Source organism: Cervus canadensis, chromosome 1, assembly GCF_019320065.1.
Source record: "Cervus canadensis isolate Bull #8, Minnesota chromosome 1, ASM1932006v1, whole genome shotgun sequence".
Taxonomy (NCBI): Eukaryota; Metazoa; Chordata; class Mammalia; order Artiodactyla; family Cervidae; genus Cervus; species Cervus canadensis.
This window is the reverse complement of record NC_057386.1, coordinates 54211570-54283483: the sequence shown is the minus strand read 5'-3', so window position 1 is coordinate 54283483 and position 71914 is coordinate 54211570. Positions and strand designations below refer to the sequence as shown.

At 44.3% G+C, this 71914-nt stretch overlaps 1 protein-coding gene and 1 long non-coding RNA gene across 4 annotated transcripts; both read right to left on the bottom strand.

The window, feature by feature from the left end:
* Window positions 1-3807: 3807 nt before the first annotated feature.
* On the bottom strand, window positions 3808-10282 carry LOC122451079. Of its 2 annotated transcripts, none has more exons than XR_006272306.1 (3): window positions 8079-10282; window positions 6641-6845; window positions 3808-4573 (listed from the first exon to the last, which is right to left on the bottom strand). It is a non-coding gene; the product is annotated as an uncharacterized LOC122451079 (long non-coding RNA). The 2 variants fall into 2 exon arrangements; XR_006272305.1 differs by lacking the exon at window positions 8079-10282 and adding an exon at window positions 7642-7907.
* An 11343-nt stretch (window positions 10283-21625) lies between these two features.
* MMD (monocyte to macrophage differentiation associated) lies at window positions 21626-49419 on the bottom strand. Of its 2 annotated transcripts, XM_043483590.1 has the most exons (7): window positions 49160-49413; window positions 41918-41999; window positions 36850-37010; window positions 33642-33716; window positions 31937-32038; window positions 29763-29832; window positions 21626-23577 (listed from the first exon to the last, which is right to left on the bottom strand). In XM_043483590.1, the coding sequence occupies exons 1-7, from the start codon at window positions 49183-49185 to the stop codon at window positions 23377-23379; spliced, it is 717 nt and encodes a 238-aa protein (XP_043339525.1). In that variant the 5' UTR covers window positions 49186-49413; the 3' UTR covers window positions 21626-23376. The 2 variants fall into 2 exon arrangements, with proteins under 2 accessions (XP_043339525.1, XP_043339534.1); XM_043483599.1 differs by lacking the exon at window positions 31937-32038 and having other exon boundaries at window positions 49160-49419.
* Window positions 49420-71914: the final 22495 nt, after the last annotated feature.

Sequence of the window (71914 nt, the reverse complement as noted above, 5' to 3'; positions counted from 1 at the left end):
GTTAATGGCGACCTCCAAGAGGGTTGACACCAAGGCAGACCTTCCAGTGTCTTCCACAGGGAAGGGGTTCCCTGTGGGGCCCCTGCTGACCCAGACCTCCACAGGAGGCCCTCCGACACTAGCAGGCCCTCTGGTTCAGTCTCCTGTGGGTTACTGCTCCTCTCCTCTGGGTCTTGGTGTGTACACAACTTTGTTTGTGCCTCCAAGACTGGAGTCTCTTTCCCTCAGTCCTCTGGAAGGCCTATAATCAGACCTCACTGGCCCTCAAGGCCTGAATCTCTGGGGATTCCCAGTCCCTTTGAAGGGACTTCCCAATTCCCTGGAAAGCCAGATGGGGAGTTCAGAACCTTCACAAGAGTACGAGAACTTTTTGATATTATTGTTTTCCAGTCTGTGGGTCACCCACCTGGCAGGTATGGGATTTGATTTGGCCGTGACTGTGTCCCTCCTACTATCTCACTGCAGCTTCTTTGTCTTTGGAGGTGGTGTATCTATTTTTTTTTTTTTTTTATGGTCCTCCTGTTGATGGTTGTTCAACAGCTAGTTGCAATTTTGGTGCTCTTGCAGGAGGTGAGCGGACGTCCTTCTACTCCACCATCTTGCTACAATTCTCATTTGAAAAATCATACTTCAATAAAATTGGAAAGGAAAATAAATAAAATTTTGAAAATAAACAAATAAAAAACTATTAAAAAAAAAAAAGAGAATTTGCCCTCTTGCAATTGCCATGTTATGGCAATGTTTCTAAAGCTGAAGGACAAGAGATGGGCTTTCTGCCTTGCCATTTGTTCTTTCTCCAAAGGTGATACGCACACTGCTGAGTGTTCCCTTCACAGTGGAATTAGAACAGAAGACTGTAAGCTCTGGTGATTGTTATCTTTCTCTGGTTTTCCTGGACTCAGTGCTTTAACTTCTCTGAATCTTGGTGTCCTCCTCTGTAAAAGGGGTGATGAGTACGTGCTCAGTCACTTCAGTCATATCTGGTTCTTTGCGACCTACATAGAGGACTGTAGCCTGCCAGGGTCCTCTGTCCGTGGGATTCTCCAGGCAAAAATATTGGAGTGGGCTGCCATACCCTCCTCCAGGGATCTTCCCAAACCTGCATCTCCTGCACTGCAGGCAGATTCTTTACCCACTGACCCACCTGGAAAGCCCTAAAATGGATGATACCATCTGTAAAATGGTGATAACCTAATGCACTGAAGAATGTAAAATGTGCCATAAACTGGAGTTAAGCAAACCTAAGGTCCTATTATCATTTACTCTCAGAAGGCCACTGACAAAGATGAGAAGAGAGGAAACACCTCCTTTATGCAGGAGGCTGCACTGCCTGTGGGGGCAGGTGAGAAGTGAAGTGCGTGGATGAGGCGTGGATGAAGTCTCGTGCTGGCTCGTCCTGTTTCTTCACCACATTATGTTTCTGGAGGGAGGAGATGCCGCTTTGCACACTCATTGGTTCTGGGGTGTTACCCAATCATTATGTCTGGCTTTTTCCCCTCCAAACCTTCTTTTACTGTCCTGAGATCTTTCTATACACAGGCCGCTACATAAAAGATTTCTGAAAAGCAAGAATAACATTGTTAAATTATCAGGTATTAAGATCATGTGAGCTGTAATGATTTCGCTCAGGATACTTGCTGAGCTGGGGACTTCCCTGGTGGTTCAGCAGTAAAGAATCCACCTGTCAATGCAGAAAATGCGGGATTGATCCCTGGGTCAGGAAGATCTCCTGGGGAAGAAACTGGCAACCCACTCCAGTATTCTTGCCTGGGAAATCCCATGACAGAGGAGCCTGGTGGGCCACAGTCCATGGGGTCACAAAGAGTTGGACACAACTTAGCAACTAAAGAAGAAAACAACAAGGACAGCTTGCTGAGCTGGGTTCCCTCTGCCCACCTTCATCTCCCAAGGGGAAGAATGTCACAGGGTTGGAAGGAAAATAAGATAGCAGGCAGTGAGTGTACCCAAGAAGGGGCGCCGCTCCCCAGAGTCAGCTTCAAAGGGGGTGTGATGGGTGGCCCCAGAAGAGTGTGAGTTCCAGCAGTGGGGGGCCCTGCCCTAGGCCTGCGCCCCAGTGTCTCCTTACACGCCTACGGCTTGAGAGCAGGAGGGAGAGATTATAATGCCAGAGGCTGAGAGCAGAGAGAGTCCAAAGCAGTCAGTGGCTCAGTCTCCTAAGCTCCGGGGAGCCTTCCCAGGGAGACGCTTACATTTCCCAGTGTGTCCAACAAGGAGCGTGAGAGAACTGGTAGACCTGATGGTGTCTGCGTCACGATGGCGAGCTGGTCTACTAGCCACATGGAAGTTAGGCAGAGGAGAGGTCAGGCAGAGGCCAGCACAGTGCTGACAGGTGCCCCCCAAGCATCTGATGCCTCCCCCACCTCTAATGCCCACTCATTGTGTGATGCTCAGAACTCAGATGCAGTCCTTGCAAGTGCTTGGAAGGAAAAGTAGAAGACATGGGATTAACTGGGACAGCCTGGAACTGGCTTGGCTGAGAATTCAGTCAGAAGGGGGTAAGGCAGGGGATAGAGACTTTTATAGAGATGAAGTCAAGTTACACGAAATAAAGTAGGGATGCAATTGGAAAAAGCCTGTGCACAGCAATAAAGACGAAGTGCAACCAAAAATTAAACGTGTGTGTTAGTCTTTCAGTCATGTCCCACTCTGCGACCCCACGGACTATAGCCCGCCAGGCTCCGCTTTCCTTGGGATTTCCGAGGCAAGAATACAGGAGTGGGTTGCCCTTTCCTTCTCCAGGGCATTTTCCCAACCCAGGGATCGAACCTAGGTCTCCTGAATTGAAGGAAGATTCTTTACTGTCTGAGCCACCACGGAAGCACCAAAACATAAATAAATTAAAAAAATTTTTTTAAGTAGGGGAGAATAACTAATTTACCCTGTAGAAGGATTCCAGATAATTGATGTCAACATTCTGCCCTCAGGAGGGGCAGCCAGCTCCCTGCTCCCAGGTGTGGGCTGCACGTGTGTGTGGTGACTTTTCATTTTGGACGTGCCACGCAGCATGCAGAATCCTAGTTCCCCGACCAGAGATCGAACCCATGGCCCTGGGTTCTAGGATGCCCTAGGAGTGCAGAGTCTTAACCACTGGATCAGCAGGGAAGTCCTGGCATGGTGGCTTTCTTCCTAAGAGTGCAGGGTTGAGAAAGAGGGGAAAGGGTAACCTCACAGTGGAGGAAGCCGACAAGCAATGGCTCAGCCAGGGGGACCAGGTCAATGCCAGCAGAGGTAGGTCGTGTTGATAGCAGGTGCTCCTGGTACAACATGATGAGAATGGCACTTTGCATCTGCCGATTTCCATCTCAAGATCCAGAACCCTAACTTACCATGTGATAAACGTCAGACACATTCCAGGTGAGGAACATTCTACGGCCACCTGACTCGTCCTCCTCAAAACTGTCAAGGTCGTGACAAACAAGGGAAGTCTGAGAAGCTCACAGCCGCGAGGAGCCTGAGGAGAGTGATGACTCAGTGTATCTTGGATGGGATCCTGGACCAGATAAAGGGCATGAGACAGAAACTAGGGAAGTCTGGATCAAGTATAGACTTAGTTAATCATGATTAAGCAATTTTGATTCATTAATTATGGCTAATATACCATTCTAGTGGAAGATGTTAATAACAGGGAAAGCTGGGTGAGGGGGTATATGGGAACTCAATACTATTGTCACGTTCTGCAAATCTCAAATGATTCTAAATTTAAAGATTTATGGGAAATATATGGATCTTAAACAAAGACTAACTGGGACTTCCCTGGTTGTCCGGTGGTTAATACTCTGCGCTTCCACTGCAGGGGCACGGATTTGATCCCTGCCGTGAAAGTTCCACCTGTTGTACAGTGTGGCCAAATAAATGAATATATCAAGTGCACAATGAAAAACAGTGCTAGGCATTTATTGCTGGTGTTATCAGGGTAGGCGTGAGAGGAAGGCGCTATACAAGAATTTATACTACTTTCCTGTGAGTCAAGTGGGAGTCAGTCAGTTTTGGTTGAAGTAACACAGAAAAGAGCTCTTATATTCCCGTCACAAATATGTGGCCCCTCCAGGGTCTGGCTGGTTCTGGATAAACATGTTTTCCATACCACCGTCTTCACAATCTTTGCTCTCTGAGGCTAATAACTCTGTTAGCAGCTCTTTGGTTGTTCCTTGAGCCAGAATATCCACTACATCAGCTAGCTTCTTTTCGGAATCCAGAAAAGAGTGGGAGATTGGAAGTCAGAGTGAGTACCTTTGAGTGTCACCTGATCGCCATGCTCTTTGACTTGACCTTTCTCATTCCTTACTTCTTTAGCCACGTACTGATGATAATGATGGTCCCAGGGTAGTACAAGCTTAAACGGTGGAAGGTATGTGAAAGCATTCTGTGACCTAGAAAGGGCTGCGATGTTTTATTTTAGAATGTGCTTCTCTTCTGGGAGACTAGGACTTCCTGTGTCTCATCCTCTTTTAAGCAGCGCTCTGGTTTATTCACTGAATTCAGCTCCATGGACATTTGTGAAGAATCATTAACACGTCAGGCATGTGAGTGCCTCACCTGGGTAATGACGTCTCTGAAAAAGTAAGAAGTGGAGAAACAGGTTTGTCAGAATCTCCATGGCTTGGAAGAGTTGCATGTGGTTGGATGGACAAGCTGCTTGGGTGGGGATTATAACCCACAAGAGGCATTTGTGAGTCCTGATGCCTTTGGTTGCTGGACATTGAAAAGCCGAATCAAAATGGTCTAGATAAGCTATTGGCTTACCTAACTGGGAGGTCCAGGGCAAGGAGGTCTTCAGGGTTCCATGATACAGTGGTTTAACCATGGCATCAAGGATACAATTTTTCCTTTTTCTGTTATCTGTAGTGACGGCTTCATCCTGTAACTAGCTCCTTTCAGGATATGGGATGGCTGCCAGCAGCAAGTGGAGTTCCTAGCTTCCTTGTTGGTGATAAGGTAGGATGGGGAGGGCACTCACACCTCGTGACCTTGGCCATCCTATCTTAATTAGCCACCCCCCACCTCTCGTCTCTCTGCATTCTTCCTTTCACAGTTCGAACTATTATTTATTTTGCTTATTATGTATTTATATGTTTACTCATTTATAGTTGGCTCCCCCTCTGGAATATCAGCTTCATGGGGTCATGGATTTCATCTTGTTCACACTGGTCCTTGACCCACCTTCTAAGCAGAGTGGGGCTCCTCCTTGACCCACAAGAGAGAGGCTGAGCCTGCAAAGGGGGTCCCTCTTTCCTGCCTCCTTCCTAAGTCCACAGTGCTTCTTGCCCGGGTCCTGACCACTTGGTGGATGTCAGGATGTTACTGGGATAAGAGGATCACAGGTGTCACTTTGAAGAGGGCTTTCCAAATAAAGGCATCTTGAGTTGGTTTAGTCTGGTTAGAAAAACAGAACTGTTGACCAGAGAAATCTGGGAAAGTTGGGAAGACAAGGTTGATGGACAAATTGTCCCTGAAGTGAGAAGGGCAGCAAGGTCAAATGGGTGAAAACCAAAGTGACATAAGATGAACAGGTTCAGACCAAGTCAGAGCAGTGGATGGGCCATGGTAGGGCTTCTCTCCCGCAAACCTCTGTCTACATTCCTGAGCATATTAACTGCACTTTCACATGGAGATGCTCCAAGGGTCCTATGAAAGATTAATAGTTCTTCACAGTTTAAGAGCATTTCATAACTTACAAGACATATTCCCAGACATTATCTCACTTCATTGTCACAGCTGTTCTGTGCGGTTGGCTTGATCACTCCTCTTTTGCAAGCAAAGAAACCAAACCTCAGAGCAACTTTCCAAAAGCCATGCAGTTCAGAAGAGGAGAAAACTGGGTACAGACATTTTCCTTCAAGTCTTGAGTTCATGCTGCCTCAGTGCAGTTGAAGAAAAATGGGCTAATGATTTCCTAATGAAAACGCATCCTTAGGCCTAGGCTTTTTGTATTTTGCATTATTTGTCATTCCATTTAGAATTGAGTTGCTCTGTACTTTTATATACATATGTAATTTTACATAACAGAAAAGTTTAAAAAATTTAAAGGATGGGGTTGAGTGGCTTGGCCAGCCCCCAGCAGAGAGAACCAAGGGAAGGTCAGGCCCCAAGGAAGTCATGTGCTGAAGGGTTTGGGCTTCAGTGCTTTAAGATTTGACTTTTAAAAAAGAAAAGAGAAAAGAACATTTGGGAATAAGAAATAAGAAAAATCACGTGCATGCACAAGCAGCTAAAAAAAAAAAACCACAAAGGGATGAGTTGTTCCCTCCGGGTTTTATATTCTCTTGCCAGATCATTTAATTATGTTTCTATTCTTTTTTTCCCAAATTTAATTTTCCCCCAGACTTAAATAAGGAGCAGCTGATGCTTCATAGAAGACTTTGTGGAGCAGCCTTTCAGGAGGTGTTATTTGCAGGTCCTGGCTTGATGTCCATTTCACAGTATGATCTTGGGTTATTATTTCCCTCCTAAGAGGTTCACTTTCTTCGACTGTAACCTAGGAATAATACTGTTTACCACCAAATGACCTCCCAAGAAAACTGAAAAAGAAGGCAGGGTGATAGCCATTGAAGGCACTTGAAAATTTTCCAAAGTAGAATGTCTTAAACTGAGAGACGTTATTATTATTCTTTGGACTCACCTGAGTTTGTGGGCTACTACAGTCTGGGACTCTGGCAGCCCCTGCTGCACTGGAATTAAAGTTGAAAGGACTTTAGTGGTCAAGCTGCCTGGGATCTCAGAGTTTCTGAAGCTGGATGTCTTCTGGTTGATTTGGTTGGTTGGACACAGATTTCACCCCAGGAGGTATTATTTATTTGCACAGATGATTCAGGAAGCAGAGTGTCCTGAGAAAGAGATGTGGTCAGTCCTTGATTATCCATGCTAAGGGGCAGATCATAATCTCAAAGAATAGGTCATCTCAAGGAGTGGGATTATTTTCTACCCTGCTGGCATTCAGGATTTTAGTTCTTTGACTATTGATCATACCCATGCCCCTTGCATTGGAAGTCTTAATCACTGGACCACCAGGGAAGTTCCAGGGAGTGGGATCATTTTAATTCAACATTGCAATAATATAATTTTTTTTTAAATCTCCTTAATTTTGTTGCTCAGGCTTAACTTTGTAAAATGGAAGAGGGTTGACCAAGATAGATTTTGGGTGGAGGGAGGAAGGTCAGGTGGGGTTACTAAGCCTGGCTCAAGACTTTTCTTTGCTTTCACTTTCAAAGGCTTCAGGACAGGTGCTGTTGGCTTATCTTGTAACAGGAGGGAAAGGGGCAGGGCAAAGCTTTTCAAACAATGACATAACCCAAGGACACAACATAAAGCGATCAGAATCAAATGGGTCCAAGATGGCAGACAGGTTGACTTTGATTAGACCTTGATCCTCAATCAGCAAGCTAAATACACACCCAGTGGCCATGATAGTTTCAAGGCACTGTCAAAAGACCAAAGAGTGGGTGGTGGCCCAATTCCTGGAAATCTCCACCTCTTCTCCAAAACAGATGGAATAATCCTCCCACTCATTAGCATATGAAATTACCCAGCCTATAAAAACTAACCATGCCACATTTCACTCACTGTCTGCGATTGCCCACACTCTGTCTATGGAGTATGCCTTTCTCTGAATCCACTTCTTACCAATCACTTTGTCTCTTGTTGAATTCTTTCTGTGATGAGACATCAAGGATCTGAGCTTCATTAGGTCCTGAAACCATGTACTGGGGGTTTTGGCTGGGTTTGAGTCCCAGACACATGGGTTCAAGTCCCAAGCAGGGTTTTGACCAGGTTCAAGTCCCAGCCACATGGGTTCGAGTCCCAAACTGGGCTTTGGCTGGGTTTGAGTCCCAGCACATGGGTCCCAATCTGTGGTAAATGGTTTCACTCTTAAAGCCTGGTTTCCCAGTTTCTTCTCAAGAAGATGTTCTTTCAACACATGCTCCCTTCAGTGCCATTGACCTTCAGTACTTCATTTAATCATTCATTCATTTGCTTATTCAACATACGCTCCAAGTAGCTCCTATGTGTGGAGTACTTCTTAAGGATCAGGTATACAAAGATTAGAAAGCATCCTTTACCTTGAGGTCTGTTGTGGGAAACAGATGAGTTCCATATGGTGTGATTAATAGCTGTCATAGTGGAATGCCTTTGGTGACTGAAGAAGGAGACCTTTCTAAACCCAGTGGAGTCAGTAAAGTCTTCCAGGAGGAGTTAACACTTGGACTTGAAGCCTCAGTAGGAATTTTTCATGTGGATGGATAAAAGTGACGGTGGAGTGAGGGAAAGTATTCCAAGAGGAGGGCACAGCATGTACAAAGGCATGCAGGCGTGAGTCTGATTGGCCGGAGGGTACCTGTGGATTGGCAGTAGAGGAGTCAGAGGTAGGCAAGTAGGTTCCAGATCCAGCACCGGGCTTCTCCTGAAGGACATGGGGAACCACTTCGGGGATCAAGTCATTCTCATTTTAGAAAGAATGCTCTGGCAGGACAGTAGAGACCAGAATAGAGACATGTGAGATTGAAGGAGCAGGGTGGATGACAGAGAGACCTGTTGGGAGTGCTTGAAACAGGAGGGAAGGGGACAGGGCATGTCTGTAAAAGAATGACATAGCCCGAGGACGTGACATAAACTGATGGGAACCAGATAGGTCCAAGATGGTGGATGAGTCTACCTCTGCTAGGCCTTGAGCCTCAGTGTGTGCTCGTCGTAGCACATCAGCGAGCTAACGACACACTCATGGGCACCATGACAGTTCCAAGGCTGACCGTAAAGGCAAAAAGTGGTGGCAGCCCAGTCCCTGGAAGTCTCTGCCCCTTCCCTGTGACTCCGATGGTAAAGAATTGCCTGCAATGCAGAAGACCCAGGTTTGATCCCTGAGTCGGGAAGATCCCCTGGAGGAGGGCATGGCAACCCAGTCCAGTATTCTTGCTTGGAGAATTCCATGGACAGAGGAGCCTGGTGGGCTACAGTCCATGGAGTCACAAAGAGTTGGGTATGACTGAGCCACTAGCACTTTCACACTTTCCCCAAACAGTGGGAATAACCCTCCCACTCCTTAACCTATGGAATTACCCAGCCCTACAAAAACTGACAACCCCACACCCTGCTGCTCTCAGTCTCTGAGATGGCCCGCACTCTGTCTGTGGAGTGTGTTTCACTCCAAATAAACCCACTTCTTACCTATCACTTTCTCTTACTGGATTCTTTCTGTGATGAGACATCAAGAACCTGAGTGTCATTAAGTTCTGAGACGGGGTGTGATCTCAGTTAAAAGACTGTCGGTTCAAGTCCCAGTGTGGGTTTTGCCTGGATTCGAGTCCTAGCCCATGGGTTCAAGTTCCAGTCAGAGGTTCATGGTTTCACTTTCACAGTGAATGAGTTGAGAATGGATAAAGGCCACCACTCAGCAGGTGTGGATGGAGGAGAGAGAGATCTGAGTGGAGGGTATGAGACCAAGGAGCTGGTGGAAGGTGGGGGACAGACGTGAGGGAGGGGAGTCTAGACTGACTCCCCGGTTGCTGGCTCAGGTGACTGTGATGACCAGCCTGCTGGCTTACATAGGAAACAGGGAGAGATCAGGTTTGGGAGGAAGATGATTCATTTTGCTTTGAAAAGACTGAGGTGAGTATGGGATATCCATGTGGAAATAGCCAGCATGCAAGACAACAGTGTGTTTGGGGCTAGAGACCCTCACTGTGGGCATCAGTGAGGTCACCCAGGATGAGTAGGGAGGGAGAGGAAGCAGGAGGACCAGAGAGGACCCCAGGTAACTGAGGGTTGTTCAGTTGCTAAACTGTGTCCAACTCTTTGTGACCCCATGGCCTGCAGCATGTTAGGCTCCTCTGTGGTCCACTCTCTACCAGAGTTTGCCCAATTCGGGTCTTTTGAGTTGGTGATGCCATCGAACCATCTCCTCAGGAAACTGATGTTTTAAGTGAAGTAGAGCAGGACAATCCAGGAAAGAAGACTGAGGAAGAGAAGTCAGAAGCGCAGTGGGGAAGCGGGAGGCAGCATGTTAAGGAGGCCAGGGCAGACTTCAGAAGAGACAGCAGACAGAGCTGTCAGGTTCCCAGGGAGAGTAAGTCTGAGAGAAGCCAAAAATAAGGGGCCTGGTTGGCAGAGCAAGGCCTGTAACATAGCTGACAGGCTTGAGGAACAGCCTTAGCGAGGAGGAGGGCTGCCCTTCACTGACGGGAGAGATGGAAAGAGCTGGGAAGGAGAATCTCCTTGTTCTAGTTCCTCAGGTCAGTTCAGTCCAGTCGCTCAGTCGTATCTGGCTCTTTGTGACCCCATGGACTGCAGCACGCCAGGCTTCCCTGTCCATCACCAACTCCTGGAGTTTGCCCAAACTCATGTCCATCGAGTCGGTGATGCCATCCAACCATCTCATCCTCTGTCATCCCCTTCTCCTCCCACCTTCAATCTTTCCTAGCCTCAGGGCCTTTTCAAATTAGTCAGCTCTTCACATCAGGTGGCCAAAATACTGGAGTTTCAGCTTCAGCATCAGAATTTCCAATGAAAATTCAGGACTGATTTCCTTTAGGATGGACTGGTTGGATCTCCTTGCAGTCCAAGGGACTCTCAAGAGTCTTCTCCAACACCACCGTTCAAAAGCATCAATTTTTCAGCACTCAGCTTTCTTTATAGTCAAACTCTCACATCCATACATGACTACTGGGAAAACCATAACTTTGACTAGAAGGACCTTTGTTGGTTAAAGTAATGTCTCTGCTTTTTCATGTGCAGTCTAGGTTGGTCATAGCTTTTCTTCCATGGAGCAAGCATCTTTTAATTTCATGGCTGCAGTCACCATCTGCAGTGATTTTCGAGCATCCAAAAAAATAAAGTCTGTCACTGTTTCCATTGTTTCCTATCTATTTGCCAGGAAGTGATGGGACCAGATGCCATGATCTTAGATTTCTGAATGTTGAGTTTTAAGCCAACTTTTTCACTCTCCTCTTTCACTTTCCTCAAGAGGCTCTTTAGTTCGTCTTTGCTTTCTGCCATAAGGGTGATGTTCCTAGCCAGGAGCTAGTTCACCTTCTCCAGGGCACCTCTGATGAGGAAGAACCGTTGGGAATGGAATTCACTGCCTACTGATTGTCAGGTCCTATGTTAGACATTTCATGCAAATAATCTCACCATAGCCCTAGGAGGGGACAGCATAATCTCCCCCTTTCAAACAGAGGATGTCAAGGCTTAGTCGAGTCACTTATTCCTCTCTTTTCCACTGGCCAGGTCACAGCCGCCAAAGCAGATCTGTGAAGAGCCAGCCTTTTGTCTCTCACTGGCTCAAGTTTCTAAAGCTGATAAGGAAAAAAGATAGGCTTGGGCCAGACACAGGGTAGATTTCCACCACTGAGGCCACCACAAGAGCAAGTTAAATCAATGGGCAGAAGACAGATAAGACACTGCACAAAGCAGCTTTCTTTTTCAGGAGCAAAGATCAGCTAGGGAGGTGTGGAGGTGGGAGCAGGCAGGAGAGGAAATCTGCAAATCTCCCTCCTAAACAATCAGACAGTTCAAAGCTGCTTGCGAGGAAATACACAGGCCCACTTTTTATTTCTAAGATCAGTGCTCATTTTTAAATTAATAGTTTTACAGTGTTTTACTATCATCTGAGATTGGTTTTATTGCTAAAATCTGCATTTTAAAGATAAACCAAGACCCGCGGTCTTGCACATGTGCTTTTCTGCCATTTAGGAGCCCAAACTCAGTTCATTATTGAGAGCAGACCACTGGGATCTCTCTAGCCCTGAGATGTGGATGATCCCTCAAGGAATTCCATTGCTAGTAACACCACCACACAAGTGCCCACCGACCTTACAGTGGCTTCCAAAGCCCTATATATCCACCATGCAGCTCCCCTGTTAAAGGAAAAATAATCCATGACACTTGTTAAAGAGGAGTAGGCAGACTCTTTCAGAGGCTACTGCAATGGGGTTTTGGAGTAAGGGCCTCTAAGCTCAGTACAATGACCAGGGAGGGGGTTATAGTCAAGGAAGGCGGCTGGGGGTGGGAGAGGGGTAATCAGTAGGTGGCAAATGACTGAGCAGGTCAGGGTTGTAAGATACCAGTGCTGGGGGATGAGGAATTTCATTAGCTCCCAAGGGTGAGGATTTTCCTTGTAATTGACCCAGCAGGATTCATGCTAAGACTGGACTAAACAGGCCAAGGACAGAGCCCAAGGTCAGGGACTTGGCAGAAAGAGAACACTGGAGGCTGATAGAGCTCGGTCAAAGGAGATGGGCTCTGTCAGCCTCCCTGACTCCGTTGCCGAGAGTGCTCCCCGCCGGCTCACAGGGCTCCTCCCGGCTCCTCTGTGCTCATGAGGTCGCTCCCCAGGAAGGCCTTTCGCAGCGGGAATCAGCCCTGTGGGTCCTTACAGTCTCCCCTCTCAGAGAGCGCCTGTCCTGAGCGCAGGTCCACCGCCCCCCGCCCCCACCTCTCTCCCAAGTGCCTTCCTCCATGTCACTTATCACCATCTGCCATGCCGTTTACTTGTACATTTTGTTTATAGTCCCTTTCTCCCCCAGGAGACTGTCAGTCCCACGAGGCAGGAATTTGTGTCTGTTTTGTTCACTGTCTTCCCAGTAGCTGGAACAGCATCTGGCATGTCGGAGGGGCTCATGCTTTGTTGAATGCATTGGATGCCTGGATGCTGAGGGTCTCCATAATACCTTCAGATCTTGATTATCTATGTCCACAGCAAAGGATGACAGTCCGCAGTGTTGGAAGACCCTTCCGACCAACTCATAACTTATGTTTACCAGGTGTTATTTCAACTTTTATACAATAACCCAATAACTACCTCAGATGTTGCTCAGCCACTCAGTCGTGTTCGATGGTTTGTGACCCCAGGGACTGCAGCACACCAGGCTTCCCTGTCCTTCACCATCTCCTGGAGCTTGCTCAAACTCATGTCCATCGAGCCAGTGATGCCATCCAACCACCTCATCCTCTGTCATCCCCTTCTCCTCCTGCCTTCAATCTTTCCCAGCATCAGGGTCTTTTCTGATGAGTCAGCTCTTTGCATCAGGTGGCCAAAGTGTTGTAGCTTCAGGTCAGATGAACCATGGACTATTTGCCACCCATAAAAATTCTAAGGTGTTATGTGCTTAGGAGGGGTTAAAAACGGGAAAAGGAAACCCAGAAATATTGGAACAAAGAAACCCATCTAGGAGTTTGCTGCAGAACACTTCACATGCATTCAGGGTCATCTTCCTCAATCACCAGAAGAATAGATGAGTGCCCCACCCTCCTTTTGTCAAAATCTTGGCTCTCTGTGCACCAATGACAAACAGAAATAGAGACACAATTATGGAGGACAAGGAAAGAGTGGCTTTATTTCTTTGCCAGGCAAAGGAGGAACACAGAGGGATAGTGCCTTAAGAATTGTGTCCCTTTCCTGGTGAATTGTTGTTGTTTAGTCACGGATTCGTGTCTGAACCTTTTGTGACCCTGTGGACTGCAGCCTGCCAGGCTTCTCTGTCCATGAGATTTCCCAGGCAAGAATACTGGAGTGGTTTGCCATTTCCTTCTCCAGGGGATCTTCCTGAACCAGGGATCAAACCCACTTTGGCAGGCAGATTCATTACCACTGAGCCACCATGGAAGCCCGAATAGAAAGAGATTATCTGTTTAGGCAGATGTATGTGATAAGGATCAATGCAGTAACAGTCTACTTCAGTCTTCTGCAATTTCAGAAGGGTGGGGTTGCTGACAACGTTAGGGTGTGTGCAGGGTCCCAGGTGGTCCAGTCTCCTAATCTTGATGAGTTTCTCCGGGCCCTTTAATCCTGTGGTTTTGTGGCGGCTCCTCCCTTGATTAGCAACTGTTTGAATCTGCTCTTTGGAACTCAGAGAAGGTCATGGAGGCTGGAGTCTTGCCTACAAGACATGGTGTACAAAAAGGCCATTGTGCCTGGGAGTCCCACAGCGATCTGCTCAGCATCACGCTCTCTCTCTTCTCCCGAGAGGTTGTGTACAACAGGCCCTTAGTAGGCAACCACACAAGCTGCTACTACTGTCTGCCGTCAGCATCATCTTCCCTCCAGAGGCCCCACGCGGCGTTTCTTAGGAGCACCCATGCTGTTTAGGAAACCTGTCGGACTCTCTGCTGCCACGTGCCCCTGCTCATTCTTTCCCCATGCCCAGGATATCATCTCTCCCCTACCCTGTCTCTACCCACTGCCCCCTCATTTCTCATCTCCCTAGTAAGTCCCCACACACCCTGCAAGTCTCAGCTGAAACTGTCTACAGGGAGGACTTCAGACTCCCCTGGGCAGGGTTAATCACTCCTCCTCCAATAATAGCAGCCAATACAAACACTGCAATTAGGTTGTATTATAATTACTAATTTGTTCCCAAGTCTTCTCCCCAGGAGAACATGGGGGCCTGGAGGGCACAGACTCACCTTATTTGGTGCCGTTTCCCCAGCCACTGTCACACACCAACACAGCCCAGGACCTGGTGAATGATGGAGGGCTGCAGGCAGCCCTGACACTCCGCGCCAAAGGAAACGTCTCAGTGGGCAGGTGTCTCACTCCTCACCCTTGCCTGGGAGGCTGGGGAAAGCCTGCTTCAAAAACACCCGACAGATTTGAACTTCTGAGCTTCTGGAGTGCAGGGAGGCTCACGTCCTCTCAGGGGTCACACCTCTGAGAGCGGAGTTCACACAGGCTTACTCTAAGGCATGCTCTTCCAAAGCAACAGCTGATTTTCAGACAGAGAGTTCGAACCTGGCCCAGCAGATGCAAATCTACTGCTCTGAACAAGGCAGCTGTTGAAAGGCTAGTTAAAGCAGCCATTTCCTACCTGCCTGCTCACACTGGCATGATCACTGGCCACCGTCGTTTGGAAAGTGCCAGAAAACAGGCCAGCAAAACTCCACTAAGGCCTTGGAACCAGATAAAGGAGTGGAGCCCCGGGATCATCTTCCTGAGTGACAGGCAGGAGTTTTGTCTTTTTATAGCATCCGTAGTAGGAGATCAGCCTCTAGCACAGATCTGATACCCATGAAACAGTTGATAGTGGCTAAGACATGAGTTGGATCATAAAGAAAGCTGAGCACCAAAGAATTGATGCTTTTGAACTGTGGTGTTGGAGAAGACTCTTGAGAGTCCCTTGGACAGCAAGGAAATCCAACCAGTCCATCCTAAAGATCAGTCCTGAATATTCATTGGAAAGGCTGATGCTGAAGCTGAAACTCCAATACTCTGGCCACCTGATTCGAAGAGCTGACTTATTTGAAAAGACCCTGAGGCTGGGAAAGATTGAAGGCAGGAGGAGAAGGGGGCAAGAGAGCATGAGATGGTTAGATGGCATCACTGACTTGTTGGACATGAGCTTGAGCAAGCTCTGGAAGATGGTGAAGGACAGGGAGCCTGGCGTGCGGCGGTCCATGGGGTCGCAAAGAGCTGGACAGGACTGAGTGACTGAACAACAGACAGTAAAGAATCTGCCTGCAATGCAGGAGACCTGGGTTTGCTCCCTGGGTTGGGAATATCCCCGGGAGAAGGGAATGGTTACCCACTCCAGCTGGACACAACTGAGTGACTAACACTTTTATTTTCAAACACCTGATGGATGAACGTGCAACTTCAGTGGGAAAGAGACAAGGTGGAGGAGACATTGTATATTGTAGTTAACAGTAGGTCTTAATTTTTAAGAGTTTCCAAGTTGTTTATCTGTGGCTGCCCTGGGTCCTGGCTGTGCTGTGGCGGCTTCTCTCGTGCGGCCCAGGCTCTAGGGCACGGGGATCAGTAGCTGCGGCCCATGAGTTTACTTGCCCCGTGGTGAGTGGGATCTTCCTGGACCAAGGACTGAACCCATGTCCTCTGCACTGGCAGGTGGATTCTTAACCACTGAACCACCAGGGAAGTTCCTAGGCCTGATTCTTTAACAAGCCATCAAATGTGGGTCTGATAGGTGAACCTCTGAAGTGGCATGTGCAGCAGCAGGTGGGCACCAGACTGCTGCCTGGGAGCGTGGCCCAGTCAACTGGGGGCCTCTGGATGACTAAGTGGAGGGTGCATGTTCCCCTCTGGCACAGAAGGAGAATTGTCTGGCTTTCCTTGCCCACCCTTTGTCCACATGCTTTGGATCTGTTTCAAGAAGTATCGAATATTTAAAGAACATTGGTAACAGAGGGCACGAAGCCACTAGAAAGCCAAGGGTGACCACATGCCTCAGTTTAGCTTCAGCCACAGTCCCATGAACTTTTAAGAGCTAAAAACGGCAGCAGACTTTTTAAGAGCGCTACTAACTGTTCCTTCAGGTTGCTTCTGTTTGAAAATCTCTGCAGGTGGGCTATAATCATTTTAAAAGCTCAGCCATATGGGAAGGAAGCTAGCATTTGTCTAGTGCCAGTCATATGCCAGAATGCATGAACTAGACACTTCTGGGGTATCATTTCATCCTGGGGCTGCACCCCGAGGGAGGCCCTGGACCCGTTCTGCAGGTAGGCATGGAGGCTCCAAGGTCACGCGGGATTTACTTAAGCTCATCTTCGAGGGCCAGTCTGTCCCAGGCTGGCTGATCCATGCCAACTCAATACGCAGCTTGCAGATGAGATCGGAAAACACTCATGTTTTAAAAGAACCAAATCTTTTTGAGGGATAGCATTTCCTGACCTTTTCGGTGGCTGACATTGTTTGGGTGTCGTAAGTCTGATCTGGCACGGAATAGCAGGGGGAGCTGCAACCTCTCCCAGGTGGGGCTGAGAGCGTGTTTCCCAAGGCCCTCTGAAGCCTGGCCAGTTGCTTTGCCTTGGCTTCCGAGTGCAGGGAAAGTCTGAGGGACAGTGAATTGTGTAGGAGAACGAGACAGCTGTTGTGTTGGACAGGCTCCTGACGGGAATAGTTTTGACTCGCTTTCCAAGCGGCTAGACTGCACAGTGGCACTGCTTCTTGGAAAAATCATCCCGCTGATACATCACAGGGAAGCATGTAGGAGGAAGAGGCGCAGAATGTAAGAGGTTGACACTGTCTGTTCCGACTAGCAAAAGCAGCAGAAAGACAGGAATGAAGTAATTCTAACCTTGTTAAACTAAAAACATTTCTCGGGTCCTCTTGGGAAACTTTATTTTGCTTCCCAAGGAAGGAAGTGAATTGGCTTCTTCGAGGTCAGTTTCATTTGGAAATTTTCCTCTTTCACTTTCCATTTAATTGGCACACAAGAAGAGTAGACATAACCTGAAAATGTCAAGCAACAATCTGGAGGTTTGGAATGAGTCTCATTTTTAAAAGGCTTCCCTAGTAGCTCAGTTGGTAAAGAATTCGCCTGCAGTGCAGGAGACCCCGGTTTGATCCCTGGGTTGGGAAGATTCCCTGGAGAAGGGAAAGGCTGCCCACTCTAGTATTCTGGCCTGGAAAATTCCACGGACTGTATAGTCCGTGGGGTCTAAAAGAGTCAGACAGGACAGAGTGACTTTCACTTTCACTTTGGGTAAAACCATTAATAAAACTTTGACCCAGGGATTGCACTCTTGAGAATGAAAACACTTAAGACTCCAGGATCCCTGGGTTTAATCTGGCTCTAACACTTATCTTGAGCAAAGAAATTCATTTATCTGTGCTTGTTTTCTAATCTGTAAAATGGAGATAATAAAATTATCTACGCATAGGTTTTATGTAAAGAGTGAGATAATCCACAGTACCAGTCCCCCAGACATAGGAAGTACTCAATTGTTTCTTATTATTATCTCAAAGACCCAGTCACAAATAGGGACAAAACTTTATGCAAAGCTGTTCATACAGCACTGTTTACAGTAATGAAAAATCTGAATCTAAAAATCCCCAATTAGGTGAATGACTAAACAAAATAGGTTGCATGTCTGGTCTGGAAAGATGATGGAGCCATTAAAAATTTTGGCTATGAAAGCTATATAATAATTTTTTAAAATGTTTATAATATAATAAGCAGGAAAAAGCAGTTACATAATTGCATGTGTGGCATATTTACAACTGTACAAAACAAAAACCAAATTCCTTAAATAGCTGGGAAAGAATGGCAGGAAATGCATGATAATGGATTAGGATGAGCCAAATCATTCTAATTGAGTGCAGTCTGCACTGAGGCTCATGGGCTGCAGAACCGAGTGTTATTTCAGTTTATTATTACATTCAGGAAAGAGGACCAGAGGGATGCAGGATAGGCAGAATAGCTTCCCAGACTTTTATAAACTTGGTTTTAATTGGAGGATACTTGCTTTACAGGTCGTGTTTGTTTCAGCTGTAGGACGTGATCAGCCAAAGGTACACATGTGCCCCCTCCCTCTGGACGCTCCCTCCCATCCCCCTGCATCCCTCCCCTCTCGGTGGTCACAGAGCCCTGTGCTCCCGTTGTTCAGCATTCCTGCTAGCTGTCTGTCCTCTGCAGGTCGTGTCTGTGTCGTCCCTTCACGTCCGCACCTCCACCCCTGCCCCACATACAGGCTCATCAGCACCGCTTTTCTAGATTCCATATATATGTGTATATAGGGGAATACAATATTCCCCTCTTTCTGACTTACTGTACTCTGCATAATAGGTTCATCCACCGCAGTTCAACCGACTCAAATTCATTCCTTTCTATGGCTGAGTAATATCCCATCGTCTATATGCACCACAACTTCTTATCCAACTCATGTGCGGACGCACCAGGCTGTTTCCATGACCTGGCTATTGTACACAGGGCGGCAATGAACATTGTGGGGCATGCGTCTTTTAAATGATGGGTAGTGGGTCCTCTGAACCCTTCGGTAATCAAGCTGGGGTTTCCCCTTATTTAGGACACGCTGTCTCCTGCTTCCACGCCAGTCTCTCATCAGCTTTTACTGTGGTTGCTATGAATGTTCTGGCGGACCCTTGGTCAGGGAAGCCAGCGAGGCCAAGGAACGGAAGTCAGGCTCCGGCCAGGCCGTGAGAGCCGCATCGGCTTGCAGGGACCAGATCCACTGGGTATAAACAAGTGTGTCCTGCAAACACCTTGATGCTCAATCTTTCTCGTGCACGACACCACCCTCCAACCTGCCCCTCCCTTCCCACTCTCACCCCCAGGCCCGCTTTCCACCTCCGCCGTGAGGGTGGCGCTGGGCTGCGGACGGAACTGGGTGAAACTCAGCTCCCGCCTGCAGAGGGGCGGCCGGGGCCACACAAGGGGCAGACAGACAAACGCTCCCCAGGGCCAAGGGCGGGGCCACAGAGGGGCGGCGGAGCCGAGGCCCAAAGGGGAGGGCGCTTGGGGCCAGCGCCTGGGGGCGCTGGTGGCGGTCTGGACCCAGCAGGTGTTCCCAGGGCAGGGCACTGGCTGGGGGTAAAGGCCTTCCAAGCCGAGGAAGAGCAGGTACAAAAGCCCAAGTACGAAGGCGCCGTGGGGCACGCGGCTAGTCCCTGGGGTTCGGTCGGGGAAAGAGTAAGGAAGAGTCAGCATTAAATTAAAAGAGGCTTCCTCCTTGGAAGGAAAGTTATGACCGACCTAGACAGCGTATTAAAAAGCAGAAACATTGTCAGCAAAGGTCTATCCAGTCAAAGCTATGGTTTTTCCAGTGGTCATGTATGGATGTGAGAGTTGGACTATAAAGAAAGCTGAGTGCTGAAGAATTGATGCTTTTGAACGGTGGTGTTGGAGAAGACTCTTGCGAGTCCCTTGGACTGCAAGGAGATCCAACCAGTCCATCCTAAAAGAGATCAGTCCTGGGTGTTCATTGGAAGGACTGATGCTGAAGCTGAAACTCCAATACCTTGGCCACCTCATGCGAAGAGCTGACTCATTGGAAAAGACTCTGATGCTGGGAAAGATTGAAGGCAGGAGGAGAAGGGGACGACAGAGGATGAGATGGTTGGATGGCATCACCGACTCAATGGACATGAGTTTGAGTAAACTCCGGGAGTTGGTGATGGACAGGGAAGCCTGGAGTGCTGCGATTCATGGGGTCACAGAGTCGGACACGACTGAGCGACTGAACTGAACTGAGCATGTGATGAGGCCAAAGAAGGTGGCCTGAGCCATACAGACCAATACAGCCGTTTGTGGCAGTCCTGAAGCAGGGGAGAGACATCCTCATTCTTTCCGGGAGATGACACTGTAAGCATGGAGGATGAGCTCGTCTGAGTGTGACCAGTGGCGGGCACAAATGAGGAAGTGGTTACAGTAGTCTTAGAATCGCCATCTAGGGCTTTGTAAGGACCTGCAGCGGGAAATGGGGTGAGGAACCAGATCAGGGAGCTGGGCCTGAGGTGGAGGTGATAGCTCTGGCTGTCTGGTTGAATCCGGGGGACCTGGGGGCAGTGAGAGAAATCAGGATGCAGACAGCTAGAGCCATGCCATTAACCAGGATAGGACACTTCAGAGAAATGGCTTTGGTAGGGGAATGAAGATAATGCCCTCAGCTTGGGACTGGGAGAGTAAAATGTGCTGGAGGTGGGGAAGAGGCAGTTGATTTAGAGAGATCTGGCCTTCAGAAAACAGTTTAGGCTGCAGGTACTGATAAGGATTGATGCTTTCAAACTGTGGTGCTAGAGAAGATTCTAGAGTGCCTTGGACTGCGAGGGGATCAAACCAGTCCATTCGAAACGAGATTAGTCCTGAATGTTCATTGGAAGGACTGATGCTGAAGCTGAAACTCCAGTACTTTGACCACCTGATGCGAAGAACTGACTCATTAGAAAAGACCCTGATGCTGGGAAAGATTGAAGGCAGGAGGAGAAGGGGACGACAGAAGATGAGATGGTTGGATGGCATCACCAACTCGATGGACATGGGTTTGACTGAACTCCAGGAGGTGGTGATGGACAGGGAGGCCTGGCGTGCTGCGATTCATGGGGTCGCAAAGAGTCGGACACGACTGAATGACTGAACAGTTGATAAGGAAGGAGATACACAGAGTGAGCAGATGCTCCAGGAAGAGATGAGGTTACCCTGGTGGACTAAACAACAGAATTCGAAATAAAATCTCAAGACATCCAATCTTCAAAATTAGATTTGACAGAGGTTTGTCTGAGGGTTTATTGAGGTTCTAAACTGCATGAAAATTGTTTTCTATTCCATGTGCATGCCTGATGAGTTCTCAGTTCAAATTTCTTGATCCATTTGTTCTTGCTGACTCTGACAGTGCTATGATACAAAGTGAACAGGAGGCTTCAGACCTGGAGAGAAGCTGAGTTCCGTTCCCAGCTCCCTGAATGAGCAGGAGGCAGGTAAACCTGACTGTTTCTTACCCTGCAGAAGAGGGAGAAATCCAACACTCACAGAGTTGTTACTCACTTACAGCATGTGTCTGCTTGGTAACAAAACAGCTTGTAAGCTCAATCTTACAGGATATTATATAAACTAAACCAAAAGGCTTTTCTGGGTAAAAATATATCATTTATAAAATGTATAATCCTTAGGCCCAGACTAGCATATTTTAAGCTGAAAATGTGGTTTGATTTTAATGTTTGCACTGGTTCTGGCAATTCGATTATCAAAAAGTGGACAAGAAAATTCTATATGACAAGGTATATTTGTTTTTCTTCCCATCCTGAGTTTTCAAAAAAGAAAAGAAAAAAAAAAAAGGCTAGTATACGAATTACATATGCTAGATGAGCTCAGGCGTTCAAAAATGCATTATCATTTTCACAGTCATCTAATTTAGAGACAGTGGAACAAGTCCAAGTAACAATTTTATTTTAGTTTACAGCACAATTTTTTTACATACATTTTAGTGGTTTTGACAGTGGTACTTTTGAGCAGACTTCAAATGAATCCACAAAAGTTAATACACTTAAAATTAAATATACACAACAAGAGGCATCCAGATGTTCAGAATCATGCAGAAGGGATGGTCTGGTTGGTGTTTTCACTGGGTACCTTGCCTATTTGGGGTTGCAAAGACTTGCACATGACTGAGCGACTATCACTTTCACTTTTGCCTATTTAAGAATTCACCAGCAAAAGGCAGTTCTTCTGTTCTTCATTCCCATATAATTTATCAAAGTCAGAGTTCTAAACATATACACACACACAAAATAAACCCTCCTTTAAGGCTACATCAGTACAAAATTTCAATGAGCTGAATTCAATATACTGTCAAACTAACAATTCCAGTGATCAAATCCTTCACCAGGAAACAGGCAATATCAGCACCAGATCTAAATGCAAGGTTATTTATTAAAACACCAACAGCAGATTAACCAAAAAGCAACTAATATGTTAATCTTAATATAAGACATTGAAGGAAAACCAAAAACAATATATTAAATATCACTCCACTGAGCCAGGATATAACTGATGGACAAGAGATACATGAGTTTGCCAAACAGTGCTTTAAATACTTTTCTATGAAAAAAGTGTATCAGGAGATGCAGAGGAAAAGTAGAAATGTGAATTTATGCATTTGGCTCCACAACTTAAAATGACTATCAAACTGGTAATATAAAGCTAAGTGACAATAACTTAACCACTGGGCACCAGACAGGCATGACCACTATTCACTGTAATTCATAACGCTCTTCAGGAGTGTTCAGTGGATGGCCAAGCCAGCAATCCTCTCTTAATACAGACTAGATACTCATCTTCTGTGGGAAAAGACCCTGAAGGAGACATGGCAAAGACACAGAGAAAAAGTTCAATCTTTTGAAAAAGTTAGTGATATCAAAATACTTTTCTATTGCTGGGAAACCAAACTAGGTCAAATACATGGCCCAAAGCAGCACAGAATTCAGAGTCAGAGGTTGGCAGGAAAGTTTTGGAAAACTTGCAGTTTTCAAAAATTGGCAATTTCTCCATGCTTAATAAAACTATCAGAGAAGAGGTATAATGTTTGTTCATTTGTGGAATGTTGACAGATTGCTGCAAAAATTCACATGAATGAAGAACCGCAGAGATGCGCTTCAATGAAGTATTTTTTAAAAATTTACAAAAAACTGAAGTTTCTATTTAAAAATAACCACATATGCCAAGATGAAACATGGTAAAAAGTAGTGTAAGTTCTGTTCATGATTCTTTAACAGCTAATGGGAAAGTGATAGAAATAATTTTCTCTTAAAAAGGAAGTTTCGTTATTGCACTGACTTTTACAATCTGACCTAGTAATTTAGAAAAATCATGTAGTAAAATCTGTAAAATTAAAATACAAAATTCTGGTTTGTAAACATCAGTTGGCCAAGTCTCTCTAGAGTCCTTCATGATAGTGGAATGGAATGAATAGTTAATTCACTACCTTATTTACTTGCTGTGAGGGGGAAAACTCCAGAACACAGCTTTCATACTTTCACAGTAATTATATTCAAAAGATATAAAGAAAGTCAGTGCAGTTGTCTTCTTTTTTTCTTCCTCTGTGCAATTTTCAGCTCTTATCCCACTCCTAAGTGCCATAATTGAAATAATACTGGTTTGGAGACCTAGTACAGATTGGTCATAAATGTCGCATAAAGTCTGTAGGACTTCGGTAAAGGTATTTCCAAATGGCATAGTAATGCACTGCAGCTGCCGTGGCCACGAACAGGTGCCAGATGGCATGGGCAAATGGAATGATGCCATCGCTCTTGAAGAACACAACTCCCAGGCAATAAATTAAGCCCCCGCAGGCAAGTTCATGAAGTCCATCCGTGTTGTTCTGTCAACAGAGGAAAAAAATGAAAAGGTCTTGATGTTACTCTGATATGACCGCTAAAAACATCCCTGCAAATGCCCCCTAAGTCTCCTGATTTTCCAGACAACAAAGCAGCTCTGCAGACAGACTCCTTATCTGGAAACACGAACTACACTGAAATCGACCTGGATTACCCTCTGAATCGGCCGTCTGGATCTCACCAAGCAATCAGGTTATAGGTCCTGTGGCAAAAAGCAGCATCTTCTGCTCATCTGTAGCTTGTTTAAGCAGACTGCAGTCGCATCTAAAATGAATGGTCATTCATTTTAATAAAGTACAGTCCCTGGCTTTCATCTTTCTCTTGAGGAGCCTTCTTCCCTACTAACGTACACTCAAGCCGCTCTGCTTATAACCCACATCTCCAGCATGGTTTTCACTCCCTTTGTCTTCCTCAAATTCTGTTCTACATGAACCGCTTTTCTCAGACCCTTCCTCTGCTTCTGGGAGCTTGTGGCATAGCCATTCGGAAAACCACTGCTAGGAGTGACCTCTGAGATCATACAGCACAATACAGTTCCTAACCTTCTAGATGCTCCAGGCCTTTTTGTCTTTGTGCCTGGGAGTTTTTTTAGCTTAGCAGGAAATTAACAGTCAGGTGTGCTTTAGCACAAAAAGCAGACTTTATAAAGTACTCTTGGTTTTCAAAGACCTTGACTCATCTCCAAATGAGACGGGGCTGTGTGAATGACAGGCGAAGAGAACAGGGGCAGGGCTCAAGATGCAGGCGGACAAACTCCAGGGTTTCTGGAGACGAGGAACCGGAAGGTCTCAGGTGCTGCAGGGTGAGTGGGAACCTACAGCAGATCGTGCCAAGTCTTGGAAGGGACGACGGTGTGGGTGTTCCAGAGGCCTGGGCCCTGCGGCTGCGACCTTGGGAGCCTTGGAGCAGGTCCCCACAGCAAGTCCAACAGGGGACGTGGGGAGCTCCGGTGCTGCAGCCTGCCTGGGCCGAGGCTAGGGCAATGGCTGCGCTGGACACAAAGCCAGGCATGGGGACCCAGGCCGGGGTGGGGGGTCAGCCCCATTTTCAAAATTCACATGAGCACCGTGGTGTTTGCAGGATCAAACAATGAGGAAGGAGACTTCTCAGACCGCTCCTTAACCTTGGTAAAACGGGACCTCAGTCAGATTTCATTTTATTTAAAAAGTAAAGCATAGCAAAACAAAACAACAGACACATTTATTACTTCTTAGAGGTCATAAAGCAATTAATATACATTAATAATACAAAATTCCCTGTGTACGTGTATTAGGGACATTTTCTTTAGAGAGGGTTATGTTTTCCTAAGGGAGGGGTAGGATTCTTACAGGAGCATCTGACCCCCCAGTTAAGAGTCACTCATCTAACACAGCCTCCTTATTTTAGAGATGAAGAGACTAAAGTCGGAGAAATAAGTACTGCTTTATCAGCTTTCAAAGAACCAGAACATGGTTAATCTTAAAACCAGATTATGTCTGCTTCATTATCAACACCATTACTGTGTTTCTATGTCCCTATTAAATGTTTGAAACATTCATTTAATCTTCACAACCCTAAATTAGGTACTATTTTTATCCCAACTCCACAGATGAGAAACCTAGAATATATAGAGGTTAAATAATTTACCCATGGCCACGGAGCTTTTAAGTATACCAGAATCAGGATTTGAACCAAGACCAAGGTGTTTTGTTTCCTGAAGTTATAGTCCTTTTTGTGGGAGGGAGGAAGGTCTTTTAAAGATTGATGATTCACTTATATAGTGTAATGCATAGATATTAAGTGGACTGTAAGGTTTTGTGAAGTGCACACTTCTATGTAACTCATATCACCCTTATCAAGATACACAAATATCCTAACACTCCAGAAAGTTCTTTGGTACCCCTTCCCAATCCTAAACAACCCCTTCCACTAAGGCAACCACTGTTCTTGTTGCTATTATCACAGACTAAGCCTCTCCATTCTAGAACCTCACATAAATGGAATTATACTGTATGTAGAGTTTTGGGTCTGGCTTCTTTTTTGCTCAATATAATATTTTCAGTGCTAGTGGTGAAGAACTCACCTGCCAAAGCAGGAGATGTAAGAGGTGTGGGTTCAATCCCTGGGTTAGGAAGAGCCCCTGGACGAGAAAATGGCAACCCACTCCAGCATTCTTAACTGGAAAATCTCATGGACAGTGGAGCCTGGCGGGCTACAGTCCATGGGGTTACAAAGAACTGGACACGACTAAAGCAACTTTGCATGCAAGCACACACATATATGCATGCAGGTGCTAATGTATATAAGTCATTCATTCCTTTCTATTACTTAGCATTTCACTGAATTTAAAAAAACAATTTGTTTATCCTTTCCATTTGGGGGCTATCATGAATAAAATTTAATACTTATACTGTTTTACAAGTCCCTTTGTAGATACATGTTTTCATTTTTGCTGAACTATAAATATATGCTTAATTTTATAATAAACTGCTAAGCAAATTACCAAAGTGGTTACATTTTATAATTTCCCCAACAATGGACCAGGGTTCTAATTATTTCACATCCTTGTTGGTATTTGGTGGTGTCAGACTTTTTAATTTAACTATTCAGTATGGTGTGGTGGTAAGCTTTTAATTTTCATTTCCCTAATTTCCTAGATGACTGGTGACATTGGACAGTTTTTCAAGGGTTTACTGGATACTTGTATCTCTTTTTTATTACTGATTTAGAGTGCTACAGTATTTCATACACATCCTTTGTCAGATACATAAACAGAAAGCAAATAATTTCTCCCAGCCTGAGACCTATTAAAGTTCACTGAAATTTTCTTCTGCAGTATCCCATCTATTGTTGTGATCTTGCTAGGATCACATGGAATACTCGTTTTGCTCTGCGTGGTCTCTCCATTCTGGCTGGTTGGAACTCTGGGGTCTCAAGTACTGGGCTCATTCAGTAATACCCACTTACTTCACAGCCTTTCAATAGCTATCTTCAGCTAGGGTATGCAGCGTCTTGCCTTGCACAAATGCCGCTTAGTGTCTGGGCAAGGACTCAAGGAAATCCCTTTGTAGATTTCTGGAGACTCTTCCCTGTGAAGCTCCCTCGTCTCCAGGACCCTGCCCCAGCCCGGGGAGCTGAATTGCTGGTTTGCTTCCTCCACCCAGACAGCTGCTCCTGGACTCCACACAGGGAGAAAACTGCAGTGCATTTGAAGCTCATCTTTTGGTTTCTCTCTCCTCAAGGATCATGGTCCTCTATGTCTGTGTCCAATGCCAGAAAATTGTTGTTCACGCACTTTACCCACTTTCATTGCTCTTTGTGGTAGAAGGGTGATTCTGACACCCGTTATTCTGACTGCAACACCAAAGGTCTGAGTCTTCATCGTCTGTACTGTTCCTCTTCCTTCAGATGGCCCGTGTGGTTCCTTTTGACCTGATCTCTGTCCCGCTCACAGGTTTCATCACAGAACTTGTGTTACCTGCACGGTCACACCCCTCACACATATAAGTACATTCAGACGCTCCGGCTTCCCCGTCTCCGGGACTTCCTTCACGCCGTGTCCACACTCCGGGACTTCCTTCACGCCGTGTCCATCCTCGGGGACTTCCTTCACGCTGTGCCCGTCCTCCGGGACTGCCTTCACGCCGTGCCCATCCTCCGGGACTGCCTTCACGCCGTGCCCAACCTCCGAGACTGCCTTCACGCCGTGTCCATCCTCCGCGACTTCCTTCACGCCGTGTCCGTCCTCCGGGACTTCCTTCACACCGTGCCCATCCTCCGGGACTTCCTTCACACCGTGCCCGTCCTCCGGGACTGCCTTCACGTCGTGTCCATCCTCGGGGACGTCCTTCACGCCGTGCCCATCCTCCGGGACGTCCTTCACGCCGTGCCCATCCTCCGGGACTTCCTTCACGCCGTGTCCATACTCCGGGACTTCCTTCACACCGTGTCCATACTCCAGGACTCTGCCTTCACACCATGTCCATACTCCGGGACCTCCTTCACGCCATGCCCGTCCTCCGGGACCTCCTTCACGCCATGCCCGTCCTCCGGGACTTCCTTCACGCTGTGTCCATCCTCCATGCCACTTGCACAACTCTCATCTCTTGGCTCCTATTAGTCCTGAATCAGCTTAAACAGCACTTCCTCTGGCACCTCTGACAGGTGCTCCCAGAGCAGCCTGCACCTTCCCTAGTCAGAGACATAAAACTTGATGGCCACTTCTCATTTTATATGAACTGTATTTTTCTGCTTGATTCCAAGTTCTGTCAGGGCAAGGGTGGGAATTTTCCTGTTTGATTAACATGAACAGTAGTCACCTGTTATTGTACCACTTGAAAATGTCCATGAAAGATTTACACTAGTAAAAATACTGGATAAACTTGTTTTTACGATACCCAGAGGGAATTTACTTGAAGCTTCACTCTAATGATTAGTAACCCATCAAACAGACCTTGCTCTGGGTCCTCAATTGCCTTCCAGGCAGATTTTCTCACTTCCATCTTTCACCTCCCTCCTCTCATCATTCCCTGTTGCCTTTACCAACTAAACTACATATATATTTGGTGCAAAGTAAATTACGAAAGCCATTATAAATCTCCTATCTCAAAGAACATATATCTTGTTACAATCTCATAAAAGATACCCTCTGAAAAAACATAAGCAAACATAAATACTAAATCTTTTACAGCTATTTTTGTGACCAGGGTGAGAACTATACATAGAAAAATTCTTACAGAGTACCTGTGAGCTCAGGAGTGAAATTATGGGTACATTTCTGACCCTTGCAGGCTAAGAAGAGAGTTCAAGTAAACAAACCATGACTTCCTTAATTAATACCCGTAGTCAGTACCCAAAAATGCGGAGTATAGACTGGAAATACATAAGCTAAAGGCACAAGGGACCAGTGGGCGGGATTGTGAGGTCGTTACATTACTGTTCCAAACTGACAAATACACATGGATTTCTCAACACTGATTAGTCTGACTGGGGGTACAAAACATACGTGCAACTGACTCCTACAGGTAATGCCTCGCTTTCCCTCATTAAAGTCCCCAAGAAAATTTCAGGCCAAGTTTAAAAAAAAAAAAAAAAAGCACTTTCTTGGGAAAGAGAAATAACATGACTTAAAAGCAAGTGAAAGGAAATGTAAGAGTGAAGGGATTCAAGGAATATCCAATAAAATGTTGAGCCAAATGACCTTTTGAAGTCCTTCCAATGTTAAATTTTAAGGAGTCATTAATTTAACTGTTTACAATAGCCAAGACATGAAAGCAACCTAAATGTTTATCAACAGAGGAATGGATAAAGATGTGGTACATGTATACAGTGGAATATGACTCCACTATAATTGAGTAATGTTTTTAATATTACAAGCCATTAAAAAGAATGAACTAATGCCATTTGCAGCAACATGGATGGTCCTGGAGACTGCCATACTGAGTGCAGTCAGAGGAGAAAGATTTATGACATCCTTTCTATGTGCAATCTAAAAAGAAATGAAACAAATGAACATATCCACAGACTCAGAAAAGGCAGCTATGGCTGCCGGGTGGGGAGGCAGGCGGGAAGGGACGTGAGGGAGTCTGCACTGAGACGCACACGCTGCTGTGTGTAAAATGGACCCGGAAGGCCCGCTATACAGCAGGGGGAGCTGCTCGGTGCCACGTGGCAGCCGGGATGCCTGAGAGGGGCGCTGGGGGTACGGACACACGTGTGTGCAGGGGTGCTCAGCTGTGCGCCTGAGACATCACAGCACTGTGAACTAGCTATACTCCATATAAAATAAAAAGAATTTAAAAAATTAAAAAATTTACCTTTGTCCATGGATTTAAGTTTAGGACACTAAGTAACTTAAAAAATTCCCACCTCCACATTATCTCACACCTCTTTGGGTAAAGGGTGGGAGTGGAGATGGGGTGAATAGAAAGGTTATCCCAAAGAACAAATACAGGCTATTACCATATGGAAGGAGACACTTAGATATATAGCTTTTCCAAACTATAGACAGCAAGTAGTGTAAGTTCTGGCACTTTGTAATTTATATATTTTTTCTTTTGAGTCTCTAATTAATAGGCATATTTTAACTTCAGAAATAAAAGCTACAGATTGCATCTGTAGACATATTAAAAGTCACAGTGATTGGAAAGAAAATAAGGTGAAATAACTAAATTATGAAGAAGCTTCTTACCATTGATGTTACCACCAAGGCAGGAGAAAAGCCCATTGTGAGATAGAAAAAGAGCTCAATCACCTTATACCTGCCGAAGAGAAAGGTGTTAACATAATTTATCTATTCCTACAACACACCATTTCCTTACCAATTTTTTTTTCTTTTGAAAAACAAATTAAACTCTTAATGAAATGTATTTTCCCTATAGGAGACCATTAAGCCTCTAACTGAAATACTGTAGTTGAGTAACAATGAACTAGTATTTCTTTCAGGATTGTTGTTGTTTAGTCATTAAATCCTATCTGACCCTTCTGTGACCCCATGGACTCTAGCCCTCCTGGCTCCTCTGTCCATGGGATTCTCCAGGCAGGAATACTGGAGTGGGTTGCCATTTCCTTCTCCAGGGGGTCATCCTGACCCAGGGATTGAAGCTGAATCTCCTGCATTGGCAGGTGGATTCTTTACCACTGAGTCACCTGGGAAGCCCTTTCAGGATTGATAAGGCATTAAATTCTACATGCTACATGGAAAATGTTCTTAGCCAAAAGTTATCCTTGAATCCAATTAACCATGCACTTTCCCTTCCTAATCCCAGTGTTTGCCTTCACCACCATTCCAATTCATCACTATAAGACACTGAAATTATGAAGCTGCACGAGGAATAGCTTGGTGCCTCCTCTATCAGTGGCCAAGGGATGCGGGCCTTAAAGAACTAAGGGAACGTGTTTCTGATTGTCTATTTTGTATCTGCACAAACTCTTAATTTGTAAGCCTCATCACCTTAGATTCAGATTATCTGAAAATGCTATAAAAACATACTATACTGAAATTCAAGTTATATTTATGCCTAGCCAAACTACACTTTTCCTCGAAGGCAAGGACCAAAGTATATTTATGTTTGGACCTGCAGGGCCTAGACCAGTATGTGGCACCATTTAGGTTTTCCCTAATACCTGCCAAACCGAATGGCCAAGGGTGACTTGCATCTTGTTCTTAGTGTTTTGTGCTCAAAGTTCACCAGGAAGTAATCATATCAGGGAACTGGGGAAGAATGTGGGTTTGGTTTACATCAGAAGGCCTGAAATAGGAGAAAAAATAGTTGTCTTACTTTACTTCCTATTTTATCCAAGGGTATAAATTAGGGGTTTGAGTCTGAGAAGCAAACTGTTCCCTTGGCTATATATAATGCATAACACCACTCAGAATTGCTAATTATGGTCAAAAATGCACTTAAGTGAATTGCAAAGTTAGAGAGAAGTTAGCTAAAACTACTCTTTTCTTCTGAAAACAGAAAACAATTTATTACTTTGTGACAAGCACACGTTATATTCAATTCTGAGGGCCATTCTGCCAAAAACAACAGATAAAGAACTTAATAAACTGTATCCAAATAAATGATTTCATAGTTGTGAGTTTCTCAAGTTCAGGCATATGAAATGATGAAAAGAACCATGGAATAGGAACTAGGCCACCTGGGTCCTAATTTCAGATGTGTCACTGATTTCATGCATGTACTAAATGTTCTCAGTTTTCAAGCATGAAGCAGAAATAGATGACTTGAAGGTCTCCTCTAGAACTAATATGCTAAATTTCAATAAGCTCTCTTTTTATACTGCTTCATACACTAGGACCTATGAATAACAGGTTAAAAAAATGTGTTCCATGGTGAAGATACCAAGAGTTTGTATACCCTTCCAAACATCCCCCTTCCCAGGAGTCCTAGGTTGGAACAGCCTCTGGGTTCCTAACTAGGTTAAGTGTTATGCTGGGGGCTTAATATAGATTATCTTCAACCTTCTTAGAAACTTAGAAAAGCAGTTATTTTTCTCATGTGGTAACTGTAAGTCACAGAGGATCAGGCTAGTTTGCAGATACGACTAGTCTGGCTGAGGATGTGAAGTGAAGTGACTCATTTCGGAGTCAGAACTGAACTGCCATTGCAGATGAGGGAGAAATCTACTTTGTCCTTCACCTACATCATGTGTTACACATGTACCATTCATCTGGCTGCAGCAAATCTGTCCGCCAATGATAAAGAGAAAATGGTTCTGACGATTTGTTAAAACAATATATATTCTGTTTATGTATTTCTACTATTTTGAAGTGCAAATATAAAGTAAATCATACTGTAATGTAGATAAAATTTAGGAAGTTAATTTTAAAGGTATTAAATGTAAATTATTTTCTCTTACTTTTCATGGTAGAGAAATACATAAATGGTTCCTCCAGCTGCCATGAGCCAGATAAACCAACGCATATGAGATGCCAGGGGTCCAAGTTCACGGAGATTTAACCTAAAAGTGTAAACATGACAACAGAGAACAGTAGTGATAAATGAAAGGAATTCATACAACCTGTGTTTTCCTCTAGTCCTGAAAACTGAGAGAGAAGGTACGAGGATAAGATCAGAAAGAAAAGCACTCAACACGTGGTGGAGGTATTTGGGCAACTGGGGTAAAATTAATAACTTAAGGATAAAATTGCTGTTCAATCTTTAAGACTTAGAATCAGTTCCAGTGTGGTTTACAAACAGAACCAGCTGAAAGGAGACATGTAGAGCTGAGTCCCAGCACACCGTGATACCTGACTTTCCTGACTAGGCGGGCTGCTGCAAAGGCACTTGCCTTCTCATTCCTGACTGCGTACTTGAGAGCAGACTGTTTACAAAGATTACTGGGAACAAAACCCTGACCTGGATCACACACACACACACACCAGATACCTAATACACAGACCAAGTATCTCTGCCAAGAGAAAACATCAGAAGAATTAGCCCAACATATGTCATGTAAGATATTTTGTTAGAATTTAACCATGAACTCCTGTGAAGCCTGAATTTAAAATGCTACAAATTCATCTGTACTAAATTCTGATTAAGAATAGATATGGGGAAAAAAATGTTATTCTGAATGACTATTACTATAAAATTAATATTTCCAAATGGAAAAGGCACCATCTGCATATCGGACACTTACATGTGAACAAACTGTTTACTGTAATATCTGTTTCCTCAGTCTACATTTAAAATTTTTATTTACTTATTTTAAATTGAGGTATACTTCACAAAAGCCTCCAAGTATTCTGGCTCCAACATGATGCAGACCTGTAATTTAGTAACATTTACTGGGGAGAGACAGCACTTACTTTTTACTACAACACATAATTAGGTTTCTTTTGAATGATGGATGCCACATTAGTCAGAATCCAGAGACCAGCTGTTTGTAATGACTATAGTAGTTGACGGCATAATATGAATTTCCTAGTGGTTAAAACTGGACCACACCGTGGTAGAGGAAAACTAATTTTTCTTTAATTATGGATTCAAAACAGCAAAAGACTCTATCTTGTCTATACCAAAAAGACAGGAAGAACCAGGACACTGAACTGAATACTAGGCATTTTAAATAGCTAACTAATTAGGCTAGCTCCCTTATTCATATAGCTGAAGAAACGAGAGACGCACTCCACATATAGTAGCTACTGTGCTGTGAAGACAATCAGTATAAATTTAAAAAGTTAGCTTGTTTTCTTTATATATATACATTTATAGCATTTCCATTTAAACAATTAGATGTCCAAGTATTCTGAATAGCAGAAGCACAGAGGAAGAATATGGAAGGCAAAGGTAATATATTTCCAAAGTGAGCGTGCTGCCTACACACAACTTTGTAGCACTTCGCTCAAACATTCCAGCGCAGATATGTATTCTGAGTGTCAGCAACCTTCTTTCCTTAAAATCTGCAATCTGACTCAAGCAAATCAAAATGGGAAAGGAAAAAAAAACACCATGTATGGATGTTTTTTGGGGTGGAGGGCAGGGACAGGAAGACAGGAGGGAAGGACTGAGAATTCTCTCACAAACATGCTGTCTTCAGAAACAGAAAAACTGTATCTTACCATGGCGCGTAGGACGCAGCAATGAAGAAATAGATGACCATCCTGTCGCACATGTGAAAGCAATGCTCCACCGTCCTGCGGGGGAGACACATCAGACCAAGTTCTCAGGAAATGAGACCGTAAGTAGGGGTTATCACGCTGCTAGGCCATGACTGCCACCGTTCTCAGTTCTCATGGCACACGTAAACTGGCTTTCAAAGTCACACAGCTTTTTTTAATAAGATGAAGCCACAAATAAAAGCTTTATTTTATTATTAAAGATTACACATACCGAAGATCCTCTCCATGTAAGAATCCCACAACAATCAGAAACTCTGAAATTGTTAAAAACTAACAAGCAAAATCTGTGCTTTCTGATGTTTTCCATTTCTTTTAGAGCCTATCTAACAGGAAAATGAAGTTCCCTGAGGGCAGACCACCTCTCAACCCCTACCATAGTGCAGGGCACAAATCTGTGAAGGCTCAGTAAAATACTCCCTCAAGCCACAGTCTTTTTCAAAAGTCTCTGAAGCAGCCTTTACTCCAAATACCTTAATGTAGACAGTAAGTTGCAATAAAGCAAATTTAGAAACTAATTTAGGACAGCAACGACACAAACAAGGGGAGAAAAAGGTGTATCTGCTGTCAAGAGGGTAGCCACCTGCGCTTCTAAGCAGGTTTTCTCCTTCTGCAACTGAAGGGTCAGGAAGTGTACCCGATCTGGCTCCCTGAGGTCTATTCACAGAGTGGATAAGGCAGGATCTGCCCTTTGCTGAGGGAATGTAAAAAGGACAAACGCACTGCACTGTCTTTAATCCACTTTCGGCCCAAGGGGTGGACACGATGGCTCGGTGGTTCACCAGCATTAGACCTGCCTCACCACACACACTGCAGCGGCCAGCAGGCCGAGGGTGTTCAGCTGGGCAGTGCTGGTCACTACATTAATGTTCTCAAGCCTGACTGCCTTTCAGAATCGCCCGGGGAAGCTACAATACAGTCACAAACTCCAGTCCAGAAGACACTGACTTAACAGGGCTAGAAAATGAGGCAGAGGTGGAGGGAAGAGGGGAATCTTTTTTTAACTGCTTACACGACTGTGATTCTGAGCCAGTTTTGGCCTTTCTAATTCTGCTTTCCAGACAGTGGCAGCACCCAAAGTCAAACTGCAGCTTGTTCAAGACCCACCCCCCAGGGACTGCCCTGCCGGCCCAGGGCTGAGACTCCACGCTGCCAGCGCGCAGGGCCGGGCGTGAGCCCTGGCGTGGGAACTAGACCCCACCTGCCATAACTAAGAGTTCACCTGCAGCATCTAACGCCTGGTGCAGCCCAAAAAATAATAAAAAAATATAATATTAAAAAAATAAAATCCCACCACCCGCCTCTCCGACACTCACCCTCCTCACAGGTAAAACAGAAATAACGACATCTCTATCAGAGTGTGTATGCACATTAAATGAAATCGATGTAGCCGTGTGATTAGCACAGCACCCAGCACACAGTAGGTACTTAACCAATGCTCGTTCCCTTCCCTCTTTCACTTAAATTAAGGATATACTGGAATATTTTTAAGAATTAATGCAGAGCAAAAGTCCACCCATAGCTTATGATTCTAGCAGTGCTATTGCAAGGTTCAAGAGAGACTGGTTTCTCTTACACCTTCTTCTCAGGCCCTGGCAGGGAGGCCCTGAATACTAAAGCAGGTACCTACAACTCTTTATTGATTCAGAAATCTAGCTAGCAAAGCCAAGTCAGACAAGGCAATCACAGGTACTGCACTATGCCAAAAAGATAATGAGGTGCTCTGGCCTCTGCGACAGCGTGTCCTGAAGAGTCAGGACAGGTACTTTGCAGGCTTGCCTGAGTGTGTCCCACGGCTCCTTCATGATTCAACGCTGTGGTTTTAAGCTCGGAACTGTCAGCTTCTGGGTGAAGGCAGCAGACTACAAACTATAAGCAATAATGTGAAGGGTGCAGTGGAAGTAAACCTCAGAACCGGAGTCAGAGGACCTGGGACAATCAGATTCTGCTGGTATCAATGACTCCGGCCAGTCAGGGCGCTTCTCTGCATCTCAGTTTCCCCAGGTGAAAATGATGGGGTTTGGATTAGATGTTCCTTAAGGATCTTTCTGGTTCTAAAACTCTGATCTTTAAATGTGAGGAAGCTAGTAACCATCTCATCACTAGCAGAATCCCAAATCCTGCTTTTAAATAAAGTGTATCTTTTTAATGTTAGGTTGCCCAAATAGCTTGAGATTTCTTTGAACATTCTATAAAACCAAAAATTACCTTCTAATATTACATCAAATCACTTTAGGTCTACTCTAAATCTTCCTTTTGGAGAAGAAACTTTGCCCTTTGGGGTTGTGCAGAATCTATTTCATAAGCAACTAAATGGTGGACTCTACCTTTGTATTCCCGCATATTAACCCGTCACTCAAAGGATGAGCGTTTTTATGTTCTTCTGGTTGGGAGGCGAGGGACCACAGTATTGTTTGGAAAGCGTTTAATAACTAATAAGTAGCAACATATGTGTGTTTTGTTTGAGTAGATACACCAGACCTAATTCTGAAAGCTGAACTTTGCAAAACAGTAACCCGAGCTGTAATATACCTGCAGTATAGCTGCAGTGATTGTAATTTTTAGTTACTCTCACATGCCTCATCTCATTCACCTATCACAACAGCCCACCAGTCGGGCATTACCATTCTCATTTTAGTGATGAGGAAACTGAGGCTAGGTTGCAGGGCTGGGACTCAAAACCCAACTGATGAGTCCAAGTCCAGGGTACTGCCCACCACCCCGCAGCTGCAGCGGAAAACAGGCGTCAGGATTCCCCACGGTCAGCCCCAGGGAAACAACGTGGATTTGTTTGCTTGCTGGCTGGTTGGGTTTTATTTCAGCTGTGCAGCGGGGCTTGCAGGATCCGAGTAGGGACTGAACCCGGGGCTCCAGGAGTGAGGGTGCAGAGTCCTAACTGAGCTGCCAGGGAATTCCCAGCAATGTGGTTTTGTTTGTTTTCTGAACAAAGACGTGCTTTTCAAAGACACACATGGGGGTCCTCAAACTCCTTCCAGTCCACGGAAAATTTCCTGAGCAATGGGACAGCTGAGTCTGCCAGGAAGGGAAACGTCCACTCCTTGCCTCCCCTGCCCAGAGCATGCCAGCAAGAGAGGCCAACCTGAACCAGTTATTCTGTGTGACCTGTGGAAACAACTGCCATTCACGGTACCTTAAGTGGCTCTTTTTCCATGCTACGATGTGGAATACTGTGGAAACGATGAAGAGGGCACAGAGGCCCATTCCATAAATCCAAGCTGTTATCTTTTCCCAGCAGTCATCAGAGAGCCGGTGAAGGAGGGCACTGCCCACAATGGCCGGAACAATGAGGAACTGAGAGAAAGGGAAAGAAAAATAAATATTCAGTAAAACACTGAACTGAGAACTGTTAAAAATACCCAGGTTTACCAGGGACAACTTTAGGAAGATCACTTTAAAACAAACATTTCCTTTCCTGGATAATTAGAACAAGAACCAGATGAAGCTGACGTTTTGCCGCAGTGAGAACAGGTACTGTCTTTAGGGCCCGGAACCTGTGCCTGCCAATGGGGACAGTCAGGCAGCAAAATTACTCAACTGTTGCAAAACAAACGTCCTCTATCCTAATTTCGCTACCAAGCATGTACCCAGATTTCCCAGGGATGACTTGATCTTTAGATAGTCTTTCCTGTTTTCCCAAAGTGCTACTGAAACCCCAAATTTCAGCAAAGGGTAACTAAATGAATCAAATCAGTAAGTATACCACACTCAAATCATTTGTCTAATCATAGGTCCTCATTTCTAGTTGGGATTGTCTACATTCCACCAGTTTGGGGGCTACTACAGAATGAAAGGGGTGAAAGGGTCTTTGGGTTATCTCATTTTTTGAGATTTATTTACCTATTTGGCTGTGCCAGATCCTGGTGGCAGCATGCGAGATCTAGCTTCCCAACCAGGGACTGCACGCAGGCACCCTGCCCTGGGAGGATGGAACCTCAGACACTGAACCACCAGGAAAGTTCCCGGATTATTTCATTTTTAATAGTACCTTTCAAGCAGACAAGGGTAATCCACTCCTACCGAGTCAAATACTTATAAGAGACGAGAATCTTAAGAGGGAATTTTGCTTTTGCACCATTTTTTACACTACATATGGACACAAAGTGCAAAGTCTAGTCATAACACTATGACTAATAAACATTTTATAATAATAGAACTCATCCGAAGAAATAAACTACTTTATTAGATACCAGAATAAACATACCTGGCAAAGAATGCAAACTTTAGAAATCTCATCTATTTTTGTCTCCAACACCTATGTTTTCTCTCTTACAACAGAATATTAAATCCTCCAGACAGGATCAGCACTGAATTTCAAATGCTGATTATAATGGCCCAGTACAAAATGTGAAAATCAGGGACAACATAAGTTTTTCATAAAACAAACTTTAATTTATTTTGAGATTATGTCCTTTCTATTTTTCTTTTATGTTAAAGTATCTTCCTGTTAATGAAAATTTAGATGGAAGTTTTTTGTTATGTCGATTTTAGAAATTTTAATGCTCTCTGAAATCCAAAAATCAGGGATACAGTTTAGTAAGTTTAATAAGATGACATTTTCTGTTCTAAAAAATTAATGTGTATGTTCTGTCAGTTTTTCCTTAACTTTGGTTTATGGAAGTGTTCCTGATGACCATCCAGGACAGATAAACTAAAGGATTATTCAGGCCTATTTCAAGAAAATATTATTCTTAAAGGTGACCTGTGCATCTCAACAACCAAACAATTATATTTAAATGCTCAGCATTATGCTAAATAATAAGCACTTCACTGGTTGCTTTTATAAGGTCAGTATTTTGAAGACTATCAGGACACTGTTTTTCTAACTTTTATCAGTACTTTGCAGTTGGTAAATGGATAAAACGATGGCTATATACTGGAACAGTAAGTGAAAGAAAAGGCCATATAAACCGTTATTCAAACTTTCATACCCCTTATATCCTAATCCTGATGTAGACTTAAATATATACACACACATACACACACATGCTTATTTTCTTAAGGGACAATTATCTTAAGAAATAACTTTACTTTTAGCTCTGTTAAATTCATCAGACATTTAGTTAAGAATAAAAAATGGAAACAACCCAAATGTCTATCAAAAGATGAGCGGATAAAGAAGGTGGGATATGTATAAACATATACACATACATACATATATACATACACACGCACATAATAGAATATTACTCAGTCCTAAAAAAATGAAATATTGCCGATTTATAGCAATATGGAGGGACCTAGAGATTATCATACTAAGTGAAGTAAGTCAAAGAAATATATGATATCACTTATGTGTGAAATCTAAAAAATAAAATTAATGAATCTATATACAAAGCAGAAACAGAGTCACAGACATAGAAAATAAACATGAGAACCAGAGGGGAAGGGGAGTGGGGGGCAAGCTAGCACTATGGGATTAACAAATACACACCACTAGACAAAGAGAAAAGCTCAAAGGTTTACTGTATAGCAGATGGAACTATAGTCAACATCTTATAATAACCTATAATGAAAAGGCTGGCTTAAAACTCAACATTCAAAAAATGATATCATGGCATCTGGTCCCATCACTTCATGGCAAATAGGAGAAAAAGTGGAAACAGGGACAGATTTTATTTTCTCGGGCTCAAAATCACTGTGGACAGTGACTGCAGTCATGAAATTTTAAGACGCTTGTGACTTGGAAAGAAAGCTATGACAAACCCAGACAGTGTATTAAAAAGCAGAGACATCACTTTGCTGACAAAGGTCCATATAGTCAAGGCTATGGTTTTTCCAGAGTCATGTACAAGTGTGAGAGCTGGACAATAAAGAAGGCTGAGCACTGAAGAATAGATGCTTTCAAATTGTGGTACTGGGTAAGACTCTTGAGAGTCCCTTCTACTATAAGGAGATCAAACCTGTCAATCCTAAAATAAATCAATCCTGAATATTCATTGGAAGGACTGGTGATGAAGCTGAAGCTCCAATACCTTGGCAACCTGATGCGAAGAGCCAACTCATTGAAAAAGACCCTGATGTTGGGAAGACTGAAGGGAAAAGAAGAATGGCAGAGGATGAGATGGTTGGATGGCATCACTGACTCAACGGACATGAATTTGAGCAAACTCTGGGAGATAGTGAAGGACAGGGAAACCTGGCGTGCTACAGTCCATGGGGTCACAAGAGTCAGATACGACTTAATGACTGAACAACAACAAATGAAAAATAATCAGAAAAATGTGTATATATATATATATGTATATATAAATAAAACTGTATCACTTTACAGTACCATTGAAACTGACATAATATTGCAAATCAACTACACTTCAATTAAAAAAAAGAATAAAAGATGGATATCTAGAAAGTACAGCTAACAGTCAAATTAGGCTGTGCATTCTTTAAGTTTGGACTCTACACATTTTGACCCTCTGGTGTTGTGAAGCTCACTTCACAAAGTGTGTGTCATTAATGCAAAGACAGGGGTCAGCTCAAGTCTAGAGAACTTCATCAAATCCTTCCTGGCCTGAGAATCTAAGCCACAGGTCCAGGGAGACTGTCCACTAGTGAGGTTACTCCAAATTTCATTACTGAAATCCAGGGCAAGCATGTACAAAAAAGGTAGGTAGAAACTCTTTTCTAAAGAAAAAATATTCAGCAAGATTTCAGCATTTCAATTATTTAAATAAAAATCTTTTGCGCACCTAAAGAAAAAGGACAGTGATAAAAGAGAATAACATTTCGATACCACAAATAACATTTGAATTCTACTATTATAATACTAGGGCATGGCAACCCACTCCAGTATTCTTGCTTGGAGAATTCCATGGACAGAGGAGCCTGGTGGGCTACAGTCCATGGAGTCTCAAAGAGTTGGACACAGCTGAGTGACTAACACTTTCACGTCACTTTATTATAATACATAGAACTGATACTTTGGAAAGTCTGATTTCTGCTAAGTAATGACCACACAGCATTGTTCTATTAGATTACGAGGGAATCTACCAAAACTAGTTTATTTCAAGCTTATTTGGTATCACGTTCCTTTATAGGAAACACTGACTATTCTTTGGAGAAGGGGATTAAAGAAATGAAAAGGCACAACTTGAATTCAAACAAATTTTATTCTAATAACATTTATATGTAACCTACATATTACACTAACACTGTCTAAAATAACTGAATTAGCCTGTTCTAAACACTCTTCACTAAAGGGATAAATTGATTGCCATCTTTTATCTTCAGACTATATATCAGCCACCATTTTCCCCTCAAAAAATTTCACTAGATGCAACTTTCAAAGGGAATAATGAAATCATAGATAACAAAGAAATTTATAATGACACAAGAAAATGCTAATAAAATGAAATTAATAGAGAAACTATGAAAATATACACATAAACACAAACACTGGGTTTCCCAGGCCGCTCAATTGGTAAAGAGTCTGCCTGCAATGCAGGAGACCTAAGTTCAGTCCCTGGGTCAGAAAGATCCCCTGGAGAAGGAAAAGGCAACCCACTCCAGTGTTCTTGCCTGGAAAATTCCATGGACGGAGGAGCCTGGCGGGCTACAGTCCATGGGGTCTCAAAGAGTCAGACATGACTGAGCAACTTCACTTTCTAGGTAGTTTTGCTTTTCTTATGTATTTCTCAGTATTTTCCATTTTTCTTAAAATGAACATGCTTTGTTTTTAGAAGGAAGAAAAACTGAATTCAGGAATTAAACTTTTCTTTTACAGTGAGGACTAACATCTGCTCTGAGAAGCAATGGCGACCGTGGGGATGGGAAGGATGTGGCTACCTGTTTTCGGGGATCACTGGGGGAAAAAAATCTTTCTCAGCAAATGGTGAACTCTTCTTGCTAAATGAACTCAGCTGACTGTCTTGAAAAGATAATTCATTTCCTTCCAGGGGTGACAGTCTTTGAAAATAATTTCATTTGATTTTTCTTATAACTAAACACTTACTTTCTTTCAAAGAAGATCTTATCTGAGAAAGCAAATTCAGGATCAACAGAGCTGACTGTAGGTCAGAGCATTCAAAGTATCTGACAGGCTCGCAGTTTCTGGTGACATGACCGAGTACTGATACTAGGTCAGGAAAGATCACAGGGATGGGTGAACCGGATTAACGGGGATGAGACTAACAGAAATGATCGCCCCTTCTTCCCACCAAAGTGCTTGGGAAGCATGGAAACGGCAGAAAGCTCGTACTCACCGCATGTGTGTAACAATTAGCAGCATGTTCGTAACAAGTTGGCTTGTAGCGGCCATTGGCGGGGGCCCGGTGGTTCATGAACCTGTAGAAAGAAAGACATCCCATGAGAAAAGCTCAGAGTGTGTAAAGAACGATGGGAAAGCTTGTCAGAGGTTGTCTGGTCTATTCTAACTGAAGAGGTGACTGCTGGAAATACCTAGTTACTGGAATAAAACCAAAGCCACAAAGCTTTGGTGTAAACTGAACCAAAGCCATGGTCTAAAGTGAATGCCCTAGTTAACTGGATGAAGTATTCTTTCAATTCATTCAAAAAAACCTACCAACCAAAAGCAAACAAAACTCACATCTATCCCCTTCAACTGGTACTCTTCAACTGGGATAGTTAAAAAAAAAAAAATTAAAATGGCACAACCAAATATGAAATCGAAAAAATCAAGGTCATTTTCCTAAACTTTACAAATACCAGTAACCACGATTTAATGTGAATTCAACGCATTTGCAAGTTCCTACTTTGTCTCTCAAAATGTATAAAGCTTTATACATGTAGATCTTTAAAGGCTCCATCCCATTATCAGCAGGGCTGCCAAACTAGTTTCCCTGTATTGCATTACCTGTTCCGGCACCAGAGAGCTTAAATAAGTGATACTTGGCTGCCTCCAGGCCACTTGAAACAAGGGGTTCATTTTCACCTGCATTCTTCCTGAATTAAAAGTTTGCTCCAAAATCTAAATGTGACTAGCACCTGACGCACTGGCCATAACACTCATGTGTGCACGTGCATCGTCGTGTCTCTTTGTGACCCCCCTAGGCTCCTCTGTCCATGGAATTTTCCAGGCACGAATACTGGGGCAGGTCGCCAGGATCTTCCCAACCCAGGGACAGAACCTGCGTCTCTTGCGTCTCTTGTATTGGCAGGCGAGCTGTTTATCACTGAGCCACCTGGGAAGCCCCAAAGTGTGCCTGTATCTGAACACCAACATTTGGTGTGTGTAAGGTCTGTACCATACAGACAGACATGTGTCCAAGTTCCAGTCCCTCTCTGGGCTAATTTTGTGGCAACCAGCAAAGCAGTGAAGAGCACCAATACCACTGTGCATTACAGAGAGAAACAGCTGCCTTCTGTTTCAGCGTGTGGGTGAAGGTCCCCAAGCCCAATTTACACCCCCGCCATGTTTCACGAAGGAGTCTGGTTTAGTCTGTGTTCTTTGGAAGGAGTGAGATATAAGCTCAGGCAGGTAAGAAGGCAGCTGTCTGAAAGCAGCAGATGCAGAGCACACAGCGGTAAGGGCACCGTGGTGGCATCTGGGTCTGAGAGCTCTGGTGACACTCAGGTCTCAGCATTCAAGCAGCATTCCTGGGCTTGGGGCCTGCAAGATGTCAACAGGCTTTGCACAATAATGTAGGTTTTGGCTTGAGTTAGCTGAGGGGGTGTGGGTAGGGGGAGGAGACGTTGTTACTCATCACTAATGAGTTCTGACTAGTCATGTCTTATCAATTCACACAATGGAAAAATGGTACCAGGCTAAACCGAATGGCACAGACAGGTTGCCCAAAACTGACTAAAACACGTGGCCAAGCAATTCCAAAGTGTCCAGTTTACGAACAAAAGACCAGCCAACACTTTCTCCCTGAATTAAAGAAGGGCCTGGTATCCCTAGAGCAAATGAGTAAAGATCAAGTGGCAGTCCCTGCCAACCCGACGTTGAAAGTTTGAGTGGAAGATCGCCTAGGGAATGGATTTGGCACTGTGAAGATACCTTCCCTGGAACAGCAATGGGCAGCTACCTAACTAACATGCAAAAAGATACACATACTGAATGGGATTCATCACATGGCTTGGAAACTGTTAGAGAGAAGTGTACAGTTAACAGCTGCAGAATTATTCCAAGATATTCTCACACACAGATAAATAAATCTTTTCTCCCCTGACAATCCTTTAAATAATTTCACTAATTTCCTAAGGGACGAGACTGTTGCTATATGGCAGTTATTAGTAAAAAGGAAAATAATTACACTCTTGGGAAGGAGGCTTTAAAAGTGTCCCCAGCATTCGAGGGCCTACCGATTCTCAGCCTGAGACATAACGACAGGGCTATAAGCAGCATTCCCCACTAGGGTGTAAAGAGCAGGGCTCCAGGGCGGCTGGGGGCAGCTTAAACTGTGAGCTCTCTGTGCAGGGCACGCTCAGTAGGGTTTGTCCACCCACCACCAGCCTGCAGACTAAAATAGCAATTTATATCTCTGGCAGCCCAGTCTAAAAATAGTCAGGCTATAACACAGAGACAGGGATAGACTTTAAAAGCAAGGAAGCTGAGTGGCCATGTGTGTTAACATGTTTGTGCCCACCTGGAATCACTCAGGTTAAAAATAAACTCAGAAGTTGCAGAGAAAAATATTCTGCCCATGTGACTTAAGGTAGTTTCTCTTTAAGGGCAGGGTCAAGATCCTGGCAATAAGGAAAGGGAAGAGCAGGTATGCCAGGCACTGTCTGGGGCCCCGTGGGATGGCACATGGTTCTGCCAGGAAATTTAAATTTTTCCATTTCTCTCTGATACAATCATGCCTCCCATTGCCTCTTGAAGAAATCATTAGAAGAAATTAGTCACCCAAGACCTACATGAAAAGCAGATGTAAAATGCAAATAAACCCCACACACTGAGGCTGTTCTCTTCCCCCCAAAATGAATGAGGAAGGTTCCAAAGAGTTATGGGAAACAGCACCCACTTAGGCAAGACACCTCCACTTAAAGCAAAGCCATCCTGATGGCCATCCAATGCTAGAAAACATTCTAACACCGGGTGTGTTGCCCACGCCGCAACAACAGAAGCCCCCCCCCCCCCCGACTCCGCCACCAAGTGTCACAACTAGAGAAAGCCCACGCGTGCTTGCCAAGTCACTTCAGTTGTCTGGACTCTTTGCAACTCTACAGACGGCAGCCCGCCAGGCTCCTCTGTCCATGGGATTCTCCAGGCAAGAATACTGGAGTGGGTCGCCATGCCCTCCTCCAGGGCACCTTCCTGACCCAGAGACTGAACCCGGGTCTCTTAGGTTTCCTGCACTGGCAGGGGGGTTCTTTGCCAGCAGTGTCTCATGGGAAGCCCGGAGGAAGCCCCTGTGCCCCAAGCAAGGGCCCACATGCTACAGCGAAGACACAGCACAGCCTCCCCACCTCCCCCCAAATCTTTAGCTCAAAGCAGGGCCTTCTGAAGGTAAATCCGCAACGCTCCATCAGATCTCAGAGCCTGAGATCCAATCTCAGAAGCTGTCCTTGATTCCTGTGTTCCCCATACTCCAAATGCAAGTACGTCTGTGCTATCTTCAAAATATATTCCAAAACAGTCCCACTCTCTACAGTTTCAAAGTTACTACCTTAAATCAAGACATCGACTCCTCTGGTCTGTAAACAAAGGCTCTGGTCTCCCTGCCCGCCCGCACACGGACTCTCTTCTTTACCCAGCAGCCACGAGTCTGTTACCACCAGATCACATCACACACTAAGCCCAGCTTAAAACCTGTCCAGCTTCTCAAAGTGCTTGGGAACACCACCTCTGCAGGCCGCGAGCCCTCCCGACTTCTCCAGCTGGGGGTTCCCTTCCTCTCCCTCCCTCCAGCCAATCACAGCCTTTCTGCTCCTCAAACCAACCAGGTCTGATCTGACTCAGAGCATCTGTGTTTGCTGTTTACTTCTGCCCAGAACATTCTCCTCCAGTGTGCCCAGCCCTCCTCTCACCTGTCAAACTCGGCTCAACCATCCTAAGTATCGATTCAGCGGAGCCCTTATCATGGTTAGTAAGAACTGGAGTTTTTGAACTTGTGTATTTTTTTATTTCATCTTTCCCCACTGTAAAGTGAATTCCATGAAGGCTGCCTTGTCTACCATTTCATTTCCAGGCCCAAACACAAAGTCCTGCTGATTGTTGGAGCTTAATAAATAAATGTTGAATGAGAATAAAAAGACAGATTTTGCCTGCTGCTGAAGCATTTTATTATCCTAACTGAGAGAGATCCTGTCGTCAGTTAGTTTCACTGGGGATTTCTGTATGCAATAAAAACAGGCAGTCTTAGAGCGAAGAGAATCCTCAATCTCGTGAAAACAAAATGGACAAAGGATAAGACCATGAACATTTCAAGGGCTCCTTCAGCATCATTTGATGGAGCAACAGAACTGATCCCTACGACAACCTTATGATTAGCTGTCCTGTATGAATAAGCATGATGTTTAGGAAAAAGTGTCTGCAGCCAGAGGTGGTGATAGCGGTGGGGGACATTTAACTTAATTACTAAGTAAGGGAAATGGCACATATAAGGAACTTCAGTGTTCACTGAATCTCGGTGTATGATTCAATGCTCTGAGAACTTGGAACAAAGAGAGAGGCCACAGGCAGCACTGGAACACTTCCTAATGCTTTAGAATCAGATGCCTCCCCACATATTCAATTTGAAACTAACCAGCGGTCACGAGGCTGGAGCTACGGAAAGCAGTATCCTTCTCCTTGGATTTCTGGTTGCCAGGCTAGAGAAACGGGCACACACCAACAGGACACCAGTGAGGCACTTTAGCAGCTCTGGGTCCTAGGCCTCTGCCCTATCACGGAGATGTGCGTGGGCGGGGAGACAGAGGTAAATGGCTGCATGGGTGGCGGAAAGGGACATGAACCCTTCTGTCTGCCCCTTTCCAGCTGTGTGATGATGGCAGGCTCTCTTTTATTCTCTAAGGCTCTTCCATTAAATGGGTAGAAAGTTTGTCTTTCAGGGTTACAGTTAGGGATGAGATGAGTTATCTACAAATACCCAGCTACCTGCCTGGCAGCGATAGGCATTCAATAAACGTTAGCAAGTATTCTAATCAGTCAGAGATGCTGTGAAAGGGAGAGAATGACTGTGTGTGCCGTGCGGGGGTGGAATCAAGTGTGATACAGCACAAAAGATAAAAGGTGTCCCAGTGGGATTTCTCACATCCTAAGATTTTTGTGGAGCCATGCCTGCATAAAGCCCTCCACTTCCTATACCCGGTCAGGCGTCCTTACAGCTCTTCTTCAGATATGGCAGAGCTCTGGAAGTTGATCCAAAGCCACAGTGACCGCCAAGTTTCCATTATTAACAAGCCAGCAGGGGGTTCAAGTTTTCTTATACTTTAGACACAGCCACAAAGGATGGGCTAATGAAATGTTTTTACTGCTCTCCAATGGAGTCCTGGTGAATCTATCAGAAGGAACACAGGGGCTCAAAGATAAGTGTGTTCCTCTTTCTGGTTCCTCTGTCATTTACAACCTGTTAACTATCCTAAATGCTCACAAGATGGGTAACAAACACAGCTTTTAAGACGTGCAGAACAGTACTCTCAATATGTTAATGTACAGACCACAATATATTACTTATTTGCAGACTTTATTTCTAAGTTCAAATTGATTTATAGAAATATCTTTCCAAACAAGAAATTATGGGATCATTCATTCTGCAAAGAAAATCAGGGTGGGTCTAGATGTCATCAAGAAAATAACTATAAAATATCCACTGACATTGTGCAGTTGCTGCGAAAAGTACAATGTCTATGCTATACCAAAAGAAAATGCCTGTATTTTTAATTTTTAAATGAATGGAGTAGAGCACAAAATCACATTACAATTGTGATAATAAGGACTGGATAGATTCATATCCAGCAAAATAGAAGAGTTCAGTCAGCTGAGATGGTAGGGTCTTAAATAAAGATGTTTGTTTTTCATTCCTCTTAATACTGCTAATGTTTGCACAACAAACAATAACACAAGTTCCTTTTTTTCCTTCTTTTTGTGGAGAAGAATGGAAAGGACAGAAAAGAAATAGAACTCTTTAATCTAACAAAAACCGGTAAATGCACAGAATACTGCCACTGTTCCCGGAAAACAGGAAGAGCACAGATGTGCAGAGAAGTAAAACCAAATCAAACAAACCACACATACAGGGTTTTGCCAACCACTGCTGAACCTGTGTTACATCCCCTCCAGTCCTCATGGCTGACTTCATGTTCTAAAGCCGGAACATCATGGTTCCCTTTTGCCTTTGGAAGAACTGATAATGATGTTCCCATTAGGTGAACACCGCCAGGCATTCAACACCCTGAGCGATAAGCAATGTTCAAAAGTTAATACAGGTCTTCACTCTGATCACCCCAACTCTCCCTGTGCAAATGTCACTCTGGAAAAGGAATGAGACCAGCAGAATAGGTGAGAGGGTTTCTAGGGATTAAAGCATTGGAAAGAAAGGAAAAAAAAAAAGCGTACTTTAAAATCTTGTAATAAAAAGCAATGCCTAAAAACTCAACAAAAACCTTGGGAGATTTCATGCTTTTTTTTTTTTTTTTCAAATTCCCCCCGGTCACTGCACTCTAAGCTAGCCTGCTCAGGGTGAAGGCCTGGGAGTGGGGATGCCTGCCTGATTCAGACAAAGGGATGGAGTTACCAAACACACGAGAGGTGAACTTTCACCCACTTACACGAAGGAGAATTAGGGGGAAATAAAAAGCGCAGAGCTTCCTCTCGAATTATGGCCAGTCTCCATTCATTGCTAGATGGCAGAGACCTGGAGTCAGGATTAAGGCCACGGTGTCTCCCCAGGCTGGAGTTCCCACCGGCCCTCCAACCCAAGAGCAGCAGGCCAGCCTTCCGGGGGGCCTCCTCGGTTCCTCGTTTCCTAACCCAGGCGCCTCAATTGCAGGTCTCACCGCCCAGAAGCTAACCTGCCCCGGCGCGATGCCCCAAAATAGCACACGCTGGGGCTTGAAGCCCGAGAATACCGCAGGCAAGCCTAAACCGGCGGAGCCTGCCTCAGTTTCCCCCACCGCCACGGCCGTTCAAAGACAAAGCGCCGGAAACCCTCAGCACCCCGGCTGGGCAACTTGGCTCGGGTCCGGGCGCCTCGGGGGCCCCCCAAGCCCGGTCAGGGGTGCAGGCCAAGGCTGGGGTCGGAAGATCCGGGGCCGGTGCCTGCGGCCGGCGTTCAGGTCCCCGGACCAAGCGAGAGGCTGTCCCTGCAGGGCGAAGCCGGGCGGGCCACCGACAACCCCGGGAGGGCAACCGGGGTCCGAGGGCTGGGCACTGCAGCCCGCAGCAAGCGGCGGGGACCCGAGCCGGCGCGAGCCCCGCTCCCGGAGCGGGGGCGCCCGGGGACGGCGGGGCGGGGAGTCCCAGGAACACGAAAGGAGGAGCGGGCGGGGTGCCCGGCCCCACACGCGCGGGCGGCGGGCCCGGGGCGCTGGCCTCTCACCGCTGGAATCGGCTCTGGAACCGCATCGATGCTCCTGCTCCTCCGCGGGGGCCGCGAGCTCCGTCTCTTCAGCGCCGGCGGCCGGGCGCGCGGCCCGCAGGAGCTGTGGCGGCTCCAGGGGCCGCCGCGGGCCCGGCGGACCGCTGGACCGGGCAGCGCAGTTGGGGCCGGGCCGGGGGTCGGGACCGGGCCAGAGCCAGACCGGGCGCCTGGGGGCGGGAGGGCGGCCCTTAAACGGCCCGGCCGCCTCCCGCCGCCTCCGGCCGCCCGGCCCCACAGCTCCCGGCCGGGAGGCCCCGCCTCTCCCGGCGCCCGGCCCCGCCCCCCGCTGCCCGCGCCCCGCCCGCCTGCGTGCTCCCGCGGCCGCCCGAGCGTCACCGCGCCCGGGGGCCAATCAGCGCCCGAGCGGAGCCGCGGCCGCGCTGCCATTCATTCCCGCGGGGCCAGGCGGGGGGCGGGGCTCCAGGCCGGGGGCGGGGCGACAGGAGGGACAGGGCCTCCAGGCGGGGCGGGAACCAGAGGGCGACTCACGGCTCCAGGGGTGGAGTTGGAGCGAGAAGATAGAAGGGCCCAATGACAGGAAGGAAAATGGTAAAGGAGGATGTGAGGCACGGCTCTTGAAAGAGACTGTGGCGAAAACAGCAACAAACAAGGACCTCTGTCTGTGTTCTAGCCCTGACTGTGTCTTTCTTTCTTCAGTATTCGTTTCTTCATCCCTCCGTTCATTTATTCCTTCATCATTATCAAGGTCTGCTACCCTGAGGCTGTTATGCGAGGTTCTGGGGTAGATTTTTAAAATCTTTCCTCGCCTGTCATGTAGGGATGCTTACATGTAATCCTTTCATTTATTTGCTTAATCGAGTTCAGTTCAGTTCAGTTCAATTCAATCGCTCAGTCGTGTCCGACTCTTTGCTTACTCCAAGCAACTTCTAAATAAACCCAAAAGTAGATTTGAATCAGGGTCCTGTGGCAAAAATCTAAACTCAGAGGGCTTCCTGTAAGAGGTTCAAAGAATATTTAATGAATGACTTTTTTTTTTTTTAAATTTTGGGGTAGAGTTCTTCGGATGAACTAAGCTATGTACAACTTTTAATCATCTTCAAAGCCCTCAATGATAGTTGGTTTTTCAATTTTTATATATTTATTTATTTAGTGCTGGGTCTTCATTGCTGTGCAGGCTTTCTCTTGTTGCCCTGAGTGGGGGGCTACTCTCTAGTTGTGCTGTGAGGATTTCTCATGTTGGGGAGCATGGGCTCTAGGGTACAGGGGCTTCAGTAGTTTCTGCTCGTGGGCTCAGTACTTGTGGCGCCTGGGCTTAGTTGCTCTGTGACATGCGGGAACTGACACGGATCAGGAATGGAAGCCGTGTATCTTGCATTGACAAGTGAATTCTTACCACTGAACCACCAGGGGAGCCCCTGGTTTTCTTTTTTCTTTTTTAATTTTAATATTTTTTTTCAGCTGCATCACATGGCCTGTGGGATTCTTGTTCCCCAACCTGGGATCAAACCTGTGCCCTTGCAGTGGAAGCCAGGAGTCCCAAACCACCAGACCTCTAGGGAAGTCCCAAGTGGCTGATTTCTTGATTCCTTCGCTAGATATGGCTCCCTCCAGGTATCCTGTCCACACCATTACTGACACCCCAAACTTCAGGCTCTCAAGGGGACAGTAGGTCAGCCTATTACGACATGCAGTGGGAACATTGGAAAGCTGAGAAGTAGTTCACCCAAAATTCTGGTTTCCTTTCCTTTAGCACCTTCCAAGTTGGCTGGATCTAGAAGGGTGCTTTCCATAGTTATTCATCAATTTCCCAGGAGATAAGCATTATCTTACTCACTTCAAGGATAAGGAGGCTAAGAAGTTTAGAATCTTGCCAAAGGCAAAACTAGGATTTGTTCCTAGCTTTGTCTAACAGTAAAGCCTCAGATCCTTTCAGCCCCAAACTGCCTCTCCCTAGGTTGTAAAGTAGTATATTTCTTTAATTTTTTTTTTTTCTGAAAGTCAGAAAAATGAGCATGGATTGCAGGTTTACTAAACTGCTCTGTCCAGCCACTGGGTTAAATGAATTGGTGGGGGAGGGAAAGGTCACAAAGGAAATAACTAATAAAAACAGATAAAAAAAATAACAATATGAAGTAACATAGGAAAGATTGAAAAAACAATGAACCAGCAGATGCTAGGTCACATCCTAGCAATGATTTAGGAATGTGCAGGAGACTAAGACACTAAGTGTGGTGAGGCTAATTAGGGAATGGGACGCATGAGAGAAGGAAGTCTGGAGATGCATTTTTAAAGAGATGATGGGCATGACTTGGCACACATCCTTTCGTAAAGTACAATAGCTTGGAAAACATAGGAGATATGGTCAGAATGGGGAAAACTTGTGAATGGCCACCTAGGTTTAGAAACATCATTATGAATGGCATTTACCAAAGTGGGGGAAAATGAGTGAGATAAAAATTAGATCAAATCAGAATAAAATATCTTGACCTATAGTGGTCTCTTCCACAGAAATATTGTAGGAATATAATACACAGGAATATTAACAAGCTAAAAATGGCTTGTGAAAACAATATGATCACAAAGTAAAATCAACCTCATTCTTGGTGACTCTCCCAAGTGAAAGCAATTCTTGAAAGATAAAAATAAAAACCATGAAAGAGTTTAGGATTATTTACATAAACACCTGCCCCTCCTCCCTTTTTTTTTACTGAGGTGTCCATTTGAATCTTTTCTGTTATTGTTTTCATCTTTTTGAGGAGAAATCCTGAGTATGTTTTCAGAAAAGAGGCACTAGATTTGACTCAGAGATTAGCATTTTTAAGTGAAGAAAATGGAGTTTTTCACATTAGCAGGATGTGACATTTTTGTTGAGCTCAGAAATATAGTAGTTCTTCTTTCTGCAAAACAGCAGACAATTATTTGCATAGCCTCTGCCTGGAAGAAAGGATTTGCGAAGGAGCAGATGCCAGCTGCAGAGGAATCTCTTGGGAGAACACCTGCCCTGCTTGCTGAGGGCCACAGAGTTCCTGACCGGATGCTGACCATACTAGGAAGCACCTGAAACCTAGTTCTTCAGCTGCCATCATCCAATCAGAAAGTAGCAGCTCTGCTGCAGACTGTGGCCCCAGATGACCAAGGAGGTTGCCTGAACTCCTGATTGCAAGTCTATGACTGGCTTTCAGTGTATCTCATTACAAATAGGACAATGTAAAGCAGTTATTAAAATGTAAATGCCCCCATCCTTTTTTCCCTTTCCTGAAGACAGGAATGCTATCTTAGTCTTAGTTCTTAGTGTTTTGCCCACCTTTCCTTATTGTCTTCGTCCCTACTCCAAGCTGCGTATGTTGAAATCCTAATGCTCGATGTGATGGTATTAGTGGGGTGATGGGAGGAGGGGTGAGAGGTGATTAGGTCAACCACCACCCTATGAATGAGTTTAATACCCTCATAAAAGAGCCTTGAGAGAGATCTCTGGTCCCCTTTCATCATGTGAAGACCCAAGTCAGCAGTCTTCGACCCTGAAGAAGGTTTTCATCAGACCCTGATCATTCTGGCAGTCTGATCTTGGACTTCTAGATTCCAGAACCGCATAAAATGTCTGTGGTTGATAAGCTGCCCAATCTTTATTTATTTTTTTTTAACTAGCCCAAGTAGACTAAAACCTGACCTTCAAGGAATACCTGTCTCTTTCATGTCCACTTCCTAGACTTTCACAATGAAAACAGTTGGAGAAAACAATGGAAAGAAAGATCTAGAGAGAAAAAAGAGGCCCTGGCAGAGAAGCTATATTGGTTTACAAGACGGAAATGAGTGAGAGAAAAACTTTCCATAATCTGGGGGATATTGACCTTTATTGACCCTTGTGCCTTCAATCAACTAAAGCTTAGACTCTGTTGACCTAACTCCCAATTCTGTGCTGAATTCCCCTCTGCTGAAGGCATGAATATGAATATATGAACATGTACCCTTAGCTTAAAACTTGCCCAATTTTGCTGTTCTTGGAAACACTGCATTGGGAAAGAGCCACAGTATTTCCCTTGCTTGCTGTAAGTAATCAATCCTTCCTTCTCCTGCTGTTTGGCTTGTCTGTGTCTTTTGTCCCCACACCAAGATGAACTCAGTTTTCCAATAACAAGTTTTGCCCTGATGGGATAGCTCACTTAACCTCTTTGGCTTCTTCCAACTCCTAATAGGCTATGCAGTGGGCTACGGTAGGTCACCTGGGTGAATCTGTCTGTGTTGCTGGGGGACTGTGGGGACGGGCATAGGAGAATCCCTCTCGGCACCTGATTGTCAAGTCTGTGCACAACGGACAACTGTGGACATCTTGATTTAAGGAGTCGCTTTGGAGAGGTGAGTGACATTTATTCCACAAGTTAACTTCAAGGTTCTGTCCCCATCTCAAGGTGGGAGAAGGAACGATTCAGGAACTGAATAAGTAATCAGATTTGCTCTGGTTGTCTTGAAGAGTCTGACAGGTCTGAGAGGCTGTAAGACATTCCTGTCCTCCGAGTCCTGGAGGCTGATCAGGGATGCCTTCAATGAGACAATCTGTATTTCTCTTGGTTTTGGCCCTCATTAGGGGGTTCTGGTAACTTAAATTATTTCTAGAGGAGAGCCAGCTTGGTATACCTGAACAACCTGCATATACACTTAAAAATGTTTTTCAACTTTTTATTTTGTATTGAAGTATAGTCAATTGTGGAAAATCCTTAAAGAGATGGGAATACCAGACTACCTGACATGCCTCTTGACAAATCTGTGTGCAGGTCAGGAAGCAACAATTAGAACTGGACATGGGACAACAGACTGGTTCCAAATAGGAAAAGGAGTACGTCAAGGCTGTATATTGTCACCCTGCTTATTTAACTTATATGCAGAGTACATCATGAGAAATGTTGGGCTGGATGAAGCACAAGCTGGAATCAAGATTGCCAGGAGGAATATCAATAACCTCAGATATGCAGATGACACCACCCAGAAAGCGAAGAAGAACTAAAGAGCCTTTTGATGAAAGTGAAAGAGGAGAGTGAAAAAGTTGGCTTAAAACTCAACATTCAAAAAACTAAGATCATGGCATCCAGTGCCATCACTGCATGACAAATAGATGGGGAAACAGTGGAAACAGTGACAGACTTTATTTTTGGGACTCCAAAATCACTGCAGATGGTGACTGCAGCCGTGAAATTAAATGATGCTTGCTCCTTGTAATAAAAGCTATGACCAACCTAGACAGCGTATTAGAAAGCAGAGACATTAGTTTGCCAGCAAAGGTTCATCTAGTCAAAGCTATGGTTTTTCCATTAGTCGTGTATTGATGTGAGAGTTGGACTATAAAGAAAGCTGAGTGCTGAAGAATTGATGTTTTTGAACTGTGGTGTTGGAGAAGACTCTTGAGTCCCTTGAACTGCAAGGAGATCCAACCAGTCCATCCTAAAGGAGATCAGTCCTGGGTGTTCATTGGAAGGACTGATGCTGAAGCTGAAACTCCAATACTTTGGCCATCTGATGTGAAGAGCTGACTCATTTGAAAAGACCCTGATGCTGAGAAAGATTGAAGGCAGAAGGAGAAGGGGATGACAGAGGATGAGATGGTTGGATGGCATCATCGGCTCAATGGACATGAGTTTGAGTAGACTCTAGGAGTTGGTGATGGACAGGAAGGCCTGGCGTGCTGCAGTCCACGGGGTTGCAAAGAGTCAGACACGACTGAGTGAGCTGAACTGATAGTCAATTATGGAGAAGGAAATGGCAACCCACACCATTATTCTTGACTGGAGAATCCCATGGACAGAGGAATCTGGTGGGCTACAGTCCATGGGGTCTCAAAGAGTCGGACACGACTGAGCAACTAATACACACACATAGTCAATTAACAATGCCATGATAGTTTCAGGTGAATAGTCAACACTTAAATTATTAATTGAAAGAAATTATTACTAACTCTCTAAATAAGGAAATTTTCACTGGGCTAAGAATAGCTCAATCTGTGTCTCCATCAACCCCTACTATAGACCTTTTGGAGTTGAAGACAAATCCTCAACCAGGATCTGAGGATATGGGAAAACAGATATTTTCTCCTCAGACATCAAATTAGGGTACATTCTGAGTCATTGGAAACTGTATAGCTATATCCCAATGACAAAATTTTTTTTTTTAGTAACACTGTCTGGCCACAATACCATCTAGGTGACTAAGAGAAATGGCCAGAGGGTGGCTCATTAAATTATAACACCATCTGTCAACTTGAAGTATTTGTAAAAGGAAAGGAATAAAAACCCCTCCACCTTTTTGGAGAAGATTAGAGAGTGATTTAGGCCATACCCCGTCCTGGACCCTGAGGACCCAAGAAGTGCAGTGGTAATAAACACTTAGGTCATATCTCATAATGTTTCAGGTATAATATTAGCTGCAAATTTCAAAATATTGCAGCTAACACTCTCATCTCCCAACTAGTTGCACTGGTCTTTAGAGTTTTCAAAAAGTGGGACATGATGAAAGAAGAAAATGAAGACAAAAAGTGGACCACTCCAGGTATGGGTAGTGCTCCCGCCCCCAACATGGGACATGAAGATCTCCAGCAAAGGTGACACCTAGTCAATGAGCTTACTGAGAAAGAGAGATATTGGTAAAGGAGATGCTCCAACTGTTCCCAGAGAGGGAAGGCCTGAACTCAACAGCCTTCCTTTCAGCTCCCAGTAGCCAAACAAGAGAGCTGGTGGGCCCTGGGGGTTCCCCAACTGTGTCTTCAAAGCACCATCCCAGTCTTTCCTGAGGAGCCCTGTTTTACCTTAGAAATAAGGGAAGAACCAATTGAATTTTTGTTAGATACTAGGTACATTCTTCGTGTTGACAACTCCAAGGTGTTCTGTTCTCCAAGAGGGAATACAATCTCAAATGAGTCTCAGGAAAGAAAGATACTAGGAAATCTGACCCTGGAATGCCAAGATGGGGCTTCTTTGACATTTTAAAACTGGATTTGCTACTCAGTAACAACTGGCTTTCTAGGAGGCTTCTCAGGTGGTGCTAGTGGTAAAGAACACTCCTGCCAATGCAGGAGAAATAGAAGATGCAGGTTTGATCCCTGGGTCAGGAAGATCCCATGGAGGGGGGCATGGCAACCCACTCCAGTGTTTTGTAAATGATTAGGATTGGCTAAGATTAGACTGAATTTAATTAAGTAAATACATTTTGTTATTCAGAGTAGGCTGATGCAAGACTGAGGTTTGGATTTTTCTCTTCTGGGAAACAAAGTTTTCTTAGAGTGTTGAGTTGCTGATAAGAGTTTATCAGTTTCTTTGCCTTTTGAGAGATCTGATTGGAACTTTCTGTATTTGCCAATGAGATCTTTTATTGTCACTTTGGTTAAGTGAATGGGTATTTCACAGTGACCTCTAATCCTATTTGACTAGGTGTTTTGAAATTTTTTGATGTTTTTTACAAGCTTCCCAAATACCAAATGCTAATTAAAGTTCTTTTGACCAGCTAACTTTGGGATGCTTCAGAGAAATCCTGGGGATACTCGGAGAGAGACTAAATTAACTAGGTTTATTTGGCATGTTAAACTATGTGGAAAGTGTTAGTCACACAGTCGTGTTCGACTCTTTGCATCCCATGGACTGTAGCGCACCAGGCTCCTCTGTCTGTGGAATTCTCCAGGCAAGAATACTGGAGTGTGTAGCCACTCCTTTCTCCAGAAATTATGTGGGGAACATTGTAAAATGAGCAGTGATAAGCCTTCTCAGGTTATGCTGTATGGGTAAATGTTGTTAATATAGGTATTCTAAAAATTATATGAAATTCCTAAAAACCTGGTATGTCCTGATAAAATATAGTATTATCAATCATAATTCTAGCTATTATAGCCAAGTTTCTTTGTCAATTGATTGTGACCAAATATTTAATCATGCCTTTAAAGTCTCTTGCTATTCATAGACAGCTTTTGTTTAACTCAAATGTTTTTGCAAAAGTGTTTTATCTTTAAGAAGATTCACAGGGAGGACTTTTTGACAATTATTTGTTTCTGATAAATTTCAGATCATACTGCTGAACTGGGTAATAAATTAAAGCATCTTAATGAAAACCCCAATGGCTTCATAAAACTATTAACAGAAAGGATTAGTTACCTTATGAAAAGTTTCAGTACAGCTAACTTAAAAGAGCCTACATGGTCCATTAACCCGACTTAATTTTGCAAGCAAATTAGTTTTTATTTGGCTATACTTGGTAGAAATGAGGGTGACTTTAGAAAGAAAAATATTATGTTTCAATGGATATTAAATTCTAGTTTTGTTAACTAAGGCTTGTATTTACTGCTTAAAACTCACTTTCCAGATAGTTCCTTGCAGCTATGTTATAGTACTGTAAAGTTTAATTGAATTATTAAAATGACCCTTATCAGAAGGGCTGCTACATTGGCCTGGTCTATGCACATGCCTGCTGACCCCAGACGACATCCATACCAGGAGTGGAAAAGACAGCAGCAATGATAAACAGCTGACCTGGGAATCTGGACCAGGACCAAGACCCCTCCTACTCATTTAGCTGAGCTGTTTACCAAATGTTTGTCTCATTACCAACACTGGAAGTTCCCTCAATGTTTAGGATGGAAAGGAAATTCTCTAGTGAAATTGTCACGGAATATAACTACTCATGGTCTGTATTATGGCTTGCTTTAAGTCTACTGCTAGAAGCACATGTACAAAATTTCTGTGACAATTCAGTATAGTTGATAACATGTATAGTCTGTAACATTTTTCCCCATTAACGTAACTCTAAGCTTGTTCACTGGGTCTGATTAGTTTTCCCCAAATGTGGATGACTAGGCAAATATATGATGGAGAAAGCAATGGCACCCCACTCCAGTAGTTTTGCCTGGAAAATCCCATGGACAGAGGAGCCTGGTAGGCTGCAGTCCATGGGGTTGCTAAGAGTCAGACACGACTGAGCAACTTCACTTTTACTTTTCACGTTCATGCATTGGAGAAGGAAATGGCAACCCACTCCAATGTTCTTGCCTGGAGAATCCCAGGGATAGGGGAGCCTGGTGGGCTGCTGTCTATGGGGTCGCATAGAGCCAGACACGACTGAAGCGACTTAGCAGCAGCAGTAGCAGCAGCAGCAGGCAAATATATGAACAAAAAGGAGGCCTTGCATTGAGGGACATGATGGAGTCATGGCAGGCAGCAAGCACCCTTGCATGTAGGGACAAATATTTTGATCTATCAAAAGATTTGCAATCAAAAGATAGAAATTTTCCAACTGAAGAGGTTATTGTGACCTGCACATGATTTAAATCAAACTTTACACTGACTAGAGTGGTCTGTTTTGTGACCTGTAAGCATGCATTGTACATCTGCTTTGGCTGTTGAGGAGGGGAATGCATTTAGAAATAAAAAAATAGAGGACATTGTTATTCACATAGAGGCCTTAAGGAATTTTACCCTGCAAGCCTTAAAAGATAGTAATCAGGATGCCAATCTGCTGAACTCAAATGTCTATGATTAAAAAAAAAAAGTCCCATGAAAACATATGGTCCTTGATATTTTAACAGTCTCTCAAGAAAGAACTTATGTTATTATATAATACATATGAAATGCTACTTTCTTATACTTGATGAGCCTTCTAATGTGATTCAACTTATGATATATACATAAAATCAAATCTCATCTCTAAATTATTCCCTTCCTGTATTTAGTTGCTCAGTTGTGTCTGACTCTTTGTGACCACATGGACTGTAGCTCACCAGGCTCCTCTGTCCATGAAATTTTCCAGGCAAGAATACTGGAGTGGGTTGCCATTTCCTCCTCTAGGAGATCCTCCCAACACAGGGATCAAACCCAGGACTCCTGCATTGCAGGTAGATTCTTTACCATCTGAGCTATCTGGGAAACCTCTTCCTAGTTTAGGGGAAATATTGGAAAACTAGTTTGATTTAGGGGCGTCTTGGCTCATATCTCTACATTGCAAAGTTCCCGTTAATTGTCTCTCTTGCTGTGCCTCTCCTATACGTGCTAGAATAATCCTATTCAAGTGAGGTTCAAACGCTACTTCAGTGGACTCCAAAACTTATCTAGCTCGAGCATCAAGAGTTTCACCCATCTAACTCGGGATACTACAACACCTATTCTCAGCGGGAAGCAGTTACAGAAGACTGACTTTGGCCCTGTACTGCTTGAGACTGAAGAGTGACGTATCTCAAGGGGAGATTTTGTAAGCAGATAAGGTTCAGTGTCTTTTGGCTTGATACCTACCAAGAGGCAAACTCGATTTGGGGGTAACAGAGAGAGCACAGCATATGCAAAAGTAAGATATGTTTTAAGAGCTGCAATTCCACATGCTTTAGGTCAAAGACATTTGTGGAGAATTGTCATAGATGAAGATGGAGTCATAAGAAGCGTTCAGATTAAACAAAGGACTTATGTGCTAAGCTAAGGAGATTTGGCATTTTTTCTGAAACCAGTAGAGACCTGTTGAAAAACTTTAAACACACAAGTTAAGTGGTCAGTTGTAAACGATGACATTTGTTTGGAGAACTGGAGGGGTGTGGACAAGATTGCTGGTTGTCTATATCAGTTCTATCCAGTGTAACTTTCGATGATGATAGAAATGTTCTATATCTATGCTGTCCAAAATCATGGTATGTAGCCACTTACACTACTGAGCACTTGAAATGTGGCTAGTGCATCTGAAAAACTGAATTTTGCTATACTTAATTTTACTAAATTTAAATATAAATGGCCACATGTGGCTAGTGGCTACCATTTTGGGCATCACTGTTATATATCATTTCCTTTTTGTCTGTCCTAAGAGAGACCCAGTTTTTTAGCTGGGTGCATGGTTGCACAAAATAAAGATGCTTTATAGCTAAGTGTGGGCCATATGACTACGTTCTGGGTAATGAGATTTGTGAGCTGAAGTGCAGTTGCTGGATGATGGATGAGGGACTTCCCCCTCACCCAGGTCCCTTTCTCCACAGACTGAACTGCAATGTAGGGGAGTAGGTGGCAGAGCAGGGCAGAAAGACAGAAGGAACTGGGCCCCCATTGTCCAGAGTTGTCATGACAGCCAGACTTTTGAGCAACAGAAAAATAGTTTTGTCTTATTTATACCACTCTTATTCTGGGCTTCTCTCACATGCAAGTTATTCTAAAGGATACTGTGACTAAAGCTGGAAATAGAGCGAGCAGGTGAAACATGATTAGAATAATCCAGCCAAGAAGTGATGCAGGTCAGAAGTAGAGTAAAGCCATTGGAAAGCGGAGAAGGGAGCTCATCCAAGAAGGATAAAAGGGCTCTTTATACAAAGCCTGAATCTGTGAAAACTCAAGGAGGAATCGTTCCATCCATGACTGCTTCTGTGAGCATTCAGTTAAACTCACAGTTCAGTACTGTTTAAAAATAGAAATCTAATAAGTAAAGAGAAACAAAAATAGGACATATGCTCTTCTCCACACTCAGCTCAGGTTGGTAGCAATACAGATAAAATTAAATCAATGTAGTACCCTTACCTATTCAGAAACTTGAGAAATCTTTGGATTAAGTTCCTGAGAGCTAACTTACAGTAAAAATCTTAGAATAATTTAAATATCTGTCTTTTGTGCCTATAGATCACCAACTCCATGTCAACAAAAACATTGATGGCAGGTGCTAAAAGATGTCTTAATGAAAAAATAAGATTAATTTAAAATGCAGTATGTCCATTGCTTGCCCACAGTTTCTTAAGACAATGATATTTTAAGCAAGTTAAGCAAGTTTTCTATTCTCTTTTTTACACTAAACCTTTGCATCAAAAGCTGTTTCTTCACATTGTAAAAAATTCTGGTTGAATACAGTTTGATTAGGAAAGATCTTATACTATTTTGAATGAAAAAAGGAACTGTCACCCTTACTATGCAGGTCAGGCCTCCGGGCCCAAAACAGTTTTTAATCATGTAGACTAACTGTGTTTTATGAACAAGATGCCACGAAGGCCCTCAATAAACCAAAGCTGACCAGTTGGATCCAAGAGAGTGGGCCAAGTAGGCTGATAGTCACCACTTTCATTGCCTTGATTTATGTCTCTGTTTTTTTCAAGAATACTTGATGTCTGGCAGAGATGCTTTGCTTTGAGAGATATACAATAGTCAACGGCTTCAAACTGGCTCTGGTTTGACCACAGGAATGAGCCTGTTCAGGTGAAACCTGGAGGTGCTTGACAGTCACCTTTGCTTCACTGCCCTGCTAAGATGTCTGCCCAAAGGGGTAGATTTGTGCCCTGCTGGGCGCAGTTTGTGCCATGAGCAAGGGAGGCTGAGGGCCTGCATGTGCCATTTGTTCCTGGAGATCCCTGTCCTCCCCAGTTTCTGATGATGCACCTGCCTCTTGTCCCTGAAGTCCACTACTTTCCTCCCTTCGGAGTCATGAGCGCCTCTTCTACAGTCTCTGGCCACTGAGTAAAAGCCTGTCTGGCTTGTGCCAAGCTCAGTCCTGTTACTGACAGCGTGAATGTAAGCAGGAAAACTATTTCCTGTCTGAGGCAGGTGACTTTGGTTCCGATAGGTTTGGGGGTGTTTTTCTGAAAGCGATTCCTCCTCCTTTTTTGGGGGGAGAGGGATGCTATGCTGAGAGACTTGTGGGACTTGAGTTCCCCAACCAGGGACTGAACCTGAGCCCTCTGAAGTGAACACACAGAGTCTAACCACTGGACTGCCAAGAAATTCCCCTGTAAGCTATTCCTTTGAAGTGGAACCAAGGGCCTGTGTCCTCCAGTCTTGGTGGGAGGATAGATTCCTTACTTTAGTAACTGCCAGCTACCCAACACAGCTGGCTGCTGGATTTACACTGATTAACCTTTTGTAATTTTTCACTTCCGCTACTTGAGTCTCCAATTCCCCCCTCAACCTCCACTGGCTCATCTTCCCTTTGAACACCCAACCCTGCACAGGTCAGATACCTCTGCACACAACAGAATGGGATTCAACTCTTTCCCTTACTGTCAGTAGCTAGTGGCTCAGCTGGTAAAGAAACCGCCTGCAGTGTGGGAGATCTGGGTTCGATCCCTGGGTTGGGAAGATCCCCTGTGTGAAGTGTAGTTTGGGCTGAGGCAGAAAAGAAGGAGAGACAACCTCAACGGAAGTAGGTTGCCTTTATTCCGGCAAGGAAGGGCGACAGTCAGCCTAAAGACCCGGCTGAGTGCCAGAGGGATCAGGGAGGCTCCATATTTAAAGAGAGGTTTGTGGAAGCAATAAGGGAAATGTTAATCAGGCGGGGTGTTTTGGGTGTTCTTCAGTTGAGGTGGCATTTGTAGTTGGGCGGAGGGTGATAAGTCTTCTGGGCAGGGGATGAAAAATCTCTGGTAGATGTCAGGGTTGGAAGATTTCTGGACAGGGGGTGATAAGTCCCAGAAAGATACAACCAGCCTGAAATTTGAATTTTAGTTAACAACAAATAATTTCTTAGTATAAGTTCATCCCACGAAGTATTGGTTGTGTTGGTTGAAAAAATAAATGCACAACTTAAAGTTCAGAATTATGTTTTATTTGGTGAACATATTGAGGACTTAGACCTGAGAGACAGCCACTCCATATAGGAGTTTTTGCAAACAAACAAAAGATAGTCAGGACATGAAAAGATTATTGCTCATTAAAGAAAAAATAGACATCTCAAATGAATGAATTTAGCTCTTTTCTATGTTTTGGAAGATGCAAGAGTCTGGGGTCATTGAAATCATTTCTTTGATATGCACCTAACTACCTAGGGCCAGTATCCTGTTTTTCTTTATCCTGAATCCTCTCAGGGTGAGAGTCAGGATGGCTGCAGGGACTGATGGCTTGACGACTACAACATCCTTTCTCTACTCATATGGCAGGGAACATTTTCCATCTACCCTTGTTTATTCATTATTTATCTGAAATTTAAATTTAACTTAAGTCCTGTGTTTCACCTGCCAGCCCACCTCAGAGTTACTATGTCTCAAGATCCTCCTGTTCCCTGACTTAATAAAGCAAGCATCCACTATCTTGTGGCTTCCCCCATGGCTCAGCAGATAAAGAATCTGTCTGCAATGCAGGAGACGCAGGAAACATGGGTTTGATCCCTGGATTGGAAGACCCCCGGAGGAGGACATGGCAACCCACTCCAGTATTCTTGCCTGAAAAATACCAGGGCAGAGGAGCCTGGAGGGCTAACAGTCCATGGGGTCACACAGAGTCAGACATGACTGAGCAACTAAGTATGCCATTATCTCATAATTTATTTACAGGAAATTCAGGTTATGTCTGCTTGAGTTGCAAAAGAGAAAGTGAGTTTTCTCTATAATTTAGTGAGTTTTGTAGTTTTGATGAGATGGTAAACATTTCTGAAGTTGGGAAAACCCCACCAAAAATATTCCATTTATAAACAAACCTACCAAAGAATTTAAGCTAGATTTTAAATCCCTCTGCCTTGTATCACAAGATACAATTGATCTTACTTTTATCAGAGAATCACACAATTGGCTGGACTCTTGAGATACCATCTATCTGACCCATCTCTTTGTTGTGAAGTAAATTTCTTCCCAGTCAGTTAAGGGTTCCCTGCGCAGCAATCACGGCTCTTGCTGGGGGCTGGGAGAAGGCCGTCTAGGCCCAACTTGGCAGAATAGCAAAGGTTTGGTGAGGCAGAGAAGTGGGAAGACTCATGCCAAGGCTGGGGATAACCGGCCCGGGAGGGTGTTTCCACTCAAACAGAGCAGAGGGAAAATAGATATCTTACTGGTGGAGACGGGTGCTTCCAGTGTTGACTCATTAGTGAGAACAAAGGAATGTGAGTGTTTTCTGGCAACACCTGTGACCTTGTAAACCGAGGGGGGAGTAAGGGACTGCAATGGTGATGGCGTTACCTTTTTCTTACCGACTGGTCCAGCACCACTGATCAAAGCTGTAGTTCTCAAACAAACCCTAAGGAATGCCGTACTGAGAAAAGCGCTCCATATTTCCACAGCCTCTTCACCTACTTCGTTAACTTAGTTACACTGCAGCAACAGCTCTTGGTTGGAGGCAGGACAGATGTTTTGTTATCAGCCATCCTCTCCCTGACCTCCATTTTATGAATGAAACTGTTGAGGTTCAGTCACATCAGGATCAGTAGAAGGTCACACAGTTAATGAGATAGCTGAGCTAGGACTCCAACAAGGTCCTGGATTCTGAGTAAGGATTTCTTTTCTGAGCAGGAGGGTCTGCAGAGTTGGAGCAAGGCTGGGTTGGGGACCATGAAATGAATGTGACCTCTGAGTCTACAGGCCGAACATGCCACATGGAAACACGGGCTCGGAACAAATGCACGTGGGTTCTTTTCATTGCCAAGAAGCCCTATGATTTAGTTCATAGAAAGGTCAATTTATCATAAGCAGTTGTATTTCAAAATCCTATGGCAGGAAACATAATATTGCCAAGCCCCTGGGAATTTCACTGCTGACGGGAAATGAGGTCTTTCTGCTGCGGTGTAATCTTTCATTTACATTTCTCTTTGACCCTACTTCTGTTGTTGTTTTGTTTTCCTCTGTAGATTGGCTTCCTCCACTTACTCCTTGACTTGTCTGTGACTGAGGTCGTCTCCTCTCTCAGTCTTCAGGAGGTTCATCCTGCCCTGCCCTGTCCTGGAGAAACAAATATTTCAACACAGAGATTCAGGGCACAGACTCTAGAGACAGATTGCTGGAGCCTAGCTAATGGTTTATCACTTAACTTGTGTTTGCTTTCCTCATCTATTAAATGGAGCTAATAGCAGCCTCAACTTCGAAGGTATTGTGAGGAGTAAATAAGGTAATGTCCTTAAATACTCTGATAGTCATGACACATAGTACATGCTCAATAAATATAGCAGTGTTATTATCACAGCAGCTCTGGTATTTACAGCTCTTGGTTAAATACTCCAAATCCCAATCTGACATTCTTGGTGGGAGACCCATTAGCTGAGCCTTATCTCTTGAGGTTTTAGGTAACCAGGCTTTCTATGAATTGACTGCCTTGATCCAATTAACTCAGGTTAGAAGATGAACTCTGACAGAACAACACAATTGACTCATCCATCATTTTATCAGGGGCTCTGAGTGCGGGACAGTTCTTTCAGAAGAGGGTTGTGAGTATGGCTAGTTCCTGATGTATGCCAGAATTTGTTCTCAGACATTGAATTTTAGTAAGTGGTTGCACCCCCTGGGTTATAGGCATCTACTTTTTGTTTTGCCACTTGGGCTACACTGTATTCATGGGGTTCTCAATGGGCCATAAAGAAGACTGAGCACCTAAGAATTGATGCTTTTGAATTGTGGTGCCAGATAAGATTCCCGAGAGTCCCTTGGACTGCAAAGAGATCAGATCAGTCCATCCTAAAGGAAGTCAGCGCTGAACATTCATTGGAAGGACTGATGCTGAAGCTGAAACTCCAATGCTTTGGCCACCTGATGCGAAGAGCTGACTCTTTGGAAAAGACCCTGATGCTGGGAGACATTGAGGGCAGGAGGAGCAGGGGGCGACAGAGGATGAGATGGTTGGATGGCATCACCGACTCAATGGACATAAGTTTGAGCAAGCTCCAGGAGGTAGTGAAGGGCAGGGAAGCCTGGTGTGCTACAGTTAATGCGGTGGCAAAAAATCAGACATCACTTAGCGACTGAACAACAATTTGGGCTACATGAGGAATTCTCCCCCATCTTCACCCTTATGCTTTCTTACATCCCAGAGATTCATGGACCCAGCCCACATTTGTCAAATACCTACAGTGCATCAGGCACCATAGTCTGCATTGTGAAGGTGGCAATGCTGGGGTCAGGTCAGAGGATGGAATGTAAAGATGAATAAGGAGCAATTTCTGTCTTTCAAGGTACTTAAACCTGATGGGTTTCATAAGAATAACTCTAAACTGAGGGAGTGTGTGATTAATATGGTATGCCTCCATAGGCATAAAGTGGTGACACCACAGAAAGGGATAAATACATTCTGTCCATCTGCTGGGATTATAGAGAAAGCCTTCATGGAGAAAGTCATTTGGCCTGGGAAGGGTGGTGGTAGCTTATGGTGAACGATGTCGGATTAGTGATCTCCAAAGAAGAAGATTTAGCTTTGGTACCAGGGACCAGGCTTGATCACTCAAGAGTTTTTGTGTAGCAGAGTTCTATTAAAGTATAGAGACAGAGAAAGCTTCTGACAGGGACATCAGAAGGGGAATGGAGAGTGCCCCGGTCTTATCAAGGTCTTATATACTTTTACCAGACCCACTCCCACAACATACTTCTTAAATTAACAAGGTTAGAATTAACAATAGAAAAGTCTTACCAGACCCACTCCCACATAAGATAACAAGACTAGTATACCTTGTTGTTATATAATCCTTCGTGCAGAGTTTAAGATGAGTTATTTTGTTGTGTGATCATCACCTCTGGGCTTAAAGAAAATAAAGAAATAGCTTAAAGAATATATAGTAACTAATAACTTAAAGAAAATAGCTCTGGGCTTAAATAAAAGTCTTATGTGACTAAGACTAAGGAACGTTTATCCCTTTCTCCTCCTTGAGAGCCCTGGACCTCTTTCTCCCTCTTGAGGGCCCCAGACTCCTTACTAACCTAAGAATCAGCTCTCTCAGTGGGGAGATACTGACCAATTAAGGTGAGTAAAAACTATATTACACACAAGTTTAGTAAATATCATGAATGAGTTTTTAGAGGTAAGAAAGGACAGAGCCCATTAAGTCCCAGTTAATGGTCTGGCTTGGCTCTACTGTAGGTTATTTTCTTAATGAGGAAGAATGTGTCATGTGTGTAGAAACACTGGCATCAGAGCATAATGGACCTTGATGCCAAGCAAAAGAGTTGGTGCTTAATTTTAAAAAGCAAGCTGAATCTATTAAAGTAATAAAATCAGTTCAGTTTAGTTGCTCAGTCGTGTCCAACTCTTTGCGACCCCATGGACTGTAGCATGCAGCACACCAGGCATCCCTGCCCATCACCAACTCCTGGAGCTTACTCAAACTCATGTCCATCGAGTTGGTAATGCTACCCAACCATCTCATCTCATCCTCTGTCATCCCCTTCTCCTCCCGCCTTCAATCTTTCCCAGCATCAGGGTCTTTTCTAATGAGTCAGTTCATCGCATCAGGTGGCCAAAGTGTTTCAGCTTCAGCATCAATCCTTCCAATGAACACTGAGGTCTGATCTCCTTTACGATGGACTGGTTGGATCTCCTTGCAGTCCAAGGGACTCTCAAGAATCTTCTCCAACACCACAGTTTGAAAGCATCAATTCTTCAGCACTCAGCTTTCTTTATAGTCCAACTCTCACATCCATACATGACCACTGGAAAAACCATAGTCTTGACCAGATGGACCTTTATTGGCAAAGTAATGTCTCTGCTTTTTAATATGCTGTCTAGGTTGGTCATAGCTTTTCTTTCAAGGAGCAAGTGTCTTTTAATTCCATGGCTGCAGTCACCATTTGCGGTGATTTTGGAGCCCAAGAAAATAAAGTCTCTTACTGATTCCATTGTTTCCCCATCTATTTGCCATGAAGTGATGGGACCGGATGCCATGATCTTAATATTTTGAAAGTTGAGTTTTAAGCCAAATTTTTCACTCTCCTCTTTCACTTTCATCAACAGGCTCTTCAGTTCTTTTTCACTTTCTGCCATAAGGGTGGTGTCATCTGCATATGTGAGGTTATTGATACTTCTCTCAGCAATCTTGATTCCAGCTTGTGCTTCAACCAGCCTGGTGTTTTGCATGATGTACTCTGCATATAAGTTAAATAAGCAGGGTGACGATACACAGCCTTGATGTACACTTGACTTCGCATTCCAGGATGTCTGGCTCTGGGTGAGTGATCACACCATCATGGTTATTTGGGTTGTGAAGATCTTTTTTGAACAGTTCTTCTGTGTATTCTTGTCACCTCTTCTTAATATCTTCTGCTTCTGTTAGGTCCATACTATTTCTGTCCTTTATTGTGCCCATCTTTGCATGAAATGTTTGCTTGGTACCTCTAATTTTGAGACATCTCTAGTCTTTCCCATTCTATTATTTTCCTCTATTTCTTTGCATTGATCACTGAGGAAGGCTTTCTTATCTCTCCGTGCTATTCCTTGGAACTCTGCATTCAAATGGGTATATCTTTCCTTTTCTCCTTTGTCTTTAGCTTCTCTTCTTTTCTCAGCTCTTTGTAATAAAGTAATAAAACACCTACTGTCTAATTTTGCTTTTGCTTTATGTTCTTATTTTGTTGGCTGCATGTATTGTAAAAGTATGTCCATTTAAGTGTATCTTTCTCTCAGTTCCTGGAAGGCAGGGATTATATAATAATTAATGTAGCCTGAGTACTCACTCACCTTTGTATCTGCCAGGTGCTAATCTAAGCACTTGACCTGTATTATGTCCTCCTAGTAACCCTGTGAGACAGGTACCATTATCCTCATTTTACTGATGATGAGGTTGGCACTGAGCAGAAAGCAATCTATTTGTCTGGAAAATGGTAAAGCTGATACGTGAACGCGGGCACAGTGCTGTGTGACACTGCACCTAGCTAGCAATTAAATCCTTTTGCAGCAACACCTAATCTAGACCAAGCAACAATTCTAGGCTTTAAGGAAAATAATTCCATGCATAAGGTGATGCTTTTGACAATCATAAAGATACAGAATGGAGGAGGCCTCATTACCTATGGCCTAATTGTCCATGCATGGCCTTTCTCTGCATCTGAGAAATAAAAATTGTAGCCTCGACCCAGACTTAGGCTGTGGAAGAAGATCACTGCCTCAATCAAAGACCAGAGAGTAATTCTCTAAAGGACTCCAAGCCCTGAATAATTTATGTAGTGACTCATTCTTCCTCTTAAAGGAAGCTTTTACTTTCAAACCAAAAGAACAAACAGAAGCACAGGTGTTTTCTTAGAATCACCAAGTGTCAGACTTAGAAGGAGTTTTACCTACAGCTAGTTCGATGTCCCCGCTCCAAATTCAGTTCTTGGATTTCCCTCAACCACAGCACCATCTGTCCCAGCACTTCAAAGCCCTTGTTTTGTGTGAGATACACCACCTCTGCTAATGAGATAAGAGTTGGTATTCAGTTCAGTGACTCAGTCGTGTCCAACTCTTTGCCACCCCATGGACTGCAGCACGCCAGGCTTCCCTGTCCATCACCAACTCCCAGAGCTTACTCACACTCATGTCCATCAAGTTGGTGATGCCATCCAACCATCTCATCCTCTGTCATCCCCTTCTCCTCCTGCCTTCAATCTTTCCCAGCATCAAGAGCTGGTGGCTTGTGTGCAATTCCTGGCACCCCGCTTTTGCCACGCCTTTTATTCCACTCAAAGAGAATACATAATGCAAATAGTTAAGAGGGATGCTTTTACAGAGACAGACTTGATTTTATTTTAAAGTATGTAATTTTAAAGTCATTTGTTTGCAAAAGTTGGCAGTTTAACTCTTAATAGCCAAAATTACTGGTAACACCCTGCTTGGCTGTTCTTGATACATAGGTTTTGTGCATGAAAAGTGCTGAGTTCACCAGTGGTTAAAATCATCCAGAGATGGGGAGTTTGCCATTTCTAACGGGAGCCAATGACAATGTTGGGCAGTTTTACTGTCAGCAGATTCTTCCTTTTATTCAGTTGAAAAATTTCTCTAACTGCAGTGGGCCCTTTACAGCACTGGGAAATCCCTTTGTCCCTGGCTCTGCCTCTTCTCCTAGTGTTCTGAGAACCTGTTTTGAATTTTCACAGTTCTCTTCACATCCTCCATTCCACTTGTATTTCCCACACGCAATAGATGACCTTCCCTGGGACATTCTAACTTCTCAGGAAGTGTCTGCTGGGTGAATATCTCTTCCTCTACCAAACAGTTGACACGAATGCCCCAAATTCCAGACTCTATCCTACCAATGATTTTTAATTTTAGCGGCATGTCAGAATCACCTGGGAGCTTTAAATAAAGATGCTCAGACGAATGAAACCAGAACTTCAGAGGGTAAAGGTGGGAGCCAGATTTTGGTATTATTCCTCTTGGGCACTGGTATTATTAAAGCTCTCCGGTGATTCTGAGATAGGAAGGGGGTAGGGCACTACCTTCAAAAGAATGACAGAGCTGTTGAGGGCACTACGTAAACTGGTTAACTACATAAACCAACTAGGTCCAAGACGGTGAAAGATCAACTTCCCGTAAACCTTAAGCCTCGTTGCACTCATTGTAATATTGATCCATTAGCTCAATGACACACCCGCAGGGGCCATGACAGTTTTGAAGCTAGCCATAAAAGACCAAAACGTAGTTGGTGGCTCAATTCTTGGAAATTCCCACCCCTTCTCCAAAATTGTTGGAATAATCCACCCACTCATGAACCACTGAAATTACCCAGCCCATGTAAACTAAACACCCCGTATTTGGGGGCCACTCTCACTTGCTGGGATGGACAGCATTCTGTCTGTGGAATGTGTATCTCTCTAAACAAACCTGCTTTCATTTTGCTATGGCTAACTCTTAAATTCTCTCCTTCAGGAAGCCAGGGATCTTCAGTTGGTGGCCCTTCCCACAAACCTGCCTGAGACCTGGGACATGGCCATCCTCTCACGCCCTGTTCTTCTGGCAGTAATTCCAGGGTGCATCCACGGTTGAGAACTTCTGGTCTAAACGCAATCCCTGCTGTTCAAAACATGCTCCTAGATCACCACCATCATCACCATATGGGAGTTGGTTAAAAATGTAGAGTCTCAGGCCTCACCTACTGAATAAGAATCTGCATTTTATCAAGACACCCTGGGATTTCTATGCACTTTAAAACTTGAGGAGCAGTGGTCTAGACACTCTGGAGCGGGATTCAGTGAACTGAAATCCTTAGGTCAAATCCCAGTCACTGCTTTTTTTGTAAATAAAATTTTATTAACAAACCTCCTCCATTACTTTACACTGTTTATGTTTTTTTTTGTGCTACAGTGCAGATCTGAGTGCAGATACCATAAAGCTGACAAAGCCTAAAATGTTTCCTGTCTGGCCCTTTACAAAAAATGTTTGCCAATCACTGCTTTAGAAGATGGAGCGGTTAAGTTCAACCAAGAAAGCATTTGTAAGGCATGGGTGGAGGGCAGGCCAAGCGTCCCTGCCCTTATGTTGGTGATGCCCCTTGTGAGGATAGGTCTTCTGGTACATAGGCCTTTTATACGTACTTACCAGGGCCATCCTGCCAAAACGAGCCTGCTATTTCTTTTGAAAATTTTTTAAAAATAATTTTATTTATTTTTAATTTCAGCTCTGCTGAATCTTTGTTGCTGGGCAGGCTTTTCTCCAGTTGTGGTGAGTGGGGCCTAACCTCTAGTTGCAGTGCAGGGGGGCTTCTCATTGCGGTGGCTTCTCTTGTTGTGGAGCACGGCTCTAGGCATGTGGGCTCAGCAGACATGACTCCCAGGCTCCAGAGCACAGGCTCGGTAGTTGGGGTGCACAGGAGTAGTTGCTCTGCAGCACGTGGGATCTTCCCTGACCGGGGATCAAACCTGTGTCTCCTGTATTGTCAGGCAGACTCTTTACCACTTAGCTGCTAGGGAAGCCCAAGCCCGTTATTGCTAGCAGAATTAATTCTGGATCTACTCTTCAGAGAAACAGATGGACTGGCACTGATCTGCTTTCAGACTCACTTTCAGACTCAAGCAGACATTTTGCGTCATTTAAATGATGTTGCAGAATCATTTGACTAATGCAATATTGCAAAGTCTCTACCAGAAAAACAGGACTGCATGAGTCAGGAAGATGAGCCTTGTGC

What these genes read in the sequence shown, in the direction of transcription:
- MMD (XM_043483590.1), bottom strand. Translation starts at nt 49,185, where the DNA reads ATGCGGTTCCAGAGCCGATTCCAGCG. An exon ending in GCTGCGTCCTACGCGCCATG is followed by an intron (nt 32,039 to 33,641) that starts GTAAGATACAGT and finishes TTACACTTTTAG; the next exon opens with GTTAAATCTCCGTGAACTTG. An exon ending in GTATTTCTCTACCATGAAAA is followed by an intron (nt 29,833 to 31,936) that starts GTAAGAGAAAAT and finishes TCTCTTCGGCAG; the next exon opens with GTATAAGGTGATTGAGCTCT.